We start from the raw sequence: 71,833 nt of genomic DNA, 5'->3' as shown, positions 1-71,833 counted from the left end.
AATGGTAGAATCTCACGGCAGCCTGAAGGAGAAAGTCCTCAGGCACACAGAAAGCCTCGCTTGCAGGGTATCCTCAGCCTTAGACTACTTACTGCTTCAAGTGCCTTCAAGAAACTGAGGGTGATTCTCGTGTTGTGTTAGTTTTATTTAAAAGTTTTTCTGAGTGTTATTTTAACAGGTAAGTTAATCTCTTAGGGTACGTCTAAACTACATGGTTCCATTGACGGTGCCATGTAGATTAGTTTACTCAAAAAAAGGAAATGAAGCAGCGATTTTAAATAATCGCCCCTTCATTTACATCTAAATGGCTGCTGCACTGTGCCGATCAGCTGTTTGGCGGCACAGCGCAGTGGTCTGGATACTCTGCGGTTGACAAGGGAAGCCCTTGTTGACCGCCCCAGTAAAGCTCATTCCATGAGGAATAATGGAGTGGTTGACAAGGGCTTCCCTTGTCGACCGCAGAGCATCCAGACCACTGCGCTGTGCCGCCAAATAGCTGATCGGCACAGTGCGGCAGCCATTTAGATGTAAATGAAGCAGCAATTATTTAAATCACCGCTTCATTTTCCTATATCTAGAAACTTCATCTACATGGCTCCATCAACAGAGCCATGTAGTCTAGACATACCTTTAGGGTATGTCTACACAGCAAAGTTATTTCGAAATAACTGTATTAGGGTATGTCTACACTGCCACCCTAGTTCCAACTAGGGTGGTTAATGTAGGCATTTGAACTTGCAAATGAAGCCCGGGCTTTATTTGCATGTTCCTGGGTGCCGCCATTTTTAAATGCCCCGTAGTTCGAATTCCCTGCCCACGGCTACACGTGCCATGGACTAGATAGTTCAAATTAAAGCTCCTAATTCGAACTACCATTACTCCTCATTGCAGGACGTGAGGGAGGAATGAGGCACAAGCCCCCAGTGGGGCACACCAGGGAGACTGTTACTTCCTGGAGAACATGCTGCCAGGCTCACAGCAACACGTCCAGAAGATGCTCCAGACAGCCAAGGGGCGGCTCTGGGTCCATGCTTCAGAGTCCTGTGGTGTCCTGAGTGAGGGCAACCAGAGACCACAGAGAAAAAATGCTTTGCTGTCCCTCAGTGAGGTAGGCAAGCAAGCAGGAAAACCTAAGAACTGGCTGTCTGGGGCGGGGGCCTTTAAGCACAGGCCTCAGATAGCCTCAGGCAGCAGCCACACAAGTCCCATCATCTCTGGTATTGGCACGCTCACTACTGGTCTATCCAGCTATGTAGACACTCTTCTCAAACCCTTCGTAACCAAAACACCCAGCTATCTCCGAGACACTACTGACTTCCTAAGGAAACTACAAAACATCGATAACCTCCCCAATAACACCATCCTTGCCACCATGGATGTAGAAGCTCTATATACCAACATCCCACATGAAGACGGATTACAAGCAATTAGAAACACTATCCCAGAGGACACTACTGCCAACCTGATAGCAGACCAATGTAACTTTGTTCTCATCCACAATTATTTCCAGTTTGAGAACAACTTATAACTGCAGATCAGCGGTACAGCCATGGGTACACACATGGCCCCACAGTATGCTAACATCTTTATGGCTGACCTAGAACAACGTTTCCTCAACTCCCGTCCCCTTTCACCCCTCCTCTACCTATGGTACATCGATGACATCTTTATGATCTGGACACATGGCCAAGAAACACTGGAGATATTCCACAGAGATTTCAACAACCTACACCCCACCATCAACCTCAGCCTGGACCATTTTACAAGAGAGATCCACTTCCTGGACACCACCGTACAAATCAACAATGGAAAATTAGACACCACTCTCTACAGAAAACCCACTGACTCATACAGTTACCTACATGCTTCCAGCTCCCATCCAGAACACACCACACGATCCATCGTCTATAGCCAAGCCCTTCGATACAACCGCATCTGCTCTAATCCCACTGACAGAGACCAGAAGCTTCAGGATCTCTACCAAGCATTTATAAACCTCAACTACCCACCCAGAGAAATAAAAAAGCAAATTGAAAGAGCCAGACGAATACCTAGAAACCATCTACTTCAAGACAGACCCAAGAAAACCAGCAATAGAACACCACTTGTCATCACCTACAACCCCCAACTTAAACCTGTCCAACACATTATCAAGAAACTACAGCCTATATTGGAACAGGATACCATACTCCAAGAGGCTCTGGGAGACAGACCCATAGTCTCCTATAGACAACCACCTAACCTCAAGATGATTCTTACCAACCACCACAGGACATACCACACTAATACCAATCCTGGTACCTTCCCTTGCAACAAATCCCGTTGCCAGCTTTGTCCACATATTCATTCTGCTGATACCATTATTGGACCTAACCAAGTGAGTTATAAGATCAAGAACACATATTCCTGCGCATCCAGAAATATAATCTATGCTATCATGTGTCGAAAGTGTCCGTCTGCTATGTACATTGGACAAACATCTCAGACACTTCGCCAAAGGATTAATGCCCACAAAACAGATATCAGACAAGATCACAAAGAGAAAACAGTTTCTTGCCATTTTAACCAGAAAGGACACTCTCTCAATGACTTAACCACCTGCATTCTGCTACAAAGACCTTTTACATCTGCACTTGAAAGGGAATCCTCTGAACTGTCATTCATGTTAAAATTCGACACTTTCCAAAAAGGACTTAACAAACACTTGAACTATCTCACCCATTACCAAGACAGTTTCCCCAATTATCACCTGTAATACCATTAACTCACAAACATCCCACTCTCCCTACCTCTAATATCATCAATTCACAGACACTGACCTTCCTTCCTTCCCCCCCCCCCCCCGCATCCCCCTCCTGTTCTGCAATGTGATTTGTCCTTTTCATATTTGTTAATTTTTTTAATTGTATCCTTTGGTATATATGGTTGTGACTATTTTCTTCCACTATTTGATCTGAGGAAGTGGGTCTGGCCCACGAAAGCTCATCATCTAATAAACCATCTTGTTAGTCTTTAAAGTGCTACATTGTCCTGCATTTTGCTTCAGCCACACAAGGTAACTCCTGACCTGATGCCCTGCCAGAATCGGTTCTGGCTGGCCTTAAATGCGATTCAGCATCCACTCAGTGTGGACGCGCTATTTCGAAATAGCAAAATGCTATTTTGAAATGCATTTGTGTGTAGACACGTTATTTCGAAATAAGATATTTAGAAATAACTATTTTGAATTTAGATATTTGAAATAATGCTGTAGTGTAGACATACCCTTACATTCATAATACTGATGTAGTTTATTGCTGTGCGATAGTATGAAAAACAACTAAGTTAACTAGAAAAAACAACAAATGGTCTGGTAGCACTTTATAGAAAAACAAAACATGTAGATGGGATCATGAGCTTTCATGGGCACAGCCCACTTCTTCAGATGACTGGAGTTTTGAGTTTAGGATGTGCAGACCCAAAATAAACAGGAGAGAAGAGGGCGGAAGGATATTATCAATTGCCTTTGATTCTTATCTGCTTCATTTTAACTACCCAGTCTTCAGATATTTACTGATTCCCTCTACCTTACTGATTTTGTATACCCTCCGCTCCCTGTCTCTCACCCCCTCATTTTTTCCTCTCCCTCCTTCTCTCCTAGGGTATGTCTACACTACAAAGTTAGTTCGAACTAACGGATGTTAGTTCGAACTAACTTTCATAGGCGCTACACTAGCGCTCCGTTAGTTCAAATTTAATTCGAACTAACGGAGCGCTTAGTTCGAACTAGGTAATCCTCATTCCACGAGGATTAAGCCTAGTTCGAACTAGCTAGTTCGAATTAAGGGGTGTGTAGCCCTTTAATTCGAACTAGTGGGAGGCTAGCCCTCCCCAGGTTTCCCTGGTGGCCACTCTGGCCAACACCAGGGAAACTCGTCTGCCCCCCTCCCGGCCCCGGACCCCTTAAAGGGGCACGGACTGGCTACGGTGCCCGCGCCAGGTGCAAGCCTGCCAGCACCCAGCCAGCAGACCTTGCACCTCGCACGGATCGAGCCACCCACCCGATGCCCCCCAGCCCACCCCCTCTTCCCGGGACCAGGCTGGCGGCTCCTGGGAGCTTGCCCGGGACCGCAAGAGGCGGGCACCCGCCTGGTCTAGTGCGGACATCATGGACCTCGTCCACGATCTCCGCACTAGGCACAGGAAAGTGGCCGGCTTGGGCAGGAGAGCTGCCAGCCTGGCCACCCAGGAGCAGGTGCGCAAGAGAATCAAGGGGGTCCACTGAGACCCCCGACCCTGAGCCCTGAGCTTACAATGGCCGTACTGGGTCAGACCAAAGGTCCATCTAGCCCAGTAGCCTGTCTGCCAACAGCGGCCAACTCTAGGGACCCTGGAGGGGATGGACCGAAGACAGTGACCAAGCAATTTGTCTCATGCCATCCCTCTCCAGCCTTCCACAAACCTTGGGCAGGGACACCACTCCTACCCCCTGGCTAATAGCACTCCATGGACCCAACTTCCATGACTTGATCTCACTTACCTTTAAACTCTGTTCCAGTTCTAGCCTTCACAGCTTCCAGCAGCAAGGAGTTCCACAAGTTGACTCTTTGCTTTGTGAAGAAGAACTTTCTGTTACTAGTTTGAAGCCTGCTACCCATTCCTTTCCTTTGGTGTCTTCTAGTCCTTCTATTATGGGAACTAATGAAGAACTTTTCTGTATGCACCGTCTCCACCCAACTCCTGCTTTTAGAGACCTCTATCCTGTCCCCCCTCCGTCTCCTCTTTTCTAAGCTGAACAGTCCCAGTCTCTTTAGCCTCTCTTCATATGGGACCTGTTCCCAACCCCTGATCATTTTAGTTGCCCTCCCCTCTCCCAGCCTCTCTCTTCCCCTCTCCCACCTCCTTTTCCCAGTCTCCCCCGGTTTTGTTCAATAAAGACAGATTCCATTTTGGAAGACACGTTTTCTTTATTTTGTACATCAGGAAGGGGGGCTAGGGAAGGGTAAGTGGAAGGAGGTGAGGGAGGAATGGGGCACGAGCCCCCAATGGGGAGGACTGGGCTGGCTCTGCGGGCTTCTGGGGGTGGAAGCTCTCCTGCAGCCCCCCAATTGCCCCTTCTCCCCAGATGGCAGCTTGCGGCAAGTGCAGCCGGGCTGATGGCCGAGTGCTGTGATGTGCCGAGTGTGGGCACTCAGGGCACTCCAAGCCAGGACTGCTTTGCAAGTGGGGAACCCTGAGAACTGTCTGTCTGGGGTGGGGGTCGGGACCGTTTAAGCACAGCCCTCGGCTAGCCTGAGACAGCAGCTCCACGCTCTAAGTCCTTCTCTGATGCCCTGCCGGCACTGCTTCCGGCCATCCTTAAGCCTGGTTCAGGGTCCACTTAATGTGGACGCGCTAGTTCGAATTAGCAAAATGCTAATTCAAACTAGTTTTTAGTTCTAGATGCGTTAGTTCGAATTAGCTTAGTTCGAATTAACTAATTTGAACTAAGTTAGTTCAAATTAACGTTGTAGTGTAGATGTACCCCTATTTATTTTGGGTCTGTACATCCTAAACTCCAGTCATCTGAAGAAGTGCTCTGTGCCCATGAAAGCTCAGGTACCATCTACATGTTTTGTTAGTCTATAAAATGCTACCAGACCATTTGTTGTTTTTTTCTGTACAGACTAACTCAGCTACCCTCCGAAGATAAGTTAGCTAGATAAGGAATGAGGCACTTGAGAGGCATTATAGATTGCTTACAATAAATTTGATATGCACAAAATCTTTTTACTTTTTATTCATTAAAACAACAAGTTACTCGTGTGCTATAACAGTGCTTTTTTAATGCTTGCTTGAAATATAGTGATAAAATTCATATTTAGGTTATAGAATATTTCTTTCTTTTGTGTTTTAGAAAACTTACATATTTTAAGCATTTGACATTTTTATGTCAAAGACATGAACCTAATGAAAACAGGAAATGAACCAATGAAAGAGAAAAAAGTATTTAACAGAATGTAAACCATAAAAACTATCATTTATATTTGTCTGTAGTTCCAATCTACTAACAGATCCCAGTATCAGTGATTAGTAGTAGTTATTTTTTTATTTACATTCTTATATTTTGCTGATTTAGAAATAAATAACAGATACATAGTAACAAGTGATTGGGGTGTGTGTGTGCAAATTTTGCCTTTGCCCTCGGGAAACCTCATCTGAGGGCAAGCCCTTCCTGTGTCCTGTCACCGGCCCTGCCACCCTCTCCTCAGTGAATCCTGCCTTGCTGCTTATCCCAGCAGCAGCACCTGCATGCTCATCTGGACACAACCGGGCTGGGGGAGGGGGTGGATGCCTGTAGGACCTGAGCAGGATTAATGATGGTCGCGGATGGAGGAGGGGCAAATCCAGGGTCTGGGATGTCAGGACCACAGGCAATGGTGGGGCTGATGCCCTCTTGGCCATTGGGCTCCCAGGTGCCCCGAGGGCTGAGCTGGGGGTGATCCCTCTTGATAAGCCTTGTCACTTTGTGGGAAAAGCCCCAAGGCTCCACTAAAGAGACAGCCTCAGATGCCAGGAAGAACATCACCTTCTCGAACATAGTAGAGCAGACCTGGGCAATGGACAGCCCGTGGGCTGGATCCATCCTGCCAAGCCATCGGATCCAGCCTGCAGAGGCAGTAGGGAGCTCCAGGCAGACTCCCCTGCTTGCCCCGCAGCCCCACACACCACTCAGAAAGGTGGCTGCAGGGCAGGCACTTTCTCTTTGAGTCCGGAAGGGAGGGAGGAAGATTCAGATGCTGCTCCTGCCCCCAGCTGGTTTCTGGACAGACACTGGCCAATGGGATCTGCCTGTTTGCATAACAGGCAGACAAAAAGCTTGACCTTCTGCTCACTCACTCAAGCACATGGCCGAGCAGGCAGAAACATTTGAAGCTCTGCAAACCTTTAGCTCTACAGGCAGGCAGGTAGGCTGGTAAATCTCCTGGTGAGAACCTGCCTCTGGTACCTCAGCCCCTCCCTTCTCCAAACCTCTGCCTCCCACTCCTGCCCCCTCCTCCACATGCACCCATATCTCCTCTTAGATCTGGCACCTCAGTCTCCTGCTCGAGATCACAATCCCCTTCTGCCCTAGGTCACATCCCATAACCCTGCATCCCAGTTCCCTGCCCTAGGTCACAACTACCTCACTCACACATGCATCTGAAAAAGTGGGTCTTTGCCCACGAAAGCTTATGCTCCTACACTTCAGTTAGTCTCTAAGGTGCCACAGGACTCCTTGCCGCTTTTGCAGATTCAGAATAACACGGCTACCTCTCGGATACTTGAAAAAATGGTTTGCATTCTCATTTTTACCATATCATGATCAATCAATTGGAATATAATTATTGTGCTTACATTTCAGTGTTTAGTTGATAGAGCAGGGTACTCGGATACTCACTCACCCAAACTCCTTCCCAGACTCATTCTCCCTCCTGCACCCCAGTACCTCACCCCAAACTCCATTCTGCACCCAACCTCCATCCCAGACCCCGCCCTCCTCCATTAAAACCATGGAAAAGTGCAGCCCTCGACCACTTTACAAAATCTTGGGAGTGGCCCCCATCAAAAATTATTGCCCACCCCTGTCTTGGAGACTAGCACAATGGCCATCATCTGCATATAGGGCTCCACATGGAGTGAGGCTGACACCAGGAGGCAACACACGTACTAATCATGGTGGAAAAGGGGCCATGTCCACTAGGGAAGATATTCTGGGAGGTGGCCAGAATGGATTGTGAGGCGATGAGCAGGATGATGGGGGTGGCAGCCACCTGGGCATAGACCCAATGCCCCAGAGACTGTGGAGGGAACAGAGAGGTGGAAAATAGAAGAACCTGCAGCCAACTTCGGGGCTAAAGCAGGTAGGAGACTCACCAACACAGGAGGGTTTGCCTTCTAGGAGGGGCTCTTGGCTTTCTCGGTCCCCTGGCCCTTCCTGAACACCAAGGGGACCTTCTTGGAGATGCCACCTAAGCATGAGCAATCAGAGAGTCTCTGGGTACATCTACACTACAGCGCTAATTCGAACTAGCGCATCCAGACTTAAAAACTAGTTCAAATTAGTGTTTTGCTAATTCGAACTAGCATGACCACACAGAGTGGACCCTGAACCGAGGTTAAGGATGGCCGGAAGCAGTGCCGGCAGGGCATCAGAGGAGGACTTAGAGCGTGGAGCTGCTGTCTCTGGGTAGCCGAGGGCTGTGCTTAAAGGGACCCGACCCCCCACCCTGGACAGACAGTTCTCAGGGTTCCCCGCTTGCAAAGCAGTCCTGGCTTGGAGTGCCCTGAGTGCCCACACTGGGCACATCACAGCACTCGGCCATCAGCCCGGCTGCACTTGCCGCAGGCTGCCATCTGGGTGGGGGGTCAATCGGGGGGCTGCAGGAGAGTTTCCACCCCGAGGAGCCTGCAGAGCCAGCCCAGTCCTCCCCATCGGGGGCTCATACCCCATTCCTTCCTCACCCCCTTCCACTTACCCCTCCCTAGCCCCCCTTCCTGATGTACAAAATAAAGGACACGTGTGTTCAAAAATAGAAACTCTCTTTATTGAACAAAACTCGGGGAGACTGGGAAAAGGAGGTGGGAGAGGGGAAGAGAGAGGGTGGGAGAGGGGAGGGCAACTAAAATGTTCAGGGGTTTGGAACAGGTCCCATATGAAGAGAGGCTAAAGAGACTGGGACTTTTCAGCTTAGAAAAGAGGCGACTGAGGGGGGATATGATAGAGGTCTATAAAAGAATGAGTGGGGTAGAGAGGGTGCATAAAGAAAAGTTCTTCATAAGTTCCCATAATAGAAGGACTAGAGGACACCAAATGAAATGAATGGGTAGCAGGCTTCAAACTAACATCAGAAAGTTCTTCACAAAGCAAATAGTCAACCTGTGGAACTCCTTGCTGCAGGAGGCTGTGAAGGCTACAACTAGAACAGAGTTTAAAGAGAAGTTAGATCAATTCATGGAGGTTGGGTCCATGGAGTGCTATTAGCCAGGGGGTAGGAGTGGTGTCCCTGGCCTTTGTTGGTTTGGTCATTGTCTTCGGTCCATCCCCTCCAGGGTCCCTAGTGTTGGCCGCTGTCAGCAGACAGGCTACTGGGCTAGATGGACCTTTGGTCTGACCCAGTACAGCCATTCTAAGATCTAGGCTCAGGGTCGGGGGTCTCAGTGGACCACCTTGATTTTCATGCAAACCTGCTCCTGGGTGGCCAGGCTGGCAGCTCTCCTGCCCTAGACAGCTGCTTTCCTGTGCCTAGTGTGGAGGTCATGGACAAGGGCCACGATGTCTGCACTAGACCAGGCGGGCGCCTGCCTCTTGTGGTCCTAGGCAGGCTCCCGGGAGCCGCCAGCCTGGTCCCGGGAAGAGGCGGAAGGCTGGGTGGCAGCGGGTGGCAGGTTCGTGCCGTGCCAGGTGCAGGGTCTGCTGGCTGGGTGCTGGCAGGCTTGCACCTGGCACGGGCACCGTAGCCAGCCCGTGCCCCTTTAAGGGGTCCGGGGCCGGGAGGGGGGCAGATGAGTTTCCCTGGTGGTGCCCAGAGTGGCCACCAGGGAAAGCTGGGGAGGGCTAGCCTCCCACTAGTTCGAATTAAGCGGCTACACACCCCTTAATTCGAACTAGGCTTAATCCTCGTGGAATGAGGTTTACCTAGTTCGAATTAAGTTCAAACTAGCAGTTTGCCTGTGTAGCGCCTAACAAAGTTAATTCGAACTAAGGGCTGTTCGTTCGAATTAACTTTGTAGTGTAGACATATCCTCAGAGGGGCCAGTGATGGCAGAGGTGGATGGGAGAATGGGAGGGGACAGGGTGGTAGGGGCATCCCAGAACAACCCTCCCACAGAAACATGCAGCAGGGGAAGGAAGGAACAACTATCGGGGAGGGAGACAATAAGGGAGGAAGGAGAGGAGGGAAAGAAGGAAGGATGGTGGCATCACTTCCCCCAGCTAGGCTGGAAGCAAGGTGGGAAGGCACCAGCAAAGATGGAACAGAGCGCCTCTCCCCCTACCCGGCCTATAGGCAGGTCAGCCGAGCCCTCCCCCTTCCCCCTCCATGACCAACCCAGCAGCTACAGCAGCTAGATGAAAGTGGCAAGGGAACCCACTTGCAAGACAGCAAAAGAAGGGGGCTCAATCCAGAAGAAGGTATCCAAGGCCCTGGCTGCCACAGGAGCAACCCACATCCCTGCAAGGGTATGTCTACACTAGCCACCCTAGTTCGAACTAGGGTGGCTAGTGTAGACATACCCCAAGAGAATAGAGGTGGGGGATATCTGACAAAGTCAGGCCAGAGGGCTACAGGAAAGCGGTCCTATATTAATCTGTCCACATCTAAAGGACCCTTGCCCAGCCTATGGGGAGATCCACTGAACCCTGGAATCCAACTAATTATGTGGGCCAAATAAAAAGAAAAAAAAAGCAGTGGCAGATGTGAAGGTGAAAGGACCGAAACAAAGGGCGCAGAAGAGGACATCAAGCAGAGAGCCCTGGACAGCGCCCACTGCTCTTCAAAAGCATCAAGAGAGCAAGACAATGCCACCCAGAACTCTGCCAATATGTGTGAATGGATAAAAGAACAGAAATCGGCCCCAGAATCTCCGACCTCTCCCTCTGCCAATCTCTGCTCCCTGGTTTTATAAATGGCCACTTGGCCATAGCCAGGAGGAGGTTGATGAGGATGCCCTGTGACTATGTGGGACCACAGATGGGGTGTGCAAAAATCAACAGGTGAGAGGAGAAGTTCAGCCAGAACCTCAACATGAGGTTCTGTAGGAGCTGAAGGACAGGCTGTCACATTACTGAATTGGAGGGAAGCAGCCAGATCGCTGCTGCACCCCTAGGTGGGGGTGTTGGCCACAGAAATTGGTATAAAAGGGAGCCATGTGGGGTATTGAATGGGAGCTTGTTGTTTGCTGATCCTGTGTACACTGTTTATGTGAGTATATAATGTCTGTGTGTGTAGATAGGAATCTGTAATCTGTGTGGAAGCTGAATATTTTTCTGAATGTGGTTAAGCATTGCTATGGACAGGCTGGGTAGTGAAGCCCTGTGGAACAATGGCCCTTGATGGGCCAGGGACACACCTAAAGCATGAGGGTGGAGACCTAAGAGCTGCCAGCAGAGAGAGGCTGAGGACCAGGTGACCTGCTGAGACCAGAAGAGGCCAGGAAGGGGGTATAAAGAGGCCATGTGGTCGATGCCATTTTGTTCTCAGCTCAGCACTTCATCCCAGAGGCAGCACTGCAGGGATTGAAGAGCCCGGAAGACCTGTGAACCCATCCTGATCGTAGGATGTGCAATAAGAACTTTTAAACCAGCAGCTGCAACATCTCTGCTAGAGCCTGCATCGGGGACTGGGAGATTCGGTGCATGTAATGTACTGTACTTTAATAACCTTACTCTCATGCTTTTCTTTCTTGTAATAATAAACCTTTAGATATAGATTCTAAAGGATTGGCTCAGCATGATTTGTGGGTACGATCCAGAGGGTAAATTGACCAGGGATCTGTGGCTGGTTTCTTGGAACCGGACAGAACTTGTTCGGGGTAGGTGGGATTGGGTGTTAGGACCCCCCACCTGTGTATAGGCCCGGGGCCATCTGGGGCACGGATATTGCTGGGGTGTCGGAGGGGTTTTGCTCGGGAGGCTTCAGGCAGGCAGCTGAAGCGCTCTGTGGGACTGGTTTGTGGCCTGTGTGGAGAGGTCACCAGTCGGGGGCTGTAAGAAGCCCCGGATTCGAGCAATTCACCCTGAGCGGACGCCCTCAGTTGTGCCCAGACACGGCCCGGTCCGTCACACAGGCTGTAACCTGGCGCATTCAAAGTAGCCATGTGCCAGGGTCTCCCTCATGTTACAGAAAGGGGAAGTCTCAGGGATGGGGTCAAAATGTACCAAGTACATACCTGTGCTCATAGCGCCATAGAAGAGCCTCCAACAGATATCTATGGTGGGCAATGGGACTAAGGTGAACTGCAAACTGGCCCACTGGGGCTCTTCACCCACTACTGCTGGTAAGTCACCCACCCCTTGGGATGGGACACAAAGTTGGGCAAGTGAATAGTGTGAAGTATGAGCATGTACAGATGTTGTCTCAGCACGGTCTGAAAGGGGACTGGCTGCAATGCGTACAGCTGATTTGGGTGATGGCGGGGAGAGGGCTGGGAGTGCCTTGAGGTCTATGGTGAGCTCCAGAGGGCCATGGGTGAGGGGCAGGTAAGGTTCACCCTCTCTCAGGACCCAAGCAAAGTAAACCCAAGCAAGTGGCAGCAAAACATCCCTCACATCCTGGGGAATGTGTAAGGGCATAAGCGTGGAGAGTCCCATGTATTGGGTCAGCACTGGAGGATCGACCCCATTTCCCCGAATGTAGTCCAAGAGGTCCCCGATTCTGGTGACTTCTGCCAGGATCAACCTCTGGTGCACCAACAGGGACTCTGCCACCTGCACACAGAGATACAGATCGTGTAGCAGGGATTCCAGGAAGAGGTCTGCCTGGTCACTGAAAGCAGCATCTAAGTCTAGAGAAGGTCCTGATAGATGGCCAGAAGCTTGGAGAGATTTCACAGAAGACTCCTCAGAAGGAGATAAAGGAGCTGTCAGTCAATTCGGAGCCCTGAAAAGTAGTGGATAAAAGCATGTGCCCACATGCCCAAGGATAGACTATTTGCATCATAGAGGAGTTTCTGCAGGGCCTAGTGATGGAAGACATGGTTCTGCATGGACAAGCCTATTCAAAGGGAAGATGGACCACACCTGCAGAGATCCAAGGTAGTCTTGGCCAGAAGAACCCCAGCATCAGTTTCTGGAGGCCACACAGCAAACCCATGTTTGGGACCAGTGTTGAGATGGTGCCAGAGCTTGGTCAAGTTCAGCTGGTAAAGCACTAATGCTCTAACTCACAGAAATAGTAATCACCGCCCCAGCTTAGTTTCTGGTGTCACACACTCAGGCTACATTTAGACTGCACTTTTTTTTTGGCAGCAGATATGTAAATTGCACACTCATTTGCATATCTTCTGCCTATCCTTTTTGCAGAAGAGATTTTGCCGATAAAAAGCCCCATATAGACGGGGCCATTTGTCAGAAAAAAAAAAACTTTTTTGCAAGATTCCTTATTCCTCAAAAAATGAGGTTTATAGGGTTGAAATAACAACCCTCCCTACCTCATTGAATTATTTAATAGTTGCATTTAATCAATTTAAATAATCAGGGCAATAACTTGTGCTTTGCTGGCAGCATCCTGGGCCTGTTATTGAGTGAAAAACTCACAGATGCCCATTTATTAGAGGGGGCTTGCCATCTCCACCAGGAGCTGGGATTTTCAGACCAAAAAATGATTGGTTTTACAGACATGGGCTCTTTTGAAGAGAGGTGAGGCGTGACTATCACAGTGCTGTGTCATGAAAAGGGGAATTGGTGCTTTTTTACAATAAAAGGGGTATGACACCCCAAGACAGTTTTTGTTTTGTTACATGACAAGCATTAGTATGGTATTCTAAATATTAAAGCCTTTATAGAAGCACTGTATCTGTGCATCTACTGTTACGCCACGTACAGCCACAAGCATCAGCACACCTGTAAAAATCACTGTCATATTTGTGATGGCACTGACTGCTTTGAAGTGGCTGCTGAAAAAAATCCATGTCCCAGTTGTAAGCCAGTCCAAGGCCTATTTTGAAGGACACAGGGCTCTGGAGGCAGATGGTAAAGCTGATTGGATAACCAAAAGTCTTTACGATAAGTGCGGCTTCTATGTTGCTAAAAATCACAAGTGTAAAAGCAAAAAGTGCCCCCCGTGTAACCAACAGACAGACTATGTAGAGGGAGACGCTGAGCAAAGCCGCGGGGGACCCGGGCGGGACTGCGGCGCTGATCTGGCTCCTCTCCTCCCCCCCCCCAGTAGACCAGGGAGACGCAGAGCAGCTTTTCTCGCCCCGGAGGACGGGGGCGGCGGGACCAGGCGTCCTGCCGCTCCCGTCCTCCGGGGCGAGAAAATCCCCGTTCGTAACTGCGGATCCGACATAAGCAATAAAAGACTGTCCCTCAAAAAAGAGAAGCTAATTGGTAAGCAGTCTGGGGGCTTTATTGGTCCTTTGATGAGCTTTTCACTCCCTCTACTGTCAGGGAAGATAACTAACAGCTAATGGAACACGCTGAAAAAATGTTCCTCCTGTCTAGCCATCAGCTGGAACAACTGAAAGGCTCCTTTAGTGGCAAAGAAAGTAACAGAACTACAGCCACCCTCCAGCAGCATTCGGAAATGAAAGACATTCTTTAAAGAACCGGCTTATTGGACTATAAGAAGGCTAAACTTTATGAAAGTGTCCTGCAAAGATACCTGATATTGAACAAGCAGGGAAAAGTGGAAAAGATTAAAATAAGATTCTTGGTTCCCGAGCACAGGAGATGGCCAGAGGAAATTCAGACCCCTGAAGCTGCGGGGAACCCAATGGATTTTGTGGTTCAGGAGGTGGTGGAGGTAGTAAATCCTTGCTTTAAAAAAAGCTGAAATATTGTTAAATAACCTCAAACTACCTAAAGATGTTTCTTCTTGGGCCAATAACAGAAGCTTTGTGTACCGGGGGGCAGCTGTTGTCGGCTCTCACATGTTTGACTTAGTTGGAGGGTAACAGGCTCTTATTCTTTTTCTAACAAGAGGGCTTTTAGGGGGTGGCAGGCTTTTATGAAAACCTTGGTGGAGCTAAATGCGCCAACATCTGTTGTAGGTCATGATACCAATAAAGAATATTTAGAACATCTAAAATCAGGGATAAAACCGGCCAAAGCCATGAGTACCAGCACCTCTTTTAATCATGCCCAGCTAAAAAACGAAAAATCATGTGGTTAATGGTGTAAAATAAAACACTTAAACAAAATTAAATGTGTGCTTTATTAATGTACTTCTTTAAACTTGCAACAGGACAAACACGTCTGGACATGCTGAAACATGTTCAAAGCAAATTTGGGACCCTGTGGTATTTTTCCTTTTACAAACCGCACCACCATGCGATTAATTTCTGGTAAATCAGTAGAGTACAGTTTTAAAATCTAATCAAAAGAGAAACGCCTACTACATTTCTTTAAAAAAAATATACAATAACAAAAAACAGTTCTCAGCTAAAGGGTCCTATAGTTGCCTCTGTTGAAACACAACGCGATTAGAGTTACAGTGTAAAAAAGCCATAATAGATTTAGAAAAAAGTTACTGTCTGGGGGGAAACTGTAGGAATCAAAAAACTTCTCAGGGCCTGGGGTGCATGCTAACGGTAAACCCAAATGACCTTTCAGACACATGGGCCTCTGGGAACATGTCACTAGGAAAAACATCTAAATAAGAAGGGTCCTTTGATAAAAAAACATATTATCTGTTCAGGGTTTGTTGCATAAATTGCAAGGTTCATCCCCTGGAGGCCAGTCTAATTTGCCCACAGAAGAGAGTCACACTTTCAGGCTGGGTCCAACTCCATTTTATTGTTTGCAAGCAATGGTCAGCCAAGGAGCTATTGCTCAAAGCAAAGCTGACCCTGGGCGTTGGCTAAGCATCCTTTTTTATACTTTCTTTAACTTTCTTATCTAACTTGGCACGTCTTGATTTGTTACCTTAGCTTCGTGTTGCCGCGTTATTGGTTAGCATATTTCAACTCTATTCCATTCAGTAACAACCACCAGTATAGCTTACTTAAGCAATAGCAATTAGCAAATTCCCCTAACTCAAGTAATACGTGTACTTCAGTCCTTGAGAAATGGGTCTAAACAGCTAGTTCCTCTACAGCTTCTAAAACATGCGCAATCGGCTAAATGACACATACTGTTTCAAGCTTAAGTAATGGAAAGGGGAAGAAGCACACATAGTTTTTACTATATTTTACTACAGGTTCATCGTTACATATAGTCAAACGTTTCTTCTGTGGTTCACTTCTAGCATGTTGTCAAACACTCCGCACACAATCATGTTAATTGTAGAGGGCAACGCTGTAGGAAACCAAATCTCCGCTCTCAGGTTGCTGGTTTTAATCAGGGTATATCTACACTTGCAGCCTAATTCGAACTAGGGCTGCAAATGTAGGCATTCAGAATTGCAAATCAAGCCTGGGATTTAAATATCCCATGCTTGCTTTGCATGTTCCCGGCCGGTCACCATTTTTTGAAATTTACAAGCCCGGACTAACTGTCCGCGTCTACATGCGGCAGGGAAACGGGAGTTTAAAATAAAGCCCTAAATCGAACTACCTGTTATTCCTCCAGCAATGAGGTTTACCAGGGAGTTCGATTTAGGGCTTTAAATCGAACACCCGTTTCACTGCCACATGTAGATGCAGGCAGTTATTCCAGCTTTTTTGCCCAAAACAGTTCTTCCCTGTCTACACTGGCCCTCTTACACAAGTATTCTCGTGCAAGAGGGCTTATCCCTGAGTGGGAGCATCATAGTATTTGTGCAAGAACACTGACAATCTTACATTAGATTGTCAGTGTTGTTGCGCAAATTCAAGAAGCCGGTGTAGATAGCTTGCCAGTCTAGACGCACCCTTAGAGTGAGATGGAGATTGACATAGGAGACGGAAGTGTTGAGAGTCTCTGGGTTTGGCTAAAAGGGGTTAAAAACAAAGGTGATGTTGTGCTAGGAGTCAACTATCCAGATATTGGGAAAATAACACAGCAGGGCACAGACTATCTACTAAGTTCTTGGACTGCATTGGAGACAACTTCTTATTTCAGAAGGTTGAAAAAGCTACCGGGGGGAAGCTGTTCTAGATTTGATCCTAACAAATAGGGAGGAACTGGTTGAGAATTTGAAAGTGGAAGGCAGCTTGGGTGAAAGTGATCATGAAATCACAGAGTTCACAATTCTAAGGAAGGGTAGAAGGGAGAACAGCAAAATAGAGGCAATAGATTTCAGGAAGGCAGATTTTGGTAAGATCAGAGAGCTAATAGGTAAGGTCCCATGGGAATCAAGACTGAGGGGAAAAACAAGTGAGGAGAGTTGTCAGTTTTTCAAAGGGACATTGTTAAGGGCCCAAAAACAAGTTTTCCACTGCATCGGAAAGATAGAAAATATGGCAAAAGACCACCTTAGCTTAACCACGAGATCTTGCACGATCTAAAAATAAATAAGGAGTCATATAAAAAAATGGAAGGTAGGGCAAATTACAAAGGATGAATATCGGCAAACAACACAAGAATGCAGGGGCAAGATTAGAAAGGCAAAGTCACAAAATGAGATCAAACTGGCTACAGGAATAAAGGGAAACAAGAAGACTATTTATAAATACCTTAGAAGCAAGAGGAAGACCAAGGACAGGATAGGCCCACTGCTTAGTGAGGAGGGAGAAACAGTAACAGGAAACTTGGAAATGGCAGAGATGCTTAATGACTTCTTTGTTTCGGTTTTCACCAAGAAGTCTGAAGGAATACCTAAGGGTATGTCTACACTATCTCGATAGTTCGAGCTAGGTAGGCAAATGAGGGCAACTGGAGTTGCAAATGAAGCCCGGGATTTAAATATCCCGGCCTTTATTTGCACATTTCCAGGCACCGCCATTTTTAAATCTCCCTTAGGCCGAACTCCGTGCCTGCGGCTACACGCGTCCCAGAGCTGGTAGTTCGAATTAGAATCTCTAATTCAAACTACCGGTACACCTCATTCCAATTCCGGGCCGCATGTAGCCATGAGCACGGAGTTCGGACTAAGTGGGATTTTAAAATGGCGGCGCCCAAGAAGATGCAAATGAAGCCTGGGATACTTAAATCCCAGGCTTCATTTGCAACTCTGGTTGCCCTCATTTGCCTACCTAGCTCGAACTACCGAGCTAGTGTAGACATACCCTAACATAGTGAATGCTAGTGGGAAGGGGGTACATTTTAGAAGATAAAATTTAAAAAAAAGAACAAGTTAAAAATCACCTAGAAAAGTTAGATGCCTGCAAGTCACCAGGGCCTGATGAAATGCATACTAGAATACTCAAGGAGCTGATAGAGGAAGTATCTGAGCCTCTAGCTATCATCTTTGGAAAATCATGGGAGACAGGAGAGATTCCAGAAGACTGGAAAAGTGAAAATCTAGTGCCCATCTATAAAAAGGGAAATAAGAACGACCCAGGAAACTACAGACCAGTTACTTTAACTTCTGTGCCAGGGAAGATAATGGAGCAAGTAATTAAAGAAATCATCTGTAACCATTTGGAAGGTGGCAAGGTGATAGGGAACAGCCAGCATGGATTTGTAAAAGAATAAATCATGCCAAACCAATCTGATAGCTTTCTTTAATAGGATAACGAGTCTTGTGGATAAGGGAGAAGTGGTACATGTGGTATACCTAGACTTTAATAAGGCATTTTATACAGTCTTGCATGATATTCTTATCAATAAACTAGGCAAATACAACTTAGATGGTGTGACAGACCGGGCCGTGTCTGGGCACAGGTGAGGGTGTCCGCTCAGGGTGAATTGCTCAAATCCGGGGCTCCTTACAGCCCCCCTGACTGGTGGCCTCTCCAAATAGGCCACAAACCAGTCCCACAGAGCGCTTCAGCTGCCTGCCTGAAGCCTCACGAGCAAAACCCCTCTGACACCCCGGCAATGTCCGTGCCCCAGATGGCCCCGGGCGTATACACAGGTGGGGGGGTCCTAGCACCCAATCCCACCTACCCCGAACAAGTTCTGTCCGGTTCCAAGAAACCAGCCACAGATCCCTGGTCAATTTACCCTCTGGACCTTACCCACAAATCACGCTGAGCCAATCCTTTAGAATCTATATCTAAAGGGTTATTAACACAAGAAAGAAAAGCATGAGAGTAAGGTTATTAAAGTACAGTACGTTAAATGCACCGAATCTCCCAGTCCTCGATGCAGGCTCTAGCAGAGGTGTTGCAGCTGCTGGTTTAAAAGTTCTTGTTGCACATCCTAACATCAGGATGGGTTCACAGGTCTTCCGGGCTCTTCAATCCCTGCAGTGCTGCCTCTGGGATGAAGTGCTGAGCTGAGAACAAAATGGCATCGACCGCATGGCCTCTTTATACCTCCTTCCTGGCCTCTTCTTGTATGCAGCAAGTCACCTGGTCAGAGGCCAATCTCTATGTTCCCTGCTGGCTGCCCTCAGGTGACAAATCCCATTCTTTGGGTGTGTCCATAGCCTATTGAGAGCCATTGTTCCACAGGGCTTTGCTACTCAGCCTGTCCATAGCCATGCTTAACCACATTCAGAGAAATATTCAGCCTCCACACAGATTACAGATTCCTACCTACACACACAGACATTATATACTCACATAAATAGCGTACATAAGATTAACAAACAATAAGCTCCCATTCAATACCCCACATGGCTCCCTTTCATACCAATTTCTGGGGCCAACACCCCCACCTAAGGGTGCAGCAGCGATCTGGCTGCTTCCCTCCAATTCGGTAATGTGACACCCGCAACGCAAAATTGATGCAGGAAGTGATGCCAGTAACATCACTGAGGGCATCACAGGCCTCCCCCAACAAAATGGTGGTGTGCCTCAGTTTCCCTTCTTACACAGGACCTTCTGGCTGGAACCCTTTTTGTCCTGTAAGAAGTTCCAAGACCAGTTACAAGTGTTAACCACGATATAGCAACATCACAATGTCCCCTTACATACCGTCTGTCGTTTGGTACATCTCCAGACAGATTACATGGTATTTTCATAAGCTCATGCACACTGTATACCGTTACAATTCTCTGCAACAATAATACATTGGTTACAGGAATTAACATCAGTAACAAGAACAATCCTATACCAGGTGTATACTGAAATCCTCCGTCAGGCCCCTTCTCTGGCCCCACACCATTGCAGTTTTGGCCCCTCAGGTTTAAACTGCAAATCTTCTTGGCCAAAGCAAGTCCTGCCCCTCCCCCTTGTCCTCTGGGCTCCAGGCCTGAAACCTCTGGCCTGACCAAGACAAAGGGCTGGCTGGGCGTGACTCCCTGGCTCACAATGGCCCTGGAATTCTCCCCCTTCCCCCACTCAGTGGGGTAACAGCAGTAAGCTGTAGACTCCCAAGTCTCTCCTCTGTCCACCTCCAACCTCTGTTTCCACATGGAACCAGATATCAGCTTCCCTGATTGAGTATGAGTGTCCACAGTGTCCAGAGATGGGAGCGTAACTGCCATCTCCTGCATCCTAGAGAGAGTGACCACACAGCTGTTCTGCTCTGCATACTTAGCTACCCAGCCCTTCTCCTGAATCTGAGACACTAAGTTCCCACTCTCCTCCTTCACCTGGGAACAATCCTGTCCCACACACACTGACTTCCCAGCAAGCTGGTCACCCACAGTCACTGGGTTAGCAGCCTGCTCCAGTTCTCTGGATGTTCCTGCCTCATCTGGAACAACCCTCAGTCCCTCTGAGACTTCTCCACCACCATCCACACTGGGTTTCCCTAAACCCAAGTCAGTGGAGTCACTGCCAACAGACAAGTTCTGTCTGTCAGGCACTGCAACAAGTGCCTCACACAACAAGCTGCTGCCTTTTACAGGCAGAGCTTTCTCCTGAATGCCTTCTCCAAGCCAGGCATCGTCACCTCTCCCAGGGTATGTCTACACTACCCTCCTAGTTCGAACTAGGAGGGTAATGTATGCATACCGCACTTGCTAATGAAGCCCGGGATTTGAATTTCCCGGGCTTCATTAGCATAAGCGGGGAGCCGCCATTTTTAAATCCCCGCTGCTTCGAACCCCGTGTAGCGCGGCTACACGGGGCTCGAACTAGGTAGTTCGGACTAGGGTGCCTATTCCGAACTACCGGTACACCTCGTTTCACGAGGAGTACCGGTAGTTCGGAATAGGACCCTAGTCCGAACTACCTAGTTCGAGCCCCGTGTAGCCGCGCTACACGGGGTTCGAAGCAGCGGGGATTTAAAAATGGCGGCTCCCCGCTTATGCTAATGAAGCCCGGGAAATTCAAATCCCGGGCTTCATTAGCAAGTGCGGTATGCATACATTACCCCGCTAGTTCGAACTAGCGGGGTAGTGTAGACATACCCTCAGTTACTGCAAACTGCTTGCTACAAGCACTGCCAGGACTCTCCTCCCTATGAGCTTCCTTAAGCAGCAGTTCACCCTTCCCTGGCTCTGCAGTAGCATTGCCCTGATGAGCCCCAACCAATTCCTCCTGCACTTCCCTTACTCCCTGAGTTATCTCTAGCCCCTCAGGTGGATTCACAGATAATCCCCTCTCAGGCACATAGACAGACTCACAAGAGACAGGGTCAGAGGCATCTTCACTCCCTGTGCAGCTCTCTAGATGGCTGTAAACGTCCACACCATCATTAGGCACCAGAGTTAACACACCCTCATTCTCTCCTTGTGCCTGGGCTAAGGGGTCTCCCTGCTCCCACAGAGTCGCTCCCCTCTCTGCCAGCAACACAGCAGCATCAGGCACAATATCAGGGTCACCACTGTCTGGTCTCTGGGGTTCTGGTAAAACACTGACTGACTCTACCTGAGTCACCTCATCCCTCTCCCCAGCAGACACAAACCTTGGGCCACCCCCTTCCTGGGCCTTAGCCATATCCAGACCCAACTCTGGGACAACAACACTGCTCTCAGCCTTCACAGGCTGTGGGGCACCTTCCTCAGACAAAGGAAGAAACTCTTCCCCACACACAGCCAGACAACCAGAGACAGCTTCTCCCTTGTCCCAACACCCCTGGCTAATCTTAGGCATACAGCTAGCCACTGGGACAGCTTTCTTTACTGCCCCACTGCTACTTCCACCAGCCAAATTGCCAGCTTGCACACACTGTGCTTCACACAACTCAATTTCAGCTTGTGCAGGTTCAATTCCACAAACCTCACCAGCCACCAACTCCTCAACTAAAACTTCACTCTGGCCAGCCCCTCCACACTGCCCCAGAGAAACATTTCCCTGACTTCTGGGCTTTTCCTGCCCTGGTTCTGATTCCAGCCTCACCTCTGAGGCATCAGACGGGCCCTCACCCACAGGCTCACTGCCCCCTTGCACAGACACACAGCCATCTGCCACAGGCACACATTTAGAGACACTTTCCCCTTGGTTACAGGGAGACTGACCAGCTCCAGGAAACTTTCCATACCCGCATGCACCCCCTTCCCAAACCTCCCTGCTAGCTACAGGTAACACAAAAGGTTTGCATTCACACATGCTTTGGGGTTTGGTCATCACATCAGCTGGGCAACATACGTCTGCCATATCATAAGCACACCGCATACCCACAGAGTTATACATTGAACCTTCAGGAGGATACAGTCTCTCTTGTTCTTTTAGTCTCTTAAGCTGGAGGTCGAGTCTAGCATGTTCCTCCTTGGCTAGGGCCATCTTCTTTGCATGCTCTACCATTCCCTCTGCATGTTCTGCTTTTCTCATCTCAGGTTCCCGATCCATCTCCTGCTTTCTCTTAGCAATTTCTTCATCTGCCTTCCGCCTTCTTTCAGCAGCCTCCTTGGCTTGCTTCTGCTCCCTTTCAGCTACATCTCTGGTTAATAACAACACTACCAGATCTAGTTTAGAGGCCCTTTTCCTAAAGGCAATGCCTCTCCCCAAGCACAAATCCTTCAGAGCACTTTTGCTCAGACTCTCATATAATTCCGGGATCATCGCAGCGGCTCTTTAATCAACCAAACTCTCAACACCAAAAATCAAATTTAGACAGCGTGGGGTCCTGATCCCAAAGCTCAATTGACCAAGATCTGTCGATCCTACCGACTATGCCACTGTGACAGACCGGGCCGTGTCTGGGCACAGCTGAGGGTGTCCGCTCAGGGTGAATTGCTCAAATCCGGGGCTCCTTACAGCCCCCCTGACTGGTGGCCTCTCCAAATAGGCCACAAACCAGTCCCACAGAGCGCTTCAGCTGCCTGCCTGAAGCCTCCCGAGCAAAACCCCTCCGACACCCCAGCAATATCCGTGCCCCAGATGGCCCCGGGCCTCATACACAGGTGGGGGGTCCTAGCACCCAATCCCACCTACCCCGAACAAGTTCTGTCCGGTTCCAAGAAACCAGCCACAGATCCCTGGTCAATTTACCCTCTGGACCTTACCACAAATCACGCTGGGCCAATCCTTTAGAATCTATATCTAAAGGTTTATTATTACAAGAAAGAAAAGCCTGAGAGTAAGGTTATTAAAGGGAGGTGGTGGAATCTCCCTCTCTGGAGATGTTTAAGAACAGGTTAGATAGACATCTGTCAGGGATGGTGTAGATGGAGCTTGGTCCTGCCTTGGGGGCGGGGGGCTGGACTCGATGACCTCTCGAGGTCTCTTCCAGTCCTATTATTCTATGAAAGTTCAGTACGTTACATGCACTGAATTTCCCAGTTCTCGATGCAGGCTCTAGCAGAGGTGTTGCAGCTGCTGGTTTAAAAGTTCTTGTTGCACATCCTAACATCAGGATGGGTTCACAGGTCTTCCGGGCTCTTCGATCCCTGCAATGCTGCCTCTGGGATGAAGTGCTGAGCTGAGAACAAAATGGCATCGACCGCATGGCCTCTTTATACCTCCTTCCTGGCCTCTTCTTGTATGCAGCAAGTCACCTGGTCAGAGGCCAATCTCTATGTTTCCTGCTGGCTGCCCTCAGGTGACAAATCCCATTCTTTGGGTGTGTCCATAGCCTATTGAGAGCCATTGTTCCACAGGGCTTTGCTACTCAGCCTGTCCATAGCCATGCTTAACCACATTCACAGAAATATTCAGCTTCCACACAGATTACAGATTCCTACCTACACACACAGACATTATATACTCACATAAATAGCGTACATAAGATCAACAAACAATAAGCTCCCATTCAATACCCCACATGGCTCCCTTTCATACCAATTTCTGGGGCCAACACCCCCACCTAGGGGTGCAGCAGCGATCTGGCTGCTTCCCTCCAATTCGGTAATGTGACAGATGGGGCTACTATAAGGTGGGTGCATAACTGGCTGGGTAACCGTACTCAGAAAGTAGTTATTAATGGTTCAAAATCCTGCTGGAAAGGTATAAAAAGTGGGGTTCCACAGGGGTCTGTTTTGGGACCGGCTCTGTTCAATATCTTCATCAACGATTTAGATATTGGCATAGAAAGTACGCTTATTAAGTTGCGACTGCTCTGGAGGATAGGGTCATAATTCAAATGATCTGGACAAATTGGAGAAATGGTCTGAGGTAAACAGAATGAAGTTTAATAAAGACAAATGTAAAGTGCTCCACTTAGGAAGGAACAATCAGTTTCACACATACAGAATGGGAAGGAGTACAACAGAAAGGGATCTAGGGGTTATAGTGGACCAAAAGCTGAATATGAGTCAGTAGCGTGATGCTGTTGCAAAAAAAGCAAACATGATTCTGGGATGCATTAACAGGAGAAATCATTCTTCCGCTCTACTCTGCGCTGTTTAGGCCTCAGCTGGAGTACTGTGTCCAGTTCAGGGCTCTGCATTTCAAGAAAGATGTGGAGAAATTGGAGAGGGTCCAGAGAAGAGCAATGAGAATGATGAAAGGTCTAGAGAACATGACCTATGAAGGAAGGCTGAAAGAATTGGGTTTGTTTAGGTTAGTTTATTATTAATAAATTTGACATTAGCAGTGCAACTTTTAAAAGTGTATAAAACCAAAGCTGATTCTGTAAGTTAGGTGATCCTTGTAGACTTTGGGCTGGACTTTCAAAGGCATTTGGCATTGCTGCACTTAGTGATGCAATGCATAACTTCTTCATGAGCATACATCTCCTTTTCAAAAGGGATTGAAGCCCTTCGTAGCCATTGATGGTTATCTTACAAAAGCAAATAACAACCCTGTGTATTATCATGTTTCAGAGCAACATTGTCCGTGGGTCTTAAAATTTGCCTTTCAAAATAGAAAAAGAAGCTGCCCCAATGGGACCAAACTGATTCTCAGTAGAGTTTCACCAACTTACACCTGGCCTGAATTTGGCCCCATGAGTGCCTGGGATTTTATGTTACTGCCATGTTTGATATGCTTTGAGCTGCTATGCGTTTGTGGTACTATACATTTACATGACAGCAGATTAGGTCTCTCAGCTCCACCGAAAGGCAAAATTCCTCTCTCTAGTTACCAGGCTGTAAATGCAGTACTGGCTTCTAAATGATCAGGGTGCCAGGGATCTACTACCTTTTGCCAAGGAAGACCCCACCCAGTTCCCTCACTCATCTCCCAGGCTACATCTACACTGGAGGCTTTTGCACAAGAACAGGCGTTCTTGCACAAAATGTTGCGGAGCGTCTACACTGCACGTTCTTGTGCACGTAAATTTACAGTAAAGCATCAGAAAAGAGGGCTTCTTGCACAAGAGTTATTCCTCTCCCCATGAGGAATGAGCCCTCTTTGCAAGAGCTCTTGTGCAAGAAGGCAGTGTGGATGGGAACAGGGGGTTTCTGGCACAAGAAATCCCTGTGGCTAAAATGGCCGTCAGAGCTTTCTTGTGCAAGAAAGCATCCACACTGCTATGGATACTCTTGCTCAAAAGCACATGGCAATGTGGACACGCTTTTGCACAAGACCTTTTCTGCAAGAACTCTTGTGCAAAATAGTCCTTGCTCAAGAAGTCCCCAGTGTAGATGTAGCCCCAGAGTCCCCAACCCCTGGCCAGCCAGTGTGGATCCCAGCTGGGGAGCCAGAGGAGTTGTGGGAGCCTTGCAGACCCTCCACTTACCCCCTATGCAGGGAAGCTGTCTTCAGCTTCCTGCCCGTGTGCCTGCCCCTGGGCTCCATGCTTGCCCGGGGATGGTAAAAGGATCCACTTCCTGCAGCTGTTCCCATGGCTCTCCATGATCCAGCTCCAGGCAAGAGGTTGGCCTCAAAGCTGCAGGCTGGACATGGTAAGAACCCCGTAAACAGCTGTGAGAGCCATAAACCCTCCTTCTGCCCTGGGCATGGAATCAGAGACTGAAAATGGGTTGGGCACTTCTTCCCTTGGACTGGCCACATTGCAGTCATGTGGAGGGCTCACCAGGGCTCCCCACAGCTGCCTGGCCCCAGGTGGCTGCTATCCTGGCTGGGCTGCAGGCCTGAGGCCTGACCCTGTTGAAGAGTCATGAAGGCACCTGTCCAAGGCAGAGAGCCTGGAGCTGGTGACATGGGCAGTGGATTCTTTTGGTCTCCACCCTGTGCCGTGGGCACAGACTCCCCAGCTCTTCCAGCGAATGGCTGGGTCAAGGGCTAGACCTTGAGGGAAAATGGAGGCATGGGGAAATCCCCTAGTCCCCGCTTTTGGGGAAGGCTCCAATGCCCCTGAAATGCAGCATATTCCTGCGAAGTCCATGGGGAGAGCTGCTACGTGACTGTAAACCCACACGCCAGCACTTTTATTAACTGAGTAATTCTAAATCCAGAGTAACTGGGTGTGGAGGCTGCCTCAGCGTATTGAAATGATCTAAAATAGACTGGAAATAAAGAACAAATGCGAACAGATTTATTCATATTGTATACTGCTCCATGTTATCTAAAGGGTGAGGGTGTCTGAAGGTGAGGGAAGCAGTGGAATTACACTGCAATAAGGTTTTATTAATGCTTGCTAGTGACTGAGGTAAAACACAAGGGCTACATCTACACTGGCATGATTTTCCGGAAATGCTTTTAACGGAAAAGTTTTCCGTTAAAAGCATTTTTGGAAAAATTGCGTCTAGATTGGCAGGATGCTTTTCCGCAAAAGCACTTTTTGCGGAAAAGCATCCGTGGCAATCTAGACGCGGTTTTCCACAAAAAAGCCCCGATCGCCATTTTTGCGATCGGGGCTTTTTTGTGGAAAACAGTACTGTGCTGTCTACACTGGCCCTTTTGCGCACAAGTCTTTCGGAAAAAGACTTTTGCCCGAACAGGAGCAGCATAGTATTTCCGGAAAAGCACTGATGATTTTACATGAGATTGTCAGTGCTTTTGTGGAAATTCAAGCGGCCAGTGTGGACAGCTGGCAAGTTTTTCCGTAAAATCACATGATTTTGCGGAAAAACTTGCCAGTCTAGACACAGCCGAGAAGTATAACAACAACAATTACAGCAACCCCAAAGGCCAAAATAACTTTGTCTGATCAGGAATCTTTCACAGCCTTCACCCTGGTTATTTTATTCTTTCCAATAATATCTCTCACTTTTTGTTCAATTGGTTTGAAATACATCTCATTGGTGTAATACCCGCCCCCGTTCTCCTGCACCATTCTCTGGATCACTTCCACCAGCTCCGAAACCTGCTCCGTCTGCTCTGCTCCTGTTGCTCTGTTGTTGAAAGCGCAGTAGCGGTTCCCACACGCCTGAATCAGCCTCTTGAGATCTTTGTTATCTGAGTGTCTCACGTAGTCATGCAGGGAGCCATCACCTAAATCTTCTTTCCGGGTGAACAGGACGACCGTGTGCCTCATGGCTCCATCTCCAAAAATCTCCTGGACTCGCTTCACGGCTTCCTTGTCTTCTTCAGTATAACAGCCCAGCTGGGTCACCAGCACCAGCGCATGGGGACCTGGGGTAGAGAGCGCGACACAGCGACTGATCTCTCTACATGTCACTGTATCAAATGCCTTTCGGTCAAAGATGGCAGGTGTGTCAATCACCACGAGCTCCCTCCCGTTCCAGCTCCTTTGCCCCTTTTCACAAGTCATGGTCACTGCCTTGGCCTCAAGTTTGGACTCAAACGTTCTTTCCCCAAGGATGGTGTTTCCCGTGGCACTTTTCCCAGCTCTGGTTTTGCCAACGAGGATGATTCTGAGCTCCGATCTCCTGTCATATGTGGCTGCTGGAGATAGGTTGGACAGTCAGAGCATCAGTGCACAGATAGCAGTACATAGGTAGGAGTTACATCTCATTATACACTTGTTAATTAACCTGCATTAAAATCTTGTGCTCTGGGGTGGAGAGGCCCAGAATACATCCAGTCTCATAGCTCTGTCCCCTTGGATGTTTTGTATTTTAAACTGAACATGACATAACCTGACCTCCTTATCTTTTCTCCCAAACTATCTCCTCTCCCTTTTCTATCACTCTTCTCAACTCCCCCATTCTCGCCATCCCTCAGGCCTGCAGTCTGGGGGCAATTTTTGACTGCTCTCTCCTTTTTCCCATGCCACTAGGCCATACCAAATCCAACTGATTCTTTCCCATCAGCATCTCCAATCCCACATTCACATTCCTTTCTAAAACCTCAGAATATTCGACCTTGATTATTATACCATCCTCTCCCGGGCCTCCCAGCCCACAGCTCAGAACCTTCAGTCCACACAAGTCTCATCTTCTATATTTGTCTTCCTTGCCTGGTGGTTTGATCATGTAACTCCGCTCTTTCTGTTCTGCTGTTGGCTCCTTGCTCAAGAGGATAGGTCCTTACACCGCACTCATCACTGTCAAATCAAAGTGCCTTGGCCTCTGGTTTTTCCACAAATAACCCGGGCACCATTCACAGAGCAGAGACTCTTCTCACTTGATCTCAGAGTCAGACGTGACACATAAAAATAAACCCTCATGTTCTTCTCAGGCCACTTCCTCCTCCAGATGGAGATGAGAACCTTTCTAATCTCTGAGCATTTGGCATTCAGATTTAAACTGCCTGGCTACATCTAGACTGGCATGATTTTCCTCAAATGCTTTTAACGGAAAACTTTTCCGTTAAAAGCATTTTCGGAAAAGAGCGTCTAGATTGTAACGGACGCTTTTCCGCTAAAGCACTTTTTATGGAAAAGCATCCGTGCCAATCTAGACGCGCTTTTGCACAAAAAAGCCCTAATTGCCATTTTCGCGATCAGGGCTTTTTTGCGCAAAACAAATCTGAGCTGTCTACACTGGCCCTTTTGTGCAAAAGTTTTGCGCAAAAAGGACTTTTGCCCGAACTGGAGCAGCATGGTATTTCTGCAAGAAGCACTGATTTCTTACAGTAGGAAGTCAGTGTTCTTGTGGAAATTCAGGCGGCCAGTGTAGACAGCTGGCAAGTTTTTCTGGAAAAGTGGCTGATTTTCCGGAAAAACTGGCCAGTCGAGAGACAGCCCCTGTGTCTACCCTCCAATTTCTATACAACTCTGCACCATCTTCTCCTTTGTTGGCCTTTGCTTTGCCCTGTCCCCTGATCCTGTCAATGCCAATAACAGCATCCACCAGTTTTTCAGATTCTTGCACCATCCCCTCTCTGCATTCTTCCATGGAGCCCCCAGTGCAGGGTAGGATCTTACTGAACTCACATGCAACCTCACTACCATGTGCTCATCAACATCCCCCTTTGCAATTCACTTCTGCTGTGCGGCACATAGTGAGTTGGGCAGTTTTGCCTACAAATCACTTCCCCCTCTTGCCTAGCTCTGTAGACCTGCTCACATGGGATACAACTTTGCAGACACATTTGTTTCCATTTTTGTATTTGAAATTTGAACCAGAGTTGACCTGCTCTGTGCAGAAATGGTTCTGGGAGCTGGGGAATGGGTGTGCCTGATACACAGCACCCACTGTCACTGGATTGTAACAAAGCCCTACCCTGCTTCCACTCTCACCCCCTTCTTGATCGAAAGTGGCAGGTTCTTGGTTTACAGCTTGCAGACGCAGCAGCAGCATGTGATATGGTGGAAATCACAGATTCTGGGAAAGAGATTTTCTTTGTGGGAGTTGTCCCTGGCATAAGAAAAAAAGTCACAGGAGACACGTACCTCCCATTCTCCCTGTAATTGTGCCTATGCTAGAGCCCCTAAAATAATTTTGAGTGACTCAAGTTATATTCAGTACATGCCTCGAAGCCCTAGAGTTGTAGAGCTCTTTTTATTTTACAATCTAGAATTGAGACCAGAACAGAGCCTTTTGTGCTATTATCTTACCATAGAAGGTTACATTGTCTCCTCTCTGCATCCTGCCATCCATCCCGCTCTGAAATATTTGGAATAAATGTGTTATTTACAAACATACTTCAAGCAATGAGCTTAGAGAGTAGAAACCATATCCCATCTAGAAAAAACTCATTAACTCAAATAATGAACAGTAATAATAATAATAATCACCACTATGAAGTTCGATTATGATCAGGTACAGGTAACAGGAGACCAGGAACAGGTAACAGGAGAGTTTGGAGAGGGAGTTCTCCAGGTAAAAGAGGAGTAAAAACGGGACCCTTGTGGTAAGTGGCTGTCTGGAGTGTGTGTTTGTGTGTGGGGGGGAGTTATTTGCAGTGTGCTGAGCTTGTGTTTGTCTGTTTGGTTTGTTTGTTTGGTTGGTTTGTAGGAGCTTCTAAAAGGTTTGAAATCTAGAAGCCTCTGTTAATTGGCTGAGCCTCAGTCAGGGGGAGGAGCTACCAGAGGTATATAAGCCTGTGACTAAGCGACCAGGGAGAGCGCGACCAGGAACAGGTAACAGGAGAGTTTGGAGAGGGAGTTTAGAGGGCACGAGTGACTTGTGTCATTCTTTAAAACCTAACTCTTAGAATAATCTATACTCCAGAAGTTTAAAAAGAATCCCAGTTTGTACTTAAACTTATTCATTACAAACATGGAGACAGAAGTCCAGCAGCAGAGTAGGGGCTATCCTGTTTATTGCGTCGAGTGTAACATGTATGATTACCTGCCCTGTGGGCGGGTGGCGTATGTGTGCACCCGTTGCAAAGAGCTCCTGACCCTCAGAGACCGAGTTCGGGCTTTGGAGGACAGGGTGGCTGAACTGGAGGAGCTAAGGGAGGTAGAGAGTGATGACAAGAGCTATGTTGATGAGACTTTCTGGGACACTGTAGTACTGTCCCACCTCCAGTCTGAGAGCCCCAGTGTTCTTAAGGAGGAAGAAATTTTCAAGGGAACAGAGCATTTAATGGGAGCAGAGGGAAACCATCCCGTAGTTGGGACCCTCCTCCCAGAGGATGTTGCGGTACCCTCTTGCACTGAGGATACCTCTGAGGGGGAGGTAATTCCAGTTAGGAAGAGGCAGGTGTTAGTAGTGGGTGATTCGATAATTAGAAACATAGATAGTTGGGTTTGTGATGACGGGGAGAACCGTATGGTCATTTGCCTGCCTGGTGCGAAGGTTGCGGATCTCTCGAGGCATCTACATAGACATCTGGTGTGTAGTGCTGGGGAGGAGCGGGTGGTCGTGGTACATGTAGGTACCAATGACATAGGGAAGGGTAGGAGAGATGTCCTGGAGGCCAAATTTAGGCTGCTAGGAAAGAGACTGAAATCCAGGACCTCTATGGTGGCATTCTCGGAAATGCTTCCAGTTCCACGCGCAGGGCCAGATAAGCAGGCAGAGCTTCAGAGTCTCAATGCATGGATGAGACAATGGTGTAGGGAAGAGGGGTTTAGATTTATTAGGAAGTGGGGACACTTTTGGGAGAGGAGGAGCCTATACAGGAAGGATGGGCTCCACCTAAACCAGGGTGGAACCAGACTGCTGGCACTAAACATTAATAAGGCCGTACAGCAGTTTTTAAACTAAGAGATGGGGGAAAGCCGATTGGTGCGGAGATGCACGTAAATCGGAGAGAGACTTCTCTTAGAGGAGAATCCGATGATAGAGATTCTCTAAGCTGAAGTCAGAAAGAGAGGAGGGGAGAGGGCAAACCATTGGCCAGAGCTGACAAACAACCGCATACAAAGGAATCAAATGCATCAGGGAAGGGCAGACAAATAACCAGTGGCAAATTTTTAAAGTGCTTCTACACAAATGCTAGGAATCTGACTAATAAGATGGGTGAACTAGAGTACCTCGTATTAAATGAGGAGATAGACATAATTGGCATCACTGAAACCTGGTGGAATGAGGAAAATCTGTGGGATACAATCATACCGGGATATAAAATATATCGAAAGGATAGAGCAGGCCGGGTGGGTGGCGGAGTGGCACTGTATGTGAAAGATAATGTAGAATCAAATGAAATAAAAATATTAAGTGAATCAACATGTTCCATAGAATCGCTATGGATAGAAATTCCATGCTCCAATATTAAGAAATTAGCAGTAGGGATATATTACCGACCACCTGACCAGGACAGCGATACTGACATAGAAATGCTGAGGGAGATTAGAGAGGCTACCAAAATAGAGAACTCTATAATAACGGGGGATTTTAATTACCCCCATATTGACTGGATACATGTCACCTCAGGAAGAGAAGCGGAGATAAAATTTCTCAATGGCTTAAATGACTGCTTCTTGGAGCAGCTAGTGCAGGAACCCACAAGGGGAGAGGCAATTCTCGATTTAGTCCTGAGGGGAGTGCAGGATCAGGTCCAGGATATAACCGTTACAGGACCGCTTGGGAATAGTGACCATAATATAATAACATTCAACATTCCTGTGGTGGGAAGAACACCTCAGCAGTCCAGCACCCTGGCATTTAATTTCAAAAAGGGGAATTACACAAAAATGAGGAGGTTTGTTAAACAGAAATTAAAAGGCACAGTGACTAGAGCCAAATCCCTGAAAGCTGCATGGAAACTTTTTAAAGACACCATAATAGAGGCCCAACTTAAATGTATACCCCAAATTAAAAAACATAGCAAGAGACCTAAAAAAGAGTCATCGTGGCTTAACCACCATGTAAAAGAAGCAGTGAGGGACAAAAAGGTATCTTTTAAGAAGTGGAAGTCCAATCCTAGTGAGATAAATAGAAAGGAACATAAACACTGTCAAATCAAGTGTAAACATGTAATAAGAAAAGCAAAAAAAGATTTTGAGGAACAGCTAGCCAAAAACTCAAAAAGAAATAACAAAATGTTTTTTAAGTACATTAGAAGCAGGAACCCTGCTAAAAAGCCTGTGGGTCCCCTAGATGATCGAGCTATAAAAGGAGCAATCAAGGACGATAAAGCCATTGCGGAGAAACTAAATGATTTCTTTGCTTCAGTCTTCATGGCTGAGGACGTTGGGGAGATTCCTGAATCTGCACCGTCCTTTGTGGGTGATGAATCTGAGGAACTGTCCCGGATTGAAGTGTCATTAGAGGAGGTTTTAGAACAAATAGAAAAACTTAATGTTAACAAATCTCCGGGACCGGATGGCATTCATCCAAGGGTTCTAAAAGAACTTAAATGGGAAATTGCTGAGCTATTATCTGTGGTTTGTAACCTATCCTTTAAATCGGCTTCCGTACCTAATGACTGGAAGGTAGCCAACGTGACACCAATATTTAAAAAGGGCTCTAGAGGCGATCCTGGCAATTACAGACCGGTAAGTCTAACTTCAGTACCGGGCAAATTAGTCGAAACAATAGTAAAGAATAAAATTGTGAATCATGTAGAAGAACATAATTTGTTGGACAAAAGTCAACATGGTTTCTGTAAAGGGAAATCCTGTCTTACTAATCTATTAGAGTTCTTTGAAGGGGTTAACAAACATGCGGACAAGGGGGATCCAGTAGATATAGTATACTTGGATTTTCAGAAAGCCTTTGACAAGGTCCCTCACCAAATGCTCTTGTGTAAATTACATGGCCATGGGATAAGAGGGAAGGTCCTTTCTTGGATTGAGAACTGGCTAAAAGACAGGAAACAAAGGGTAGGAATAAATGGTAAATTTTCAGATTGGAGAGGGGTAACTAGTGGTGTACCCCAAGGGTCAGTCCTGGGACCAATCCTTTTCAACTTATTCATAAATGATCTGGAGAAAGGGGTAAGCAGTGACGTAGTAAAGTTTGCAGATGATACCAAACTGTTTAGGATAGTCAAGACAGAAGCAGACTGTGAGGGACTCCAAGAAGATCTCACCAAACTGAGTGATTGGGCAACAAAATGGCAAATGAAATTTAATGTGGATAAGTGTAAAGTAATGCACATCGGGAAAAATAACCCCAACTATACGTACAGTATGATGGGGGCTAATTTGGCTACAACAAATCAGGAAAGAGATCTTGGAGTTATCGTGGACAGTTCTCTGAAAACTTCCACACAGTGTGCAGCGGCGGTCAAAAAGGCAAATAGAATGCTAGGAATTATTAGGAAAGGGATAGAAAATAAGACCCAGAATATCTTACTGCCCCTGTATAAAACTATGGTACGCCCACATCTTGAATACTGTGTACAGATGTGGTCTCCTCACCTCAAAAAAGATATTTTGGCCTTGGAAAGGGTTCAGAAAAGGGCAACTAAAATGATTAGGGGTTTGGAATGGGTCCCATATGAGGAGAGGCTAAAGAGACTGGGATTTTTCAGTTTAGAAAAGAGGAGACTGAGGGGGGATATGATAGAGGTCTATAAAATCATGAGTGGTGTGGAGAGGGCTGATAAAGAAAAGTTATTTATTAGTTCCCATAATAGAAGAACTAGAGGACACCAAATGAAATTAATGGGTAGCAGGTTTAAAACTAATAAAAGGAAGTTCTTCTTCACACAGCGTGTTGTCAACCTGTGGAACTCCTTGCCAGAGGAGGCTGTGAAGGCTAGGACTATAACAGAGTTTAAAGAGAAGCTGGATAAATTCATGGAGGTTAGGTCCATAAAAAGCTATTAGCCAGGGGATAAAATGATGTCCTTGGCCTCTGTTTGCCAGAGGCTGGAGAGGGATGGCAGGAGACAAATCGCTTGATCATTGTCTTCGGTCCACCCTCTCTGGGGCACCTGGTGCTGGCCACTGTCGGTAGACAGGATACTGGGCTAGATGGACCTTTGGTCTGACCCAGTACGGCCGTTCTTATGTTCTTATGTTCTTATGTTCAGAAAAGGGAGTTTCTGAATATGACAACTTGGTATTTCATGTTTAACCTTCATCAGTGTTTTCATCACCTCTGCTTAATTATTAACACATGGATACTCTTAAGTGACATCAAGAGAGTTACTCAGGTGCCTGAAATTAAGCACATGTTGTGATAGTCTATATTGGGGGGAGGCATCCCAAAGCTCCTATAATCCTTAATTATATTTACTTGTGATATTGCATATAAAGCAGGGACTGTGGTGTATCAGGAGAAAGGTTGTGGTCTGTCAGAAGGAATGTTTCTATCTGACTATGTACAACATCAGTGCAAGTGAAGTTACAGGATTGTGTTGTGTGGCTGTCATGGCACTGAAACATACTGTAATCTGAGGGTGGCCAGAGAGATCTCTCCAGCATCAACACAGAAAGTAGCCAACACCCAGGTGGGATGTCAAAGGACACGTCAACAGCAAGGGAGCCTTAATGCAATGACTCACTTGCAGTAGGCCACACCAGGGGAATTGCTCAGCGTTGCCTGGGGACTCGGCAGTACCCACCAGACATGCCTGGACTTGTGTTCTCCAAGCACATATGACTAAGGGTATGTCTAGACTATCCTGTTTTTTTTTTTCAAATAAAAAAAAAAAGCAACTCAAAATACGCGCCGTGATTTGTGGAGCTTTTTTCAAATTTTTTGTCGGAAGAGTGTTTTCTGACATTTGGCCCATATAGATTGGGACAAATATCGGAGAAAACCCCTCCTTTCGGAAGCCCTTTTATCTCTTGTAGAACAAAGAACACAGGGGCTCCATGCTGGGCATTTTTCCTGCCTCTGCCGATTCTGCAAACAACAAGAACACTTTGGCCACATCTATACTAGGAAACAATTTCAAAATAACTAAAGTTGACTTAATATGTCCCAATTAGAAAATCAAACTAGAATGTTTTGACTGTGGAGAAGCCTCAAAATTACTCTGAGGCAGCTTCTATTAATGTTGACATGCTATCTCAACTTAGAGCCCCAGGATGCACTAGGGAGTCATTAGATTGAATTATACCGGAGAGTCGTTATTTCAAAATAGGGGCACCGGAGCAATTATACTACTGCTATTTTGAAATATCTATTTTGAAATTAGTGTTATTCCTTGAGAAAAGCAGGAGTACGGATTTGGAATAACCGGTTCCCTTGTTTTGAAATAATAGGCTTGGTAGTGTGGACGCTCCTCTTATAAATTCAACCAAAGAGGGGCTATTTTGAAAGAAAGCCTTAGTGCAGACCAGGGCTCAGAAGGCTGAAGACTCCAACAGAGAGGACTAACCCACATTCCAAGGGTGAAACCTGTGTACTGTGAACTGCAGTCAGTTTCCAGTGGTGTGGGAAGCACTGCTTAATGTAGATTTTGCCAGTCTAACAGGGTTGAGAGTTTAGACTATGTGCTTATATTTTCTTTTCTTTTGGTAGCTGCTCTTTGTGCCTATCACTTATAATCACTTAAAATGCATTTTTTGCTGTGAATAAACTTACCTGACTGTGTATCTTTACCACTGAATTTGTCTCACATGTTTGGTAAATCTGCTCATGTTTACGAAGGCTGGTGTGTATCTACATTCCATTGATGCAATAAAGACCAAATTGATACATTTGTGCTGTTCATCTTGAGCAGTGTAAGAGGATATTTCCCCCAGGTCCAAGGCTAGCAGCTGGGGCCATTCAGCTGGTGCCTTTCATTAGGCGTGTGATTCCTGAGTTGCTCTGGGAGCCTTCGTGCATTTTAGCTGGATGTGGGGCTACACATACTGTTGAACTGAGTGATCACAGTGCCTGGTGGGGTTTGCTGCTGGTAACTAGCAGATCAAATTTGTGAGAAAAAGTCCCAGCTAGAGAGTTGAGGGGGCATAGTGGTCCCGCAGTCCCAAGCTGTAACCCGGGTTCTCATCACTCATAGATGTTAGTTGGCATAAGACCATAGCTGTTATAGTCACTACAAGTAAGATCAAACTATGCATCTGCAAAGTTCATTCTGTTATTGAGGCGTTGCACATGCATACTTGTTCTTTAGCAACAGAGACAGATATTAGACAGGATCACAAAGAAAAAACAGTTTCTTGCCATTTCAACCAGAAAGGACATTGTCTCAACGACTTGATTAACTGCATCCTGCTTCAAAGGCCCAATCCTATTCAACTTATTTATAAATGATCTAGAGGAATGGGTAAACAGTGAGGTGGAAAAATTTTCAGATGATTCCAAACTGCTCAAGATAGTTAAGACCAAAGCAGACTGTGAAGAGCTTCAAAAAGATCTCACCACACTAAGTGATTGGGCAACAAAATGGCAAATGAAATTTAATGTTGATAAATGTAAAGTAACGCACACTGGAAAAAAATAATCCCAACTATACATACTATTTGATGGGGACTAATTTGGCTACAATGACTCAAGAGAGATCTTGGAGTCATTGTGGATAGTTCTCTGAACAGATCCACTCAGGCTACGTCTACAATATGGAATTTTTTGCAGAAGAGCAGATGAGCTCTTTCGGAAGCTCTGTAAACCTCGTTTCATGAGGAAGAAGGGCTCTTCCGAAAGAGGCGGTTTTTCTGAAATTTGGCCCAATATAGATGGGCCAAATTTTGAAAAAGCCTCTTCTGAAAAAAGAATCAGAAAAAGGTACACAAATTGCAGAGCGCAATTTGCATACCATTTGCCAAAAAAAGAAGTGTAGTATAGACGTAGCCTCAGTATGCAGCGGCAGTCAGAAAAGCAAATAGAATATTAGGAAGCATTAAAAAAGGGACAGAGAATAAGACAGAAAATATCTTATTGTCTCTGTATAAATCCATGGTTCATCCCCATCTTGAATACTGTGTATAAATGTGGTTGCCTCATCTCACAAAAGATCTATTGGCATTAGAAAAGGTTCAGAAAAGGGCGACAAAAATTATTAGGGGTTTGAAATGGGTGCCATATGAGGAGAGACTAATAGGGCTGTGACATTTCAGCTTGGAAAAGAGGAGACTAAGGGGGATATGAGAGAGGTCTATAAAATCATGACTGGTGTTGAAAAAGTGAATAAGGAAGCAGTTGGGGGGTAGCAGGAGTGGCTTCGTGAGCTGCACTTTTGGGGGTTGAAGAGCCACATGGGGCTTGCAAGACGAGGGTTGGCCACAGCTGATCTAGATGATCGTGACTCCCAGGGAGGGTGTCTCTGTGCCGGTGAGGAGAGTTGGGACAAAAAAAAACTTTGTGATGATGTGTCTGCCTCACTCACTGATACTGATGGTGCTGGAGATCCGGGGGAATATATCGAATGGACAGACGATGCTGGTGAATGCAGTGCTCATCAGACATCAGCCTGAATATGCTGACTGGGTACCGGGGTGTGTCTTGGTGCATGCTTATGTGGTGCCATCTTGGTTGGTGCCAATGATGGTGCCATCAGAGCCAGAGGCAGCATTGGCGTCAGAGCCCTAGGAGGTGGCAATTGGCATGGGTCAGCTTTGATGCATCTCTGTGCTGATTTTGTTGTAGTTTTAGGAGCCGCATCAGGTGTCGGTGCTGATATTGATGCCAGTGCTGAGGACTGGTGCCTAGATTCTGAATGCACACATTTATGAGGTGCACTGTGCTTCGTCAGCACGGTGCTGGAAGTGCTGGGCTTATTGGCAGACCTCGCTCCAGAGGAGCTCAGTGCCAAGGCCAGGGGTCTGTCTGGAGAAGTCCTGGCCTTTGTCTTTGCCCTGTCTGACGAGAAGGAGGGATGGTTCTTGTCTGAGATTGGGAGGTTTTCCCTCTCTTGAGTCCTTGTTGAAACAGGAGAGTCGTCTCGAGCTGTCTAGAGGGACTTTTCATAGGGGAGAGTCTTAAGGTTGGGATTTAGTTGGGATTGGTCCTGCCTAGAGCAGGGGGCTGGACTTGCTGACCTTCTGAGGTCTTTTCTAACTCTATGGTTCTATGATTCTAAGGTGGTTGGATCAGTCCTGTCTTGTTTGTGTGGTGAGATTAGAGCAATGAGGGCACCTCTGGGAGCCAAGGCCTTCTCTCAGGCATTGTATACAAGAGGAATGTCTGTCAGAGACAGGCACAGTCCCCCTGCATGAGTCATGTCTCTTGAATCCTGGTGAGCCAGACATCTTCAACTGCAGAGAATGCAGGAAAACAAACTTTAATTTTTTAAAAAAAATTTAAAGAAAAAATAGGGGGAAGAATTAAAAAACTTGGAAAAGGATAAAAACTAAAGAAGTTTTTAACTTTTTTGATGTTTTAGATCTGAGGAAGGTGACTGCAAAGGAGCTCCCTCTGCTGTCGAGGATAATAATACGTTCTTCAATCCAGCAGAAAAGAGTCGAACATGATCCAATGGCTGGAAGCTGAAGACAGACACATTTATACCGTACATTTTTAGCAATGAGAGTAACTAATCAGTGGGACAATTTATGAAGGACTGTGGTGGATTCTCCATCCCTAACAATTTTTAAATTAAGACAGGTTGTTTTCCAAAAGACCTGCTCTATACTGTGGAACAGGTCTCTGGCTTGTGTTATACAGAAGGTCAGACCAGATGATCACAGGGGTCCCTTCTGTTCTTGGAATCTAAGAATCTCATCTTGAAATTAAAAGATAAAGCTTAGCATCCATCAATTTTACCATCTACAGATAAACCAAGAAAAATATCTACATTGATAATAACAATTTACATATAGGCAAAACAGGAAAAATGCTCTGGACATCATATTAGTGTTGATTTGAATAAATATACTTTGCATATTTTGACACGTGATGGTGGAGCCCACTATAATTTAGCACAACTATGAACATTGAAACAGATGAAAGTTGCAAAACAATGCTTGAAAATTAAAAATCATTACCCATGGGAATTAAGGAAACATAACGATTGAATTCTGCTAAGTCTATTGATTTATGGACTTGTCTTTGGCTTTGTCTAAATGAGCCCACTTTGGAAGCCTGGGACTCAGGAGACTCAAGTTCTGTTGCTTGCGCAGCCGATGACAGAGCTGAGGGAGGAGTGAGTGATCCTGTAACGGAGGATGCCAGCATGACGATAGGGTCTCCACTAGACGTACCAGAGGAGGGAGAGAAGAAGGTTGGCAGGGAAGGCCAGTTGTGTGAGGGGGAAATGGAATGAAGAATGCTTGTGACACAGTCAGGCTGGAGAGCTGCAATAGAGCAGATCTGTTAGCCCCAGAATGCGAAAGGCCTCTTCTGTATTAGCTGAATGGGACCAGTCAGGTCAGTGAGGGACACCTGATTTATATTATGGCCTGCTGAAGCCTTTAACCCCCATCCTTTGGGCACAGATGGAGGGGGAGGGAGAGACAGGGGCAATGAGAGGCTGTGCTCTTTCCACAGCAGAACAGCCACACTTGAGTCTCTGCTGCAGGAAGAGCTGGCACTCCAGGGCAACTGACAGGATGACGCCCTGCTCCAGTGAGAAGACAACAAAGGGTTCCCCTGTGGGCTTTTGTTCATGAGACTGTTTCCTTTATCTCTGGTGAAGAGCCACCCCTTAGGCCAACTTTTAGGTCTTCCCTTTGGGTTAGACTTAGAGTTAGACTTATGCATATTTATGGCATTTTCTCTTACCTTTGGAGTTGAAATAGATGTCTCCTCACTTGGGTCACTCACAGCCCCGTCCGCACTCACAGCCGACACCCGGAATCTGTAGGGCGTCTGAGCAATCAAGCCTTGTATGGTGCAGGACTCAGTTCTCTGGCCCGTCCTTTGTTCCAGCCATTTATCTTTCCCCTCATCACTCTTGTCTCCAGCCTCTTCTCTGTATTGCACCTTGTACTCGCTTATACTGACTCCATCTCCAATGACACGTGGACTCTCCCAGGTCAGGGTGATAGCCGATAATTCTACAGTCGCTGCTATAGGTTTCCCAGGGGGGCTGGTTGGAAGCGTCTTCACCGTGTCACTCACGTCACTGCTCTTGCTGAGCCCTAGTTTGCTCACGGCCGCGTATCGGAACTGGTACTGGGTGTTTGGATGGAGCCCTGTTACCGTGAGTGTCTCTTGCATGTTACTGATATTCACAGTCACCCAGCTCTCCTGTCCGACAAGTCTGTACTCTGCCCGGTAGCCGCATATCTCAGCCCTGCCATAGGCTGCCGGTTTCAGAGTGAGCTGCACACGGTCATGTCTGACTCTGTCTATCTTGGGAGAAAGAGGCTTTGATGGAGGCTGGAAGTTGGTGCTGAGCCGCTCTCTGTTTTCATACAGGTAAATGGAAGCGCCTGGATTGGCCTTGTCTGGAACAGAGGCCACAATGAGCCGGGTCTTCCCATCAGATTTGTTGACCCGGGCAAAGTCAGAGAAGGACTTTACTGCTTGTTGTGCTTTTCTTCTTATCTCGTCATCCTCAAACCACAGTGCGGAATTTGGCATCTCACAGACAGGACTGGCTAAGGCTGGATCGTGAGTTTTCTTCACAAATTGTCTCCGCAGCCACAGGTTCAGTTCTGAGAAGTAGGGTTCCTCGTCATGCAATGAAGTGAGCGTGAGAGACACCACGAAGTCGTGCCCGGGGCTGAGAACTACGCGCTGTAGCTCACTCCTGGAGGATACGACTTCCACCCCCTCCAGCTCGGCAAGGTAGGAACTGACAAAATCCAGCTCTTCCTGTGTCTTATCCAGAAATTCATTGAGTCGCTGGGCACCGAATGGAGATTGCTCTCTGCTGGTTAAAATCTCCACCAGGGCCCCTTCCTCTGCTCCACCCCCACGGATCGAGGGCAAGGTTCTCGCGAGCTCTTTCTGGAAGCTCTGTCTGTGCTGTGTGCACAGCTTTCTGAACTGCTGGATTTTCCTCCTGATCTCGGGGAAGGCTGTAGCCGCTCTGTCCTTCACCATGTCGTTGCATCGGATGTCACACTCGGTCAAGTGCTCCAGGGCACTTTGTGCGTCATCAACCAGCACTGAGCTGATCTCACGCACCAGCTGAGTGGCTCTGGGATTCAGCTTGCTCAGGGGGTACAGCCAGACGCGCACCGGTACAGCCTTTTCCCCAGAGTCGCCAAGCAGCTTAGGGAGAGTCGAGTAAACTTCCACGGCATCTTGATAAGTAACCGGATTGTTCTCCAGAGCAAAATCACCGTAAAATTTGCAACGGAAATTTTCTTTTTTTTCTAATTTCTCCTTCTTCATTTCCGCACACCCCTCTGCTGCTCCCGAAACCTTTGGGATCTTTTCTATCATCAGCTTCATTTTCCCCTCTATTTCTATCATTTTCTCGGATGAAGAAACTTCCCGAATAAACACAAAGAAAGCATGTGCCCCATACAGCACGGCAGTGACCACGTGGGTGGCCGTGCCTTGGTCAAACACATCAGGATAAGAGACGTTCTCTGGTCCTAAATGGCTCATACTCAGCTCCTCATAGCTGGTTGTCACTGAGTAGTGGAGAGCAATGCAAGCTTGGTTCTTTGATTTCTTGGTCTCACTTATAAATGCAGCAGATCCACCTACTTCCACCAGCCCCCCCAGGACACTGGCTTTCAGGGACCCAGACAGATTGAGGGCAGAGGCCCTATCTTCCATGGTGTTAGATGCAATGATCTGGAATTCAGTCTTGGGATTTGGCTTTGTCACCACGTCATTCTTAAGGGCCTCGATGCCCCATAAAGTGACACCTGGAAAATACCACCCAAGTACACAGTTAGTGACCACTGGAGAGAATGGGACATTTTTTCAATTTATTTTAATAATATGATTTAATTTTTAAAGCATGTGATGAGCAGAAAATAGCATCACCGGGGGCTCAAATCACTGTTGCCAGTAAACTAACCCCCTGTTTAGGGTGACCATATTTCCTTCTGCCAAATACAGGACACTGGGCAAATTGCTTTGATTCAAGTGAGTCCAACAGCAATCAACCAGGGCTATGCAGCACAGACTTTCAAAACAGCATTAAGTTGACACAGATGCCATTGAAAGACACACTGCATCATTATCTGTCTCTCTATATACATGCATCTGTCTGTCTGTATGGCTGTTACATTTGTTCACAAACTCCTTCGAAGCCAGGGCTGGGCAATATAACTGGTGGTTCAGTAGGGTTTCCCTCTGGTGAGCTACTGCCGCTATGTTCACCTACACTTCCACAGGTACCGGCAACCACACTCCCATTGACTGGGAATAGCGATAGGCAGCCAATGGGAGCTGAGATCCCCTCTACCTGTGGAGGCAGAGGTAAATATGGTGGGATGGGGGCCCACCAGGTGTTAACCCTTGCAGATGATCTGGCCCATGGACAGGGGGCTGCAGACAGGGAAGTTTAAGAGGAACCGCAAGAGATCCCACCGCTGAACAGGCTACCTGGTGAGAGTGAGAGTACTCGCATCACAGGACCTAACCAGATCAGCCATACCGTCACTGGTTCATTCTCCTGCACATCTACCAACGTAATATATGCCATCATGTGCCAACAATGCCCCACTGCTATATACATCGGCCAAACTGGACAGTCCCTACGGAAAAGGATAAATGGACACAAATCTGATATTAGGAATGGCAACGTACAAAAACCTGTAGGGGAACACTTCAGTCTCCCTGGACACACAATTGCAGATCTAAAGGTAGCATTCCTGCAGCAAAAAACTTCAAGACCAGACTTCAAAGAGAAACTGCTGAGCTACAGTTCATCTGCAAGTTTGACACAATCAACTCAGGATTAAACAAAGACTGTGAATGGCTTGCTAACTACAAAAGCAGCTTCTTCTCTCTTGGTATTCACACCTCCAGATCAGCTACTAGAAGTGGGCCTCATCCTCCCTGATTGGATCCACCTCGTCATCTCCAGCCTGATCCTGGCCTGCATATTTATACCTGCCTCTGGAAATTTCCACTACATGCATCTGACGAAGTGGGTCTTTGCCCACGAAAGCTTATGCTCCAGCACTTCAGTTAGTCTATAAGGTGCCACAGGACTCCTCGTCGCTTTTGCAGATTCAGACTAACATGGCTACCCCTCTGATGTTTGAATTTTGTTTGTTGAATTCTGATTCTGATTTCAGGTAACTGCAGTTTCAGTTTCAGCTGCTGTGGCAGTTGGGACTGAGTGCCTGACCCTTTGTTTCCTGGATTGCTCTCTTGATTGAATTTGGTCAGCCTTCCCCTGTGTGACTCACAAGGGGGCAGGCCTAGTGTAGGCAAGCAGGCTTTAAAATCCAGAGGTAGAGCAGCCAGGGAGCAAAGTGGCCAGGAGGGTGCAGACAGGGGAGTTTGGCAGAGGGAGGCCTACGACGGTCAGGAAGACCCACAACACCTGTGCCCGCACTGCTTCTGTCACCTCCACCTGTAGCCAGGCAGAGCACCTGAGCATGGATGCCTCCACCCAGATCCTGGTGTGGTTTTGCAGGGACTGTGGCTTGCAATTCCCACTTACTGATATCCAGGCTGGAGAGACCATCCAATGCGAAAGGTGCCTGCTGGTGGAATCTCTCAGGCAGCAGGTGGGAGAGCTACAGGAGGAGGTGGCCAGGTTGAGGAGCACTTGAATCCACAAGCAATTCCTGGACCGTGTTCATGTGGAGACAGCTGAGGTAGCTGTCCCAGTACACAGGACTGCGGACACACCACTGGTGGAGGAGGAGAAGGCTCAGGGTGGACACTGGCAGCTGGTTACTTCTGGCAGCAGGCAGTGCTCCACCCCTGCTCTGAACCCTCCCACCGTGGTACTAGGAAACCATTATGCTCTTCTTTATACAGGAGATAAGCGATCACCCCCTACAATGGAGGAGAAGCCTCATACCCCCAAGGCTGGGAGGTCTGCTGCCACCACTGCGAATAGGAAACGTAGGGTAGTGGTGGTCAGAGACTCTCTTCTGAGGGAGATGGAGGTGCCCATCTGTCGCCCTGACATTTCATCTCAGGAGGTGCTGTCTGCGGAGGCATTGTCGAGGATTATCCGGCCCTCTGACTACTACCCCATGCTACTCATCTGTGTGGGCACTAATGATACTGCGCAGTGTGACGCTGAGTGGATCAAGAGTGACTACAGGGCTTTGGGAGTACGGGAGAAGGAGTTTGGAGCACAGGTGGTATTCTTTTCGGTCCTTCCTGTCAAAGGTAGGGGCCTGAGCAGAGACAGGTGCATCCTGAAGGTGAATGCCTGGCTGCGAAGATGGTGCCACCAGGAGGGCTTTGGCTTCCTCAACCACAGGATGCTATTCCAGGAAAGACTGCTAGGCAGAGATGGCGTCCACCTTTCAAGGAGGGGGAAAACCCTATTTGGACACAGACTGGCTAACCTCGCGAGAAGGACTTTAAACTAGGTTAGACAGGGACAGGTGAGCAAAGCCCATGGGTAAGTGGAGAATATGGTGACCTGGAAGATGGGTCAGAAATGGAAGGGATTGTGGGCTATAACAACAGAGAGAAAGGAGGGTAAGGGCAAAACTAGGAGGCAAGATCAAATCAGGATCTTACATGCCTATACAGGCAGTCCCTGGGTTACATGGATCCGACTTACCTCGGATCCCTACTTACAAATGGGGTGAGGCAACCCCGCACTAGCTGCTTCCCCCCAGCAGACCAGGGAGACGCGAAGCGGCTTTTCTCAGCAGATACCTCAGCTTGAGAATAAAGGACTGAGGGAAGTGAGGTGTGGGAGAATAAAACTGAGCTCTGGAGAAATGTTTGGCTAGAGTTTCCCCTACAATGTGGACCAGTTCCGACTTACATACAAATTCAACTTAAGAACAAACCTACAGTCCCCATCTTGTACGTAACCCGGGGACTTCCTGTATACAAATGCGAGAAGTATGGGAAATAAGCAGGAAGAACTGGATGTGCTAATAAATAAGTACAATTATGACATTGTTGGCATCACAGAAACTTGGTGGGATAATACACACTATAGGAATGTTTGTATAGAATCATAGAATAATAGGACTGGAAGGGACCTCAAGAGGTCATCGAGTCCAGCCCCCCGCCCTCAAGGCAGGACCAAGCTCCACCTACACCATCCCTGACAGATGTCTATCTAACCTGTTCTTAAATATCTCCAGAGAGGGAGATTCCACCACCTCCCTTGGCAATTTATTCCAATATTTGACCACCCTGACAGTTAGGAATTTTTTCCTAATGTCCAATCTAAACCTCCCCTGCTGCACTTTAAGCCCATTACTCCTTGTCCTGTCCTCAGAAACCAAGAGGAACAAATTTTCTCCTTCCTCCTTGTGACACCCTTTTAGATATTTGAAAACCGCTATCATGTCCCCCCTTAATCTTCTTTTTTCCAAACTAAACAAGCCCAGTTCATGAAGCCTGGCTTCATAGGTCATATTCTCTAAACCTTTAATCATTCTTGTCGCTCTTCTCTGTACCCTTTCCAATTTCTCCACATCTTTCTTGAAATGTGGCGCCCAGAACTGGACACAGTACTCCAGCTGAGGCCTAACTAGTGCAGAGTAGAGCGGCAGAATGACTTCACGAGTTTTGCTTACAACACACCTGTTGATACAACCTAAAATCATATTTGCTTTTTTTGCAACAGCATCACACTGTTGACTCATATTCAACTTGTGGTCCACTATGACCCCTAGATCCCTTTCCGCCACGCTCCTTCCTAGACAGTCGCTTCCCATCTTGTATGTATGGAACTGATTGTTCCTTCCTAAGTGGAGCACTTTGCATTTCTCTTTCATAGAATCATAGAATCATAGAATAATAGGACTGGAAGGGACCTCGAGAGGTCATCGAGTCCAGCCCCCCGCCCTCAAGGCAGGACCAAGCTCCGTCTACACCATCCCTGACAGATGTCTATCTAACCTGTTCTTAAATATCTCCAGAGAGGGAGATTCCACCACCTCCCTTGGCAATTTATTCCAATATTTGACCACCCTGACAGTTAGGAATTTTTTCCTAATGTCCAATCTAAACCTCCCCTGCTGCACTTTAAGCCCATTACTCCTTGTCCTGTCCTCAGAAACCAAGAGGAACAAATTTTCGCCTTCCTCCTTGTGACACCCTTTTAGATATTTGAAAACCGCTATCATGTCCCCCCTTAATCTTCTTTTTTCCAAACTAAACAAGCCCAGTTCATGAAGCCTGGCTTCATAGGTCATGTTCTCTAAACCTTTAATCATTCTTGTCGCTCTTCTCTGTACCCTTTCCAATTTCTCCACATCTTTCTTGAAATGTGGCGCACAGAACTGGACACAGTACTCCAGCTGAGGCCTAACTAGTGCAGAATAGAGCGGCAGAATGACTTCACGAGTTTTGCTTACAACACACCTGTTGATACAACCTAGAATCATATTTGCTTTTTTTGCAACAGCATCACACTGTTGACTCATATTCAACTTGTGGTCCACTATGACCCCTAGATCTCTTTCCACCATGCTCCTTCCTAGACAGTCGCTTCCCATCTTGTATGTATGGAACTGATTGTTCCTTCCTAAGTGGAGCACTCTGCATTTCTCCTTATTAAACCTCATCCTGTTTACCTCTGACCATTTCTCTAACTTGCTAAGGTCATTTTGAATTATGTCCCTATCCTCCAAAGAAGTTGCAACCCCACCCAGTTTGGTATCATCTGCAAACTTAATAAGAGTACTCTCTATCCCAATATCTACATCATTGATGAAGATATTGAATAGTACGGGTCCCAAAACAGACCCTTGAGGAACTCCACTTGTTATCCCTTTCCAGCAGGATTTAGAACCGTTAACAACAACTCTCTGACTACGGTTATCCAGCCAATTATGCACCCACCTTATCGTGGCCCTATCTAAGTTATATTTGCCTAGTTTATCAATAAGAATATCATGCGAGACCGTATCAAATGCCTTACTAAAGTCTAGGTATATGACATCCACCGCTTCTCCCTTATCCACAAGGCTCGTTATCTTTTCAAAGAAAGCTATCAGATTAGTTTGGCATGACTTGTTCTTCACAAACCCATGCTGGCTATTCCCTATCACTTTATTACTTTCCAAGTGTTTGCATACGATTTCCTTAATTACCTGCTCCATTATCTTCCCTGGGACAGACGTTAAACTGACCGGTCTATAATTTCCTGGGTTGTTCTTATTCCCCTTTTTATAGATGGGCACAATATTTGCCCTTTTCCAGTCTTCTGGAATCTCCCCTGTCTGCCATGATTTTTCAAAGATCATAGCTAAAGGCTCAGATACCTCCTCTATCAGCTCCTTGAGTATCCTGGGATGCATTTCATCAGGACCTGGTGACTTGCTGACATCTAACTTTCCTAAGTGATTTTTAACTTGTTCTTTGAGTATCCTATCTTCTAAACTTACCCTCTCTCTGCTTGTATTCACTACGTTAGGCACACCTCCAGACTTCTCGGTGAAGACCGAAACAAAGAAGTCATTGAGCATCTCCGCCATTTCCAAGTTCCCTGTTACGGCTTCTCCCTCCTCGCTAAGCAGTGGGCCTACCCTGTCCTTGGTCTTCCTCTTGCTTTTAATGTATTTATAAAAGGTCTTCTTGTTTCCCTTTATGCCTGTAGCTAGTTTGATCTCATTTTGTGCCTTTGCCTTTCTAATCTTGCCCCTGCATTCCCGTGTTGCTTGCCTATATTCCTCCTTTGTTAGTTGTCCTAGTTTCCATTTTTTATATGACTCCTTTTTTATTTTGAGATCATGCAAGATCTCCTTGTTAAGCCAAGCTGGTCTTTTGCCATATTTTCTATCTTTCCTACACAGCGGAATTGTTTGCTTTTGGGCCCTTAACAACGTCCCTTTGAAATACTTCCAACTCTCCTCAGTTGTTTTTCCCTTCAGTCTTGCTTCCCATGGGACCTTACCTACAAGTTCTCTGAGCTTATCAAAATCTGCCTTCCTGAAATCCATAACCTCAATTGTGGTGGTCTCCCTTCTACCTTTCCTTAAGATCATGAACTCTATTATTTCGTGATCACTGTCCCCTATACTGTCTTCCACTTTCAAGTTCTCAACTAGTTCCTCCCTATTTGTTAAAACCAAATCCAGAACAGCTTCTCCTCTGGTAGCTTTTTCAACCTTCTGAAACAGAAAGTTGTCTCCAATGCAGTCCAGAAACTTATTGGATAGCCTGTGCCTCGCTGTGTTAGTTTCCCAACATATGTCTGGATAGTTGAAGTCCCCCATCACCACCAAATCTTGGGCTTTGGATAGTTTTGTTAATTGTTTAAAAATTGATTTTTAACTTGTTCTTTGTGTATCCTATCTTCTAAACTTACCCTCTCTCTGCTTGTATTCACTACGTTAGGCACTCCTCCAGCCTTCTTTATTAAACCTCATCCTGTTTACCTCTGACCATTTCTCTAACTTGCTAAGGTCATTTTGAATTATGTCCCTATCCTCCAAAGAAGTTGCAACCCCACCCAGTTTGGTATCATCTGCAAACTTAATAAGCGTACTCTCTATCCCAATATCTACATCATTGATGAAGATATTGAACAGTGCGGGTCCCAAAACAGACCCTTGAGGAACTCCACTTGTTATCTCTTTCCAGCAGGATTTAGAACCGTTAACAACAACTCTCTGACTACGGTTATCCAGCCAATTATGCACCCACCTTATCGTGGCCCTATCTAAGTTATATTTGCCTAGTTTATCAATAAGAATATCATGCGAGACCGTATCAAATGCCTTACTAAAGTCTAGGTATATGACATCCATCGCTTCTCCCTTATCCACAAGGCTCGTTATCTTATCAAAGAAAGCTATCAGATTAGTTTGGCATGACTTGTTCTTCCTAAACCCATGCTGGCTATTCCCTATCACTTTATTACCTTCCAAGTGTTTGCATATGATTTCCATAATTACCTGCTCCATTATCTTCCCTGGGACAGACGTTAAACTGACCGGTCTGTAGTTTCCTGGGTTGTTCTTATTCCCCTTTTTATAGATGGGCACAATATTTGCCTTTTTCCAGTCTTCTGGAATCTCCCGTCTGCCATGATTTTTCAAAGATCATAGCTAAAGGCTCAGATACCTCCTCTATCAGCTCCTTGAGTATCCTGGGATGCATTTCATCAGGACCTGGTGACTTGCTGACATCTAACTTTCCTAAGTGATTTTTAACTTGTTCTTTGTGTATCCTATCTTCTAAACTTACCCTCTCTCTGCTTGTATTCACTACGTTAGGCACTCCTCCAGCCTTCTCGGTGAAGACTGAAACAAAGAAGTCATTGAGCATCTCCGCCATTTCCAAGTTTCCTGTTACTGCTTCTCCCTCCTCACTAAGCAGTGGGCCTACCCTGTCCTTGGTCTTCCTCTTGCTTTTAATGTATTTATAAAAGGTCTTCTTGTTTCCCTTTATGCCTGTAGCTAGTTTGATCTCATTTTGTGCCTTTGCCTTTCTAATCTTGCCCCTGCATTCCCGTGTTGCTTGCCTATATTCATCCTTTGTTAGTTGTCCTAGTTTCCATTTTTTATAGGACTCCTTTTTTATTTTGAGATCATGCAAGATCTCCTTGTTAAGCCAAGCTGGTCTTTTGCCATATTTTCTATCTTTCCTACACAACGGAATTGTTTGCTTTTGGGCCCTTAACAACGTCCCTTTGAAATACTTCCAACTCTCCTCAGTTGTTTTTCCCTTCAGTCTTGCTTCCCATGGGACCTTACCTACAAGTTCTCTGAGCTTATCAAAATCTGCCTTCCTGAAATCCATTACCTCAATTGTGCTGGTCTCCCTTCTACCTTTCCTTAAGATCATGAACTCTATTATTTCGTGATCACTATCCCCTATACTGTCTTCCACTTTCAAGTTCTCAACTAGTTCCTCCCTATTTGTTAAAACCAAATCCAGAACAGCTTCTCCTCTGGTAGCTTTTTCAACCTTCTGAAACAGAAAGTTGTCTCCAATGCAGTCCAGAAACTTATTGGATAGCCTGTGCCTCACTGTGTTAGTTTCCCAACATATGTCTGGATAGTTGAAGTCCCCCATCACCACCAAATCTTGGGCTTTGGATAGTTTTGTTAATTGTTTAAAAAAGGCCTCATCCACCTCTTTCACCTGGCTAGGTGGCCTGTAGTAGACTCCTAGCATGATATCACCCTCGTTTTTTACTCCTTTTAGCTTAACCCAGAGACTCTCTACACGGCTATCTCCTACGTTCATCTCCACTTCAGTCCAAGTGTGTACATTTTTAATATACAAGGCAACCCCTCCTCCCTTTTTTCCCTGTCTGTCCTTCCTGAGCAAGCCGTACCCTTCCATACCAACATTCCAATCAGGTGTCCCATCCCACCAGGTTTCTGTAATACCAATGATATCATAGTTGTATTTATTGGTTAGCAATTCCAGTTCTTCCTGCTTATTACCCATACTTCTCGCATTTGTATATAGGCATCTAAGATACTGATTTGATCTTGCCTCCCTGTTGTGCCCTGACCCTCCTTTCTCCTTGTCATTATAGGCCGTAGTCCCCCCCATTTCCAACCCATCTCCCAGTCCCGCACATGCAGCACTTACCTGTGGGCTTTTCTCACCTGCCCCCGTCGAACCTAGTTTAAAGCCCTCCTCACAAGGAAGGGTACAGCTTGCTCAGGAAGGATAGACAGGGAAAAAAGGGAGGAAGTGTTGCCTTATATATTAAAAATGAACACACTTTGGGTATGTCTAGACTACATAGCTCTGTCAACGGAGCCATGTAAACTAGTTTATCCGGCATAGTCAATGAAGCAGGGATTTAAATAATCCCCACTTTATTAAAATAAACATGGCCACCCCGCTGTGCTGACGATCAGCTGATCCGGCACAGCACGGCAGTCTATACTAGGGCCTGTATCCGAGGCATAAAGGGATTAGTCGGCAAAGGCTTCCCCAGCCGACTAATCCACGTCTAGACTGCCGCACCATATTTATTGTAATGAAGCAGAGGAATAACGGTAGTTCGAATTAGGAGCTTTAATTCGAACTACCGGGTCCCTGCCACGTGTAGCCGCAGTTAGTCTGGACTACAGGGCATTTAAAAATGGCGCCCACCAGGGAACGTGCAAATGAAGCCCAGGATATTGGCAAGTTCGAACGAGGGGGCTAATGTAGACATACCCTTTAAGATTGAAAGCTTTTCTAAACGCTTCTCTCTTTACCCATCTTTATAGAATAAGCCTTTTCTCTAAAGGTTTTTATCATGTGCTTACTAAACAATCTCCACTTTCTAAACTATTTTGAAATTCCCGTTTTATCTGCCCTGTTTTCTCTTTGAATTTCAAAATCTCTCTTTTAAATGCTCTTTTCTTCACCTGCATTTTTATTTCATACATTTAAAGGCTCCTCTCTCAACTTATCTTTAAATTCAATATTTTTTCATTGCCCCAAGAAGATCTGAGTTACATGCCGACCTGTCTGTGTGGCTGGTCTTTTTGGATCTGAAGAACACTTGGTTTGATTAAACTGGTTTTCATCAACCACTTATCATAACATCTAGTGCAGGGCTGGGGAACTTTTTTTTTTTTTGGACAGAGGGGGCTGATGACCCACAGAAAAGCCAGTCAAGGGCTGCTCTCAAGTGAGAAGCAAACAAAACCAAACATTCCTCTCTGACATGACACTCCCCTTGCACATGAGAGCCTGGGGGTCCAGCCTATTAGATTCTGTGTGCTCCATTCCTATGGGGGGGGCGTGGAGCCCTGAGCCTCAGGGGCTGCAACCAGGCATGCTGGGGGCTGCATCCAGCTGCCAGACCTTAGCCTTCCTATCTCTGATCTAGTGTCTGGGAGGTGAGATGAGGACTGGGACTGCCTATGGAGCTGGCATTTCTGACTTCTTGTTAATCAGTGTGGCAAGACAGAAGTTGACTTTTGGTTTTGGTTTGGTATAATGTAATTATAGAAACCCCACCAGTGTGGGGTGAGTCTGTGCTCCAGCTCTGCTGTTTGCCCTGAGTCTGGTATTCTCAGCTGTGACCCACTGAGGCACAGTGACACCATCCCAAAAGAGCAAAGGCTTAAACAGGTTCTTCTGCTGAAAAGGCCCCTGCAGGGTGGCTAAAGCCAGACGTCTGTAAACAAGAAATACAAGTGTTGTTCAGTGCATCTGTACCTGGGATGAGGGCGTCGCTGCGGTAGTCATACAGCATCCCCAGCCGGAGAGGGCGGCCCAGGGCTGGCATTTCAATTGTGGAATGTCCAATGTCAGCCATGGTGGTAGCCGAGAGGTTGATCCAGCCCTAAAACACATCAGGAGCCCAGTTACACAGACACAATGTGATCTCCTATCATTGTTCTCACTGTGCGAATGTTATCCCCTATGATCTTCAGATTCCTGTGGCACCTTATAGACTAACAGATTGATTGGAGCATGGGCTTTCATGGGCAAAGACCCACTTCGGTCAGATGCATTTGACTACATGCATCTGATGAAGTGGGTCTTTGCCCACGAAAGCTCATGCTCCAATCAATCTCTTAGTCTATAAAGTGAGACAGGACTTCCCGTTGCTTTTTCAGATTCAGACTAACACGACTACCCCTCTGATACTTGATCTTCAGATTGTTACAGAGGGAATCCCCCAAGGATAACAGAAGGTACAGCATCGTAACAGCCAATCCATAGAGCTTGCTGAGCTTCAGGTGTTTTTCTAACATGTTGTTAAAAACTTCCAGTGCTGGAGATTCCTCAGCCTCCCCAGGCAATTTATTCCAATGTTCAACCATCCTGACAGGAAGTTTTTACTAGTGTCCAACTGTAACAGACTCACAGGACTTGTGCTCATTCTTGGCTCTGTACACTCCGGCTGTCCAATCAGTTGCTTTTGCAGAAAAACTTGCCAGCTGTCTACACTGGCCGCTTGAATTTCCGCAAGAACACTGACGATCTCATATAAGATCGTCCGTGTTCTTGCGGAAATACTGTGCTGCTCCCGTTCGGGCAAAAGCCCTCTTGCACAAATCATTTGCGCAAGAGGGCTAGTGTAGACAGCATAGTACTGTTTTGCACAAAAAAGCCCCGATGGCTAAAATGGCAATCAGGGCTTTTTTGCAGAAAAGCGCGTCTAGATTGGCCACGGACGCTTTTCTGCAAAAAGTGCTTTTGTGGAAAAGCGTCCGGGCCAATCTAGATGCTCTTTTCCGAAAATGCTTTTAACGGAAAAACTTTCCCTGTTCAGTTCAGCGACAGCCCTTCTTGGGAATCCACTTTCATTTAGAGTTTCAGCTGTACACCTCTCTACTTCTTCGGAGCGCACTTCTCTGAGCCTTTAGCACTCCTGTCTCTGTTCTGGGCCTCTCAGGGATGTCTATGGCTATGGATCCCCAGGGCCTCCATACCCTGATCCCTAAATTGGAGTAACTCTGAGCCAACATAAAATAATTATTGGATGTGTGAACACAGTGTAGGAAACTCTCAGGACCCTCAGGCACAGCCTCCCTCAGCACAGAACATCTGAGTGAACAGGGCACCAGACAATATGGCAGACTGCCTGAAGACAGGGAATGGGGTAGGTTGGGGCAAAGGTTTTGTCGGCAAAGATTGGGGAGTGGCTTAGGGGATAGGGCATTTGCCTGGGGGAGAGCAGGCTTGTGTGTTCAAGAAACACATCACTCACCTTGGGAGCAGCTGAATAGACAATACAAGCTGTCCCAGAGTTGGAGCTGGCTCTAGTGTTCAGAAGGAAGGTTAAGGAATGCCTGGAAGGTATCGTGAACAAGGGGAATATATTATATTTGGATTTCCAGAAAGCCTTTGACAAGATCCCTCAAGAAAGGCTCTTAAGTAAAGTAAGTTGTCATGGGATAAGAGGGAAGGGCCTTTCATGGACTGTGAACTAGTTACAAGACAGGAAACAAAGGGTAGGAATAAATGGTCAGTTTCTAAGTGGTGAGAAGTAACTAGTGGGTCCCCCAAGAGTCTGTTCTAGGACCCATCCAATTCAATTCATTTATAAGTGATCTAGAGGAAGGGGTAAACAGTGAGGTAGCAAAATTTGAAGATGATACCAAACTTCTCAAGATAGTTAAGACCAAAGCAGAGTGTGAAGAGCTTCAGAAAGATCTCACCACACTAAGGGTATGTTTACACTAGCTCGTTAATTTGAGCTAGGTAGGCAAATGAGGCAACTGGAGTTGCAAATGAAGCCCGGGATTTAAATTTGCATGTTCTCGTCCGGTTGCCATTTTGAAATTTCATTAGCCCGAACTCACTGTTGCGCAGCTACATGCGGCAGTGACACGTTAATTTGAACTAAGTCCTTAGTTCGAATTAACTGTTACTCCTCATTCCACGAGGAGGATATTTAAATCCCAGGCTTCATTTGCAACTCCAGTCGCCTCATTTGCCTACCTAGCTCAAATTAAGGAGCTAGTGTAGACATACCCTAAGTGACTGGGCAACAAAATGGGAAATGAATTTTAATGTTGATAAATGTAAAGTAATGCACTTTGGAAAAAAATAATCCCAACTATATATGTAATATGATGGGGACTAATTTGGCTACAACTACTCAAGAGAAAGATCTTGGAGTCACTGTGGATAGTTCTCTGAAAACTTCCTCAGGGTACGTCTAGACTACAGGCTTACGTTGACAAAAGTTTTGTCAACAGATTCTGTCGACAAAACTTATGTCGACACAGAGCATCCAGATTACATCGCTTTGTCAACAAAGCAATGAGTTTTGTCGGCAAAGAGCGTCCAGACTGCCGGACGCTTTGTTGACAGAAGAAGGCACCCGGAAGTGCTTCTGGAAGCCGTAAAGCCAAGGCACTGCTGCATGGTCTCTGCAGAGACATGTGCTTACAGGGATCCTCCTGGACAGCTGTTCCTCTGCTCCTGCTTCTGGCTTGCCTACCATATACAGGGAAAGCAAAGCTGCTACAGTTTTTCTGGCTCTGGTGGACCTGCTTTGTCAGACACCACAGCTGCTTATTTTCTGATTTGTCCCTTTGTCTGTCTGTTTGGCTACGTCTACATTGGCCCCTTTTCCGGAAGGGGCATGTTAATTTCACGAGTCGTAATAGGGAAATCAGCGGGGGATTTAAATATCCCCCGCGGCATTTAAATAAAAATGTCCGCCGCTTTTTTCCGTCTTTTAGAAAAGCCGGAAAAGAGCGTCTACACTGGCCCCGATCCTCCGGAAAAAGCGCCCTTTTCCGGAGGATCTTATTCCTACTTCAAAGTACTTCCTACTTTGCTTTTCCCGGAGGATCGGGGCCAGTGTAGACGCTCTTTTCCGGCTTTTCTAAAAGACGGAAAAAAGCGGCGGACATTTTTATTTAAATGCCACGGGGGATATTTAAATCCCCCGCGGATTTCCCTATTACGACTCGTGAAATTAACATGCCCCTTCCGGAAAAGGGGCCAATGTAGACGTAGCCTTTGTGTGTTTGCTTGTGTGTTTGTTTGTGTTTTGGCTTTTTTGGTTTCCTGGGCTTCATTTGCAAGTTTGAATGCTTACATTAGCCACCCTATTTTGAACTGGGGGGCTAGTGTAGACATACCCTTAAATCATGACTAGTATGGAAAAATTTAATAAGGAAAAGTTATGTACTTATTCCCATGATATAAGAACTAAGGGTCACCTAATGAATTGAATAGGCAGCAGGTTATTCTTCATTCACCACACAGTCCACCTGTGGAACTCCTTGCCAGATGATGTGGTGAAGGTTAGAACTTTAACAGGGTTCAAAAAAGAGCTAGATAGATTCATGGAGGTTAGGTCCATCAATAGCTATTAGCCAGGATGGGTAGGAATGGTGTGTCCCTGGCCTCTGTTTGTCTGGGGTGGATGACAGGGGAGGGATCACGTGAGGATTACCTGTTGTGTTCCCTCCCTCTGGGGCACCTGGTGCTGGCCACTGTTAGTAGACAGGATACTGTGCTAGATGGACCTTTGGTCTGACCCAGTCTGGCCATTCGTATGTTCTCATGATTTGGGGTTGGTTAGTCTGCAGAAGAGAAGAGTGGGGGGAGAGTCCAGAGAGGCTGGAGAGAGGCTGTTCTCAGTCATGGCAGATGGCAGAACCAGGAGCAATGGGCTCAAGTTACAGTGGGGGAGATCTAGGTTGGGTATTAGGACAAACTACGTCAGTAGGAGGGTGGGGAAGTACTGGAATGGGTTCCGTAGGGAGGGGTGGAATCTCCACCCCTTGAGGTTTTGAAGTCTCAGCTTGACCAATCCCTGGCTGGGATGATTTGATTGGGATTGGTCCTGCTTTGGGTAGGGGCCTGGATTTGATAATTCCTGAGGGCTCTGCCAGCCCTGAGATACCATGATTCTATGTGACCAAGAATCTTTCAAGATCAAACCTTCAGACCACTACCCCTTCCTACTTCTTCATTTAGATACTAATGATACGGCCAAGAATCATAGAATACTAGGACGGGAATGGACCTCGAGAGGTCATCGAGTCCAGTCCCCTGCTCTCATGGCAGGACCAAATACTGTCTAGACCATCCCTGATAGACATTTATCTAACCTGCTCTTAAATATCTCCAGAGATGGGGATTCCACAACCTCCCTGGGCAATTTATTCCAGTGTTTGACCACCCTGACAGGTAGGAACTTTTTCCTAATGTCCAACCTAAACCTCCCTTGCTGCAGTTTAAGCCCATTGCTTCTTGTTCTATCCTCAGAGGCCAAGATGAACAAGATTTCTCCCTCCTCCTTATGACACCCTTTTAGATACCTGAAAATGGCTACCATGTCCCCCCTCAATCTTCTCTTTTCTAAAACAAACAAACCCAATTCTTTCAGCATTCCTTCATAGCTCATGTTCTCTAGACCTTTCATCATTCTCCTTGCTCTTCTCAGGACCCTCTCCAATTTCTCCACATCTTTCTTGAAATGTGGTGCCCAGAACTGGACACAATACTACAACTGAGGCCTAACCAGTGTAGAGTAGAGCGGAAGAATGGCCTTGGGTGTGTCACTGCAGATTATGTAGCATTGGGCAGAAAGATCAAGGAGTTTAAGGTGCAAGTGGTGAAACACAAGTGGTGTTGGAGAGAGGGTTTTGGTTTCTTCCACCATGGGATGCTATTCCAGGCACAAGGATTACTAGGAAGAGTTTCTCTGGAGGTGGGTGACAGGGGAGGGATCACGTGGTGATTACCTGTTGTGTTCCCTCCCTCTGGGGCATCTGGCACTGGCTACCGTCGGTAGACAAGATACTGGGATGGATGGACGGACCTTTGGCCTGACGCAGTGTGGCCGTTCTTATGTTCTTAATGATGTTTGCTTATTTTGCAATAGTATTAGACTATTGGCCCATATATGACCCAAAGTTCTTCTATGAAGTATTCCTGTCAGAGAGACCCCTCAGGTTGCTTTCCATTTGTTCAAGCTGACTTGTCTGTAATTCCCTTGGCTGTCATAGACTCATAGAAGATCAGTGTTGGGAAAGACCTCAGGAGGCAACTGAGTCAGCCTCTTCTTCAAAGCAGGACCAAAGCCAACTAAATCATCCCAGCCAGGGCTTTGTTAAGCTGGGACGTAAAAACCTCTAAGGATTAAGATTCCACCCCCTCCCTAGGGACCCATCCCAGTGCTTCCCCACCCTCCTAGGGAAATAGTTTTTACTAATATCGAACCTAGACCTCCCTGAGTGCAACTTGAGACCATTGCTGCTTGTTCTGCCATCTGCCCCCACTGAGAATAGCCTCTCTCCAGCCTCTCTGGGACCCACCTTCAGGGAGTTACAGGCTGCTCTCAAATCCCCCCTCACTCTTCTCCTCTGCAGACTAAATTAGTCCAGGTCCTTCGGCCCTCCTCATAACTTATGTGCTCCAGCCACCTGATCATTTTTGTTGCCCTCCTCTGGACCCTCTCCAATGCATCCACATTCTGGAGCTCCATAGTGAGAAGCTCAAAATTAGCCATAGTGTTCCAGATGTGGCCTCACCAGTTCTAAATAAAGGGAATAATCACTGCTCTGGATCTGCTGGCAATGCCCTACTAATGTAACCTAATATGCCATTAGCCTTCTTGGTTGTTGACTCATATCCAGCCTCTCATCCACTGTAATCCCCAATTCCTTTCAGATTTCAATTTGTCTAGGTCACTCTGGACTCTCTCCCTACCCTCCAGTATCTATCTCTCGCCCCAGTTCTGTGTCTTTCACAAACTTGCTGAGGGTGCAATCCAGCCCCTCATCCAGATCATTAATGCAGATAAAAGTTGCAGATGGGTTGCTGTGTTAATGTGTAATGTTAGAAACAATGAGTCCTGTAGCACCTTAGGGTATGTCTACTAGTTCGAACTAGCGGGGTAATGTAGTCATCCGCACTTGCAAATGAAGACCGGGATTTGAATTTCCCGGGCTTCATTTGCATGAAGCCGGCCGGCGCCATTTTTAAATGCCAGCTAGTTCGCACCCCGTGCCGCGCGGCTACACGCGGCACGGAGTAGCTAGTTCGGATTATGCTTCTAATCCGAACTAGCTGTACGCCTCGTGGAACGATTAGAAGCCTAATCCGAACTAGCTACTCCGTGCCGCGTGTAGCCACACGGCACAGGGTTTGAACTAGCCAGCATTTAAAAATGATGCCGGCCAGCTTCATGCAAATGAAGCCCGGGAAATTCAAATCCCGGGCTTCATTTGCAAGTGCGGATGACTACATTACCCCTGCTATTTCGAACTAGCGGGGTAGTGTAGACATACCCTTACAGACTAACAAAAATATCTGTGACAAGGAGCCCTGTGACACCTTAGGGTATGTCTACACTACAATGTTAGTTCGAACTAACGGACGTTAGTTCGAACTAACATTCATAGCCGCTACACTAGTGCTCCGCTAGTTCGAATTTGAATCGAACTAGCGGAGCGCTTAGTTCGAACTAGGAAAACCTCATTTTACGAGGATTAAGCCTAGTTCGAACTAGCTAGTTCGAATTAAGGGGTGTGTAGCCCCTTAATTCGAACTAGTGGGAGGCTAGCCCTCCCCAGGTTTCCCTGGTGGCCACTCTGGCCAACACCAGGGAAACTCTATTGCCCCCCTCCTGGCCCCAAACCCCTTAAAGGGGCACGGGCTGGCTACGGTGCCCGTGTCAGGTGCAAGCCTGCCAGCACCCAGCAAGCAGACCCTGCACCTGGCATGGCACAGAGCCACCCACCCGATGTCCCCCAGCCCACCCCCTCTTCCCGGGACCAGGCTGGCGGCTCCCGGGAGCTTGCCCTGGACCGCAAGAGGCGGGCACCTTCCTGGGCTAGTGCGGACATCGTGGACCTCGTCCACGATCTCCGCACTAGGCACAGGAAAGCGGCCGGCTAGGGCAGGAGAGCTGCCAGCCTGGCCACCCAGGAGCAGGTGTGCATGAAAATCAAGGTGGTCCAGTGAGACCCCCGACCCTGAGCTTACAATGGCCATCCTGGGTCAGACCAAAGGTCCATCTAGCCCAGTAGCCTGTCTGCCGACAGCGGCCAACCCTAGGGACCCTGGAGGGGATGGACCGAAGACAGTGACCAAGCCATTTGTCTCGTACCATCCCTCTCCAGCCTTCCACAAACTTTGGGCAGGGACACCACTCCTACCCCCTGGTTAAGACCACTCCATGGATCCAACCTCCATGACTTGATCTCACTTCCCTTTAAACTCTGTTCTAGTTGTAGCCTTCACAGCCTCCTGCAGCAAGGAGTTCCACAGGTTAACTATTTGCTTTGTCAAGAAGAACAACTTTTTCTTACTAGTTTGAAGCCTGCTACCCATTCCTTTCCTTTGGTGTCCTCTAGTCCTTCTTTATGGGAACTCAGGAAGAACTTTTATGAATGCACCCTCTCCACCCAACCCCTGCTTTTAGAGACCTCTAGCCTATCCCCGCTCCATCTCCTCTTTTCTAAGCTGAACAGTCCCAGTCTCTGTAGCCTCTCTTCATATGGGACCTGTTCCCAATCCCTGATCATGTTAGTTGCCCTCCCCTCTCCCAGCCTTTCTCTTCCCCTCTCCCACCTCCTTTTCCCAGTCTCCCCCAGTTTTGTTCAATAAAGACAGAGTCAATCTTGGAAGAAACGTTATCTTTATTTTGTACATCAATAAGAAGGGGGGCTAGGGAAGGGTAAGTGGAAGGAGGTGAGGGAGGAATGGGATACGAGCCCCCGATGGGGAGGACTGGGCTGGCTCTGCGGGCTTCTGGGGGTGGAAGCTCTCCTGCAGCCCCCCGATTACCCCCTCTCCCCAGATGGCAGCCTGCGGCAAGTGCAGCCAGGCTGATGGCCGAGTGGTGTGATGTGCCCAGTGTGGGTACTCCGGGCAATCCAAGCCAGGACTGCTTTGCAAGCGGGGCACCCCTGAGAACTGTCTGTCCGGGGTGGGGGTCGGGACCCTTTAAGCGCAGCCCTCGGCTAGCCTGAGACATCATCTCCACGCTCTAAGTCCTCCTCTGATGCCCTGCCGGCACTGCTTCCGGCCATCCTTAAGCCCTGTTCAGAGTCCACTCACTGTGGACTTGCTAGTTCGAATTAGCAAAACGCTAATTCGAACTAGTTTTTAGTTCTAGACGCGTTAGTTCGAACTAAGCTAATTCGAACTAACTAATTCGAACTAAGTTAGTTCGAATTAGCGCTGTAGTGTAGACGTACCCTTATAGACTGACTAAAATTTATTGGAGCACAAGCTTTCATGGTCAAAGACCCACTTTGTCAGATGCATTAGTGGAAATTTCCAGAGGCAGGTATAAATTTGCAGGCCAGAATCAGGCTGGAGATGATGAGGTGGATCCAATCAGGGAGGATGAGGCCCACTTTCTAGTAGCTGATCTGGAGGTGTGAATTCCAAGAGAGGAGAAGCTGCTTTTGTAGTTAGTGAGCCATTCACAGTCTTTGTTTAATCCTGAGCTGATGGTGTCAAACTTGCAGATGAACTGTAGCTCAGCAGTTTCTCTTTGAAGTCTGGTCTTGAAGTTTTTTTGCAGCAGGATGGCTACCTTTAGATCTGCTATTGTGTATCCAGGGAGACTGAAGTGTTCTCCTGCAGGTTTTTGTATATTGCCATTCCTGATATCTGATTTGTGACCATTTATTCTTTTGCATAGGGACTGTCCAGTTTGGCCGATGTATACGGCAGAGGGGCATATTACATATTCGGTGCTACAGGACTCCTTGTCGCTTTTGCAGATCCAGACTAACACGGCTACCCCTCTGATACTTGCAAATACCTGAATATAGTATTATGAGCTTTCATGGGCACAACCCACTTCTTCAGATAAGCAGTGTGGAAAGAAAATAACCCCCCAACCCTCTGATGTCCAGGCCCTGCATGCCCATCCCCCTCATGTACTCTTCCTCCCTCCCTCCCAGACCACACACCTCCAGCAATAATGGTTTAAATACAGCACATTAAGGATTTCTCTTCTGCCATATTGTCCATGTACAGTACCCTACAATGCTTTGCAAATACAATAGCTTTAGTGATAGACTTCGTTTGCCCTTCATTATGGAAAACACCTAAGGTCTGGAATATTCCATAATCTGGCATAGTCTGTTTCCCAAAGTGGCTGGATTAAAGAGCTTTAAGTGTGTTATCAGGAGACAATCCTAAGTGCAGAAGGAATTCAATGTAAAGCACAGGGGCAGCAGGATAAACAACATGCACAAAAAGAGAAGTAAATGCAATGGATTGTATTAAAAGTCCTGCTCCCCACCAAAAACAACCAAACTAGACCACCACACGCAGCAGCCTCTGGACTAATGTATCCCATCCAGCACTAAACACAAACGCTCAGGTTTAGTAAACTATTAATTTCTACAATTGCGAGAAAATGCAATTTAGCTCCCGACACTTATTGCAGCACTTTTCTACAAAAGAATTGAAAGTCCAACAGCTCGCCCGAGCCCTTGAGGCTGCATTAAACAGCCCAGCCCCAGGGCCGAGTGGCTCAGACCTGTTCCTGGAGACCAAGCTGTCCAAAGGAAAGGAACAAGCCCTGAATTCAGAAGTTTGCAGAGGCCATTAGAGCTACATTCAGATACAGGTATTGGCGTCAGTCCTTACCTGGAGGGTCGATCCCCGGCTTTAGTAACACGAATAAGCAGAGTTCAGGGAACCTCACTGCTTTCTCAGCTGCTTCCCGCTGCTCAGAGAAGGCAAAGAGCAAAACTGAAAGTGTAACTTGTTCTTGCAGCATTTCTCAGAACACCCGCAGCCACAGAGCAGCCCTGTCCCGCTGAGAATGGGGATGTGAAACCTAGTGAGATAAAGGTTCTATATGAAGGAAACCACCCAGCAAATCTAGTTCTCACCTATAAAACAGGAAATAAGAACAACCTAGGAAACTACAGACCAGTCAGCTGAAATTCTGTGCCAGGGAAGACAATGGAGCAAGTAATAAATGAATTAATCTGCAAACACCTGGAAGATAATAAGGTGATAGGGAACAGCCAGCATGAATTTGTAAAGAACAAGTCACGTCAAACCAACCTGATAGCTTTCTCTGACAGGATAACAAGCTGGAAAGTACAGTTTAACCAGCGCAGGCTGACAAGGGAGCACCCGCCCCAATGCACTGTTTAGCCAAAGGACAGAAGCACAAACCCCAGCTAAGACAAGCAGGACCTGTACCTCAGTACCTAGACTGTGAGATTGTTTGCAGATGACGCCAAGCTGGGAGGGGTGGAAAGTGCTCTGGAGGATAGGGTCATAATTCAAAATGATCTGGACAAATTGGAGAAATGGTCTGAGGTAAACAGGATGTAGTTCAATAAGGACAAATGCAAAGGACTCCACTTAGGGAGGGACAATCAGTTTCACACACACAGAATGGGAAGGGACTGTCTGGGAAGGAGCACGGCAGAAAGGGATCTAGGGGTTATAGTGGACCACAAGCTGAATATGAGTCAGCAGTGTGATGCTGTTGCAAAAAAAGCAAACATGATTCTGGGATGCATAAACAGGTGTGTTGTGAGCAAGACAGGAGAAGTCATTCTTCCGCTCTGCTTTGCGTTGATTAGGCCTCATCAGGAGTATTGTGTCCAGTTCTAGGCACCGCATTTCAGGAAAGAGAGGGAGAAATTGGAGAAAGTCCAGAGAAAAAAATGATTAAAGATCTAGAATGACCTAAAAGGACAGACTGAAAGAATTGGGCTTGAAAGAAAAGATGGTTCCTGCTCTTTAACTTCCCTCTCTCTCTCTCTCTCTCTGGATCCCTTAATCAAGTAAGATTGCCCCTTGGATACCTATACCTGATTAGTGCGTAGATGAAAAATTAGGCCAGTTCTGGCAAGGAATATTCTCTTGCAGTGGCTGCATATGACGTCTCTATCTCCAGCGATGCTGAAACCAGTGGTGCCAATATGGGCCCGGGCACACTCCTTATGCCAGGCTCTCTGATCTTCTTCATGGATGTGACGGCGTGTTGGGGTTCCCCTGCCTCCTGCACCCCCGTAGTGGCACGAACAGACTCCACCAGCCAGTAGAATAGAGGGAGTTTATTGCTTCTCCAGGATACAGCACAGCACAGATTTCATCTGGTTACAGGTCAGGCCTAGGATGCCTCAGCCCCCCTTGATATGGAGGGTGGGGGGGGTCTGGGCTTCTAAACCCTAGTTTGTTGCTTAGGTGGCTTCCTCCATGATCCCAGACAGAAACTACCAAACTCTCTTCCAGCCCTGTCCCCCATCCAGGGCAGCATCCACCTTCCTTTGTTTCCCTCCCTGGGGGTAGCTGGTCAGACAGGTTGAGAGACCCCTTTGCATAATGACTCATCCCCCGTCTTGCTGGTCCGTGGTACCGACAGCAGCTAGTGGGGGTAACCACAGAGCCAGCATAGAAAGCAGCCCGATACCCACACTACGTCACAGTTCTCCCCCCTCCGAGAGCGAACTGAGCAGGGTCACTCCGCTCGCGACCTAGGGAAGTTCGGGCCCCTCGCTATGGGACAGCGCGTCGGCGATGATGTTGGCCTCCCCTTGACGTGGATCACTTCCATGTCGTAGTCCTGCAGGAGCAGGCTCCACCGCAGCAGCTTGGCGTTGGCCCCTTCATCTGGTGCAGCCAGGTCGGGGGGCAGTGGTCGGTGTAATGCCACCCAAACAGGTACGGCTGTAGCTTTTGCAGGGCCCACACCATTGCTAGGCATTCCCTCTCTACGGTCATGTAGCTTCCGGGGCAGCAGCTTCCTGCTCAGGTACACGATGGGGTGACGTTCCCCTTTCTCATCCACCTGCATCAGCACCGCCCCCAGCCCAGTGTCCGAGGCGTCCGTAAACACGATAAAGGGCTTGTCGAAGTCTGGGTTTACCAGCACTGGGGCCTTGGCCAGGGCTTCCTTCAGGGCACAGAGAGCCCTCTGGCACTGCTCTGTCCAGACCACCCTGTGGGGCCTCCCCTTCCTGCACAGCTCTGTGATCGGGGCAGCGATGGAGCTGAAGTTGGGCACAAACCTCCGGTAGTACCCCGCCATCCCAATGAAAGCCTGGACCTGCTTCTTAGTCTGGGGTACAGGCCAGTCCCGGATGGCCTCCACTTTGGCTGGCTCTGGCTTCAAGCAGCCGCTCCCCACCTTATGGCCCAGGTAGGACACTTCGGCCATTCCAACCTTGCACTTCCCAGCCTTTACGGTCAGCCCAGCCTCCCTCAGCCGATCCAGTACCTGGCTGACCTGGGCCACGTGTTCCTCCCAGGACTGGCTGAAGACGCAGATGTCATCGATGTACGCTAGGGCACAGTTCTCCATTCCCCGCAGCATCTGGTCCACCAGACGCTGGAAGGTGGCCAGCACCCCTTTGAGGCCAAAGGGCAGGACCAGGAACTCATAGAGCCCCAGCAGCGTGATGAAAGCCAATTTCAGTCTGGCCTCCTGGTCTAGCGGCACCTGCCAGTAGCCCTTGGTGAGGTCCAGGGTGGTGAGGTAGTGAGCTCCCCCCAGCTTGTCCAAGAGCTCGTCGGGCCTTGGCATCGGGTAGGCGTCGGACACCGTGATGGCGTTGAGCTTCCGGTAGTCCACGCAGAACCGGATTGACCTGTCCTTCTTGGGAACCAGCACCACGGGAGAGGCCCAGGGGCTGGAGGACGGCTGGATCACTCCCAGGGCCAACATGTCCTGGACCTCTCTCTCCAGGCCCTGGGCTGTTTTCCCTGTGACCCTGAATGGGGAGCAGCGCACCGGGGGGTGAGTGCCCATCTTCACCCGGTGGACAGCCAGGTTGGTGAGACCAGGCTTGTCGGAGAACAGCTGCTGGCGGGAGTGCAATGCCTCTCGGATCTCGGCCTGCTGGGCCGGGGTGAGCTGGTCCGAGAGGGAAATTGACTCCAGCAAAGAGTCCTCTCCGGTCCCAGGGAACAGGCCCACCAGGGGATCCTCCCCCTGCTCCTCCCAGGGCTTACACACGGCCAGCACCAAGTTCTCCCTGTCCCAATACGGCTTCATCATGTTAACATGATACACCCGCTGGCCGCGTGTCCGGCCTGTCAACTCCATCACGTAGTTCACCTCGTTCAGCTGCTTAACCACCTTGAAGGGGCCGTCCCAGGCTGCTTGTAGCTTGTTCTTCCTTATTGGGATCAGGACCATCATCTGGTCCCCGGTAGCATAGGTGTGGGCTGTGCATTGCGGTCGTACCAGACCTTCTGCTTCCTCTGGGCCCTGCTCAGGTTCTCTCTGGCCAGGCCCATGAGCTCAGTAAGTCTTTCCCGGAATGTCAGGACGTATTCCACGACCGGCTCACCCTCTGGGGAGACCTTCCCCTCCCACTCGTCTCTCAGTAAGTCCAGGGGGCCCCTCACTTGCCTCCCATATAACAGCTCGAATGGTGAGAACCTCGTGGACTCCTGTGGTACCTCCCTGTACGCAAACAGCAGGTGGTGTAAATACTTGTCCCAGTCCTGCGGGTGTTTGTGCATGAAAGTCCATAGCATCTGCTTCAGAGTCCCATTGAACCTCTCCACCAACCCGTTGGTCTGGGGGTGATATGCCGTGGCCCAGGCATGCTGGACCCCACACTTCTCCCACAAGCACCGGAGCAAGGCCAACATGAAGTTGGATCCCTGGTCCGTGAGAACCTCCTGGGGGAACCCCACTCTGCTGAAAATGGTCAGCAGTGCATCTGCCACCATGTCTGCCTCGATGGAGGGCAGGGTGGCACGGCCTCAGGGTAGCGGGTGGCAAAGTACACCACCACCAGGATGTATTTCTTCCCTGTCCGGGTCGTTCTGTTGAAGAGCCCCACAATATCCATCGCCACCTTCTGGAAAGGCTCCTCTATGATGGGCAGGGGTCTCAACGCATCTTTCCTCCTATCTTGGGCCTTCCCCACTCGCTGGCAGGAGTCGCAGGACCGGCAGTACCGCTGTACAGCTGCAAACATCCCCGGCCAGTAGAAGTTTTGGAGCAGCCTCAGCAGTGTGCGCCGGATCCCCTGGTGTCCTGAGAACGGGATGTCATGGGCCAGGTGTAACAGCTTGCAGCGATACCTTTGGGGAACCACCAACTGCCGCTGGAGCCCCCACTCCCTTATCTTCCCTGGGGGAAGCCATTCCCGGTACAGAAATCCCCTCTCCCACCGGAACTTCTCCTGGCAATCTCCTCCTAGGGGTTGCGCTGCTCCCAGGTCAGCCCGGTCCCTCAGGGCCTGCAGGGAGGGATCCGCTCGCACCTCCGCCTGGAATTCAGCGGCTGGGGCTGGGACAGAGGCGTGGTTCCTCCCACTGCCTAGGTCCAACTCTAGGTCTGCTGGGACGGGGCCCTGGGTGCCCTGTTGGGGAACCTCCTCGAGTTCCGGTCCGCCAGCCCCTCACTTGCTCTGGCTACGGGTGGCGACCAGTGTCCTGTGGGGTCCGTCTGGCCACTCCTCTAGGTCACTCCCCATCAGCACCTCGGTGGGCAAGTGCGGGTGCACCCCCACTTCCTTGGGGCCCTCCTTGGCCTCCCATTTCAGATGCACCCTGGCTACGGGTACCTTAAATGGGGGTGCTGTCTATGCCCCTCAGTGTCAGCTGAGTAGCATACGGTCTGGGGCCACTATATCGGATCGGGCCTGCGTCACCTCCGCCCCCATGTCCCAGAAACCTGTCACCTTCCTACCATCCACCTCCAGGGGTACGAGGCACTCGCTCCGCAGGGGCCGCCCCGCCCCCACCCGGTGCACAGAGAAATCCTCCTCCCAAGGGTCAGACCTCCCAGAGGAGGGGCACTGAGCATCCTTCCCCGCACTCTGAGCTGACGGTTGCCTGCCAGCCCCTGCCTCTGGGGCAGCCTGCCCTTCCTCCCGCCCCAGTCAGTTAACCCTGGAATGGTCCAGGTCATGGGACCTGTTCTTGCACCTGGTGCATTGAGCCCTCTTGTGGCCTCGTTGCCCACAGCGATGGCAAGTTAGGTTCTATGGGCCCTTTTGGGTCGGCTCTGCCCGGACCCCGACTGGTTTTCTGGGGCATCGAAGACTGGTCCTGGTCCCTGGGGCTCGCCTCGGAGGTGCCTCTCTCCGTCGCTCAGCCGAGAACCGATCTCTGCGTGATTCCCTTTCTCTCCGGGACTCCCGTTCACACCCGGACCGGCTCTCTGTGAACTCATCCGCCAGTCTCCCGGCCTCCTGGGGGTTCTCCGGTCTTCGGTCCTTGAGCCATAGCCTCAGTCTTGGTGGGCACGCTTCATAGAACTGCTCCATCATGACCAGCTTGAGCAGCTCCTCTGCGGTCTGGGCTCTGACTCCAGACACCCACTTGCGGCCGTATTGCGCCAGGCGGGAGGCCAGATCCACATAGGTCTCCCGTGGCCCTTTCTGTACCCCCCGGAACTTCTTCCTGTACATCTCAGGGGTCAGCCCGAACTTGTGCAGCAGGGCCTCCTTGACTCGGTTGTAATCCCCTGGCTGTAGGTCCTCCAGCTGACTGAGCACTCCGGCCGCCTCCTGGTTCAGTGCGGGGATGAGCTCCTGCAGCCAGTCAGCTGGGGGGACCCGTTGCAGTCCACAGGCCCTCTCAAAGGAGCTGAGGAACCCGTCTATGTCACCCACGTCCTTCAACTGGGCCACCACGAGCCTCTCCAAGCACCTGGCAGCCCCGGGACCCTGGGGCCCATCCACTCTTGGCGCATCCGGGGCCCCGCCGGCTCTCTGCTCTGCATGCTGTCGCTGCCTCTCTCGGTCCTAGCGGTCCCTCTCTCGGTCCTCTACTTCCAATTCCTTCATCCACAGCTGGATCTCCAGCCGCCACAGCTCTGCTGGGCTGACCCCTGCCCTAGATGGGCTACGGCTTGCAGGCCTCCCATCTCTCCTGCAGGCTCCAGTGCTCTGCCCCTTCTCAGAGCCTGACACGCTCTCAGGAGGGGGCTGGCTGCTTGTGACGGACCGGGCCGTGTCTGGGCACAGCTGAGTGCGTCCGCTCAGGGCGAATTGCTCAAATCCGGGGCTCCTTACAGCCCCCGACTGGCGACCTCTCCACACAGGCCACAAACCAGTCCCACAGAGCGCTTCAGCTGCCTGCCTGAAGCCTCCCGAGCAAAACCCCTCCGACACCCCAGCAATATCCGTGCCCCAGATGGCCCCGGGCCTATACACAGGTGGGGGGTCCTAGCACCCAATCCCACCTACCACGAACAAGTTCTGTCCGGTTCCAAGAAACCAGCCACAGAGCCCTGGTCAATTTACCCTCTGGACCTTACCACAAATCACGCTGGGCCAATCCTTTAGAATCTAAAACTAAAGGTTTATTATTACAAGAAAGAAAAACATGAGAGTAAGGTTATTAAAGTACAGTACGTTACATGCACCGAATCTCCCAGTTCTCGATGCAGGCTCTAGCAGAGGTGTTGCAGCTGCTGGTTTAAAAGTTCTTATTGCACATCCTGCGATCAGGATGGGTTCACAGGTCTTCCGGGCTCTTCGATCCCTGCAGTGCTGCCTCTGGGATGAAGTGCTGAGCTGAGAACCAAAAGGCATCGACCACATGGCCTCTTTATACCCCCTTCCTGGCCTCTTCTTGTATGCAGCAAGTCACCTGGTCAGAGGCCAATCTCTATGTTCCCTGCTGGCTGCCCTCAGGTGACAAATCCCATTCTTTGGGTGTGTCCATAGCCTACTGAGAGCCATTGTTCCACAGGGCTTTGCTACTCAGCCTGTCCATAGCCATGCTTAACCACATTCACAGAAATATTCAGCTTCCACACAGATTACAGATTCCTACCTACACACACAGACATTATACACTCTCACAAATAGCGTACATAAGAGCAACAAACAATAATCTCCCATTCAATACCCCACATGGCTCCCCCCACACCAATTTCTGGGGCCAACACCCTCACCTAGGGGTGCAGCAGCGATCTGGCTGCTTCCCTCCAATTCAGCAACGTGACACTGCTCCCCCTGGGGACAAGATCCTGGCCCTGTGGCTGGTCATTCTCTTCCAGCTGGGAAATCAGCTGGGCCTTGGTTGCTTTCCGCACAGGCAAGCCCCTCTCTCTGCACAGCCCCACCAGCTCTGCCTTCAAGAGTCGGGCGTAGGCCATCGGCCCGCTGGTCCCCTCGGTGCAGACTCACCAGTCTAGTGCTGCAGCGCCCCACGATTCCCAGGAACCTCTTCGCTCTGTCTCCAGCATGCCTGGCTCCAGGGCTCTTGCTTCTACTGCGCCTTGGCGCTCGCTGCTGGAAGCTCCATCCACGGGGTGCAGTGCATCCCACTCCTGACACCAGTGTGACGGCGCGTTGGGGTTTTCCCGTCTCCTGCACCCCGAAATGGCACAAACAGACTGCACCAGCCAGTAGAATAGAGGGAGTTTATTGCTTCTCCAGGATACAGCACAACATCTGTCATCTGGTTACAGGAACTGCGGCTAAGAGGCCTCAGTGCCCCACCTTTGAGATGGGGGTGGCTGGGCCCTACAATCCCAGCCCACTCCCCAGCTCCTTCCCTAGGCTGTCTCCTCCATGCTCCCAGACAGAAACTAACTAACCCTCTTCCAGCCCTGCCCCCCCAGCCAGGGCGGCATTCCATCTTCCTTTGATTCTCTCCTTGGGGGGTAGCTGGTCAGACAGGTATCGAGCCCCCTTTGCATAATGACTCACCCCCTGCCCTGCTGGGTCGTGCTACAGACAGCAGAGATCACCCACAGCCCTAGCAAGTTACCCTCACTATGTCACACCCTGCCAAAGGCCCCTCCCAGCACATCTGTGCCCAGTGACACCAGCGGGAGGGGGGCTGCTTGTCACGGGGGGGCGTTTGCTCCCTTCCATCCAGCAGGAAGCAGAGCGGGAAAGGTGTGGGGAGAGCTCTCCAGCTGCCAGCGCTGCGCCATGAGCAAGTGATCTCACCTCTGCCCTGCAGGCCACGCTGGGCCTGGGACTGGCAACGTAGCATCTCGCTCCCCTGCACCCCCCGGGGTCTCAGCCCCTCCTTTGGCCAAGGGCATAGGCCTCTCCGCTGGGTCTCAGCATCCAGCTCCCCCACAGAGCAGCCCAGCTCAGAGCCCCACGTCCCACACCTGAAACACTCCTCTGCGGACATGACTGGGAATGCGGGGGGAGAGGTTCCTCCTTCCCAGGGGGATTCCTTGCACAATTCCTGTCTGGCTCAGGGACCGAACACCCCTTCACATAGCGCAGCCCAACTCACTAAGGCATCAGTACAATCAACATGCACAAATCCATGTGATAGTAATGAACAGGGAGGAACTAATAGGGGAAGTAGAGGTGGGTGACAACCTGGGAAGCAGTGATCATGAGATGGTAGATTTCAGGATCCTGACCAAAGGAACATAAGAACATAAGAACATAAGAACAGCCGTACTGGGTCAGACCAAAGGTCCATCTAGCCCAGTATCCTGTCTACCGACAGTGGCCAGCACCAGGTGCCCCAGAGAGGGTGGACCGAAGACAATGATCAAGTGATTTGTCTCCTGCCATCCCTCTCCAGCCTCTGACAAACAGAGGCCAAGGACACCATTTTATCCCCTGGCTAATAGCCTTTTATGGACCTAACCTCCATGAATTTATCCAGCTTCTCTTTAAACTCTATTATAGTCCTAGCCTTCACAGCCTCCTCTGGCAAGGAGTTCCACAGGTTGACTACACGCTGTGTGAAGAAGAACTTTCTTTTATTAGTTTTAAACCTGCTACCCATTAATTTCATTTGGTGTCCTCTAGTTCTTCTATTATGGGAACTAATAAATAACTTTTCTTTATCAGCCCTCTCCACACCATTCATGATTTTATAGACCTCTATCATATCCCCCCTCAGTCTCCTCTTTTCTAAACTGAAAAGTCCCAGTCGCTTTAACCTCTCCTCATATGGGACCCGTTCCAAACCCCTAATCATTTTAGTTGCCCTTTTCTGAACCCTTTCCAAGGCCAAAATATCTTTTTTGAGGTGAGGAGACCACATCTGTACACAGTATTCAAGATGTGGGCGTACCATAGTTTTATACAGGGGCAGTAAGATAT

At 48.2% G+C, this 71,833-nt stretch overlaps 1 protein-coding gene across 1 annotated transcript; it reads right to left on the bottom strand.

Moving 5' to 3' along the window:
* Positions 1-26,747: 26,747 nt before the first annotated feature.
* On the bottom strand, positions 26,748-62,621 carry LOC112543715 (stonustoxin subunit beta-like). The gene is made up of 5 exons (XM_075916882.1): positions 62,457-62,621; positions 52,581-52,707; positions 40,167-42,214; positions 29,768-29,816; positions 26,748-27,711 (listed from the first exon to the last, which is right to left on the bottom strand). Exons 2-5 carry the CDS (start codon positions 52,678-52,680, stop codon positions 27,014-27,016), a joined length of 2,895 nt encoding a protein of 964 aa, XP_075772997.1. The 5' UTR covers positions 52,681-52,707; positions 62,457-62,621; the 3' UTR covers positions 26,748-27,013.
* Positions 62,622-71,833: the final 9,212 nt, after the last annotated feature.

The sequence above is a fragment of the Pelodiscus sinensis genome, unplaced genomic scaffold (genome assembly GCF_049634645.1).
Source record: "Pelodiscus sinensis isolate JC-2024 unplaced genomic scaffold, ASM4963464v1 ctg40, whole genome shotgun sequence".
NCBI classification, from domain to species: Eukaryota; Metazoa; Chordata; order Testudines; family Trionychidae; genus Pelodiscus; species Pelodiscus sinensis.
Note: the sequence above shows the minus strand (reverse complement) of the source record. Positions and strands in the feature narration are given on the sequence as shown.

What these genes read in the sequence shown, in the direction of transcription:
- LOC112543715 (XM_075916882.1), bottom strand. Translation starts at nt 52,680, where the DNA reads ATGGCTGACATTGGACATTCCACAATTGAAATGCCAGCCCTGGGCCGC. An exon ending in CAGCGACGCCCTCATCCCAG is followed by an intron (nt 42,215 to 52,580) that starts GTACAGATGCAC and finishes GGTATTTTCCAG; the next exon opens with GTGTCACTTTATGGGGCATC. An exon ending in CATCTATTTCAACTCCAAAG is followed by an intron (nt 29,817 to 40,166) that starts GTAAGAGAAAAT and finishes CAAATATTTCAG; the next exon opens with AGCGGGATGGATGGCAGGAT.